This window comes from Cyprinodon tularosa, unplaced genomic scaffold (assembly GCF_016077235.1).
Source record: "Cyprinodon tularosa strain WSP-4 unplaced genomic scaffold, ASM1607723v1 ctg87, whole genome shotgun sequence".
Taxonomy (NCBI): Eukaryota; Metazoa; Chordata; class Actinopteri; order Cyprinodontiformes; family Cyprinodontidae; genus Cyprinodon; species Cyprinodon tularosa.
In genome coordinates this window covers 61,571-132,776 of record NW_024039640.1, presented here as the reverse complement: position 1 = coordinate 132,776, position 71,206 = coordinate 61,571, and the positions used below count along the sequence as shown (strand labels likewise).

Genomic DNA, 71,206 nt, shown 5'->3' with positions numbered 1-71,206 from the left:
CCCTTCCCAAAATTACTTCAACGGAAGGTTTCCAGTAGCCTGACGTAGTCCGACTCAATTCTAGTCAGAATATGAGTCTGATACTGCTCCATAGAGCTGTGATTATGGGGCGTGTTTCGAACGAACCAGGAAAAAAAATGCCTCTGCACTCAATTGGATAGACCTACAACCAATAAGAGCAACGGAGTGCGTGACGTATGTTAAGCGACGCATAGTTTTTGTCAACAAAAATCAAAGCGTGCAGTTGCACGCCTAGAATAAGAAGATGAGCCTTGATCGCGTTTCTCTGTTCCTCTTTTAAAATTTATTTCCTGTCGATATCTTCTAGAACAGACCTAATAGCAGAATCTAATCACCTCAACTCTCCAGCAGCAGCCATTGTTGTTGTCACCCAAGCGCGCTTTGGTCACGTGGTTGATTACGTTACTGTTGATCTGTCCATCATCGTATAAAGCCCGCCCTGACAATTTGATTGGCCCACCAGATTTTGTGCCAGCATACTTGCGCTATTATTAAGCAATGCCAAACCGAACTTCCCGAACTCAAATGTTGTGGGCGGGACTAAGTTCGGAATGGCACCCAGGCTAGGTTTCCAGATGGATATGCGGAGCAAATCCATCTGGCGGAGTCAGGTTCGTGTAAAACATCCACCTCTTCAAAATAAATACAAATTCAGATATTCATTAAGACATAGCTATTGAATATCTTCATACATCTATGCTAAATCAATTTATAATTCAGGATAATACATATATTAAATATATTGAGAAGTTATTTTATATCTTTCATTACACAGAAGGCATAGATGACTTTCAAATAAGCATAATACACACAACGTTGTGGAAAAAAAGGATGCATTTCCTGTATTTTATCTTCATTGTTAGTATAATGATGTGATTAATGAAGTAATGTATTTTTTTTGACACAGTTAAAATGTCAAATGAGTTAAAAATGTTTTGATTTTGCCAGTCTCTGTTATAGAGGGGAACTGCTTGTTCCACAGTCGGTGAATAACGTCCAAACTGGAAGAACAAATTAGCTCCACCTCTGCCAGTATCAAGCATTGATAATTAACTTCCCTGAAGTCGTCAGGCTTAAATTCTTTACAGTTTTGGTCATTTCAATAAAGTGGCCAGACTTTTCTCTGTCCTAATGGAGCATAGCGTCATGCTGTTTGTGTTTCTATGCGCTGCCAGTAAAGAGCCTAAAAGAGTACAACTGAAACAAAGGAAACACGTGATTTCATTTGAAAATCACATGTGAGGTCCGTGATTCACATGTAAACTTCGATGTGGCATTTATGTAAGTGAAATAAAAAAGGACGCACGTGGATCTCATATCTAAACGTTTACATATATGATCCGCATGTGTCACACGGATCCACGGGGCTCACATCTGATAAACACACAGGTCACATATTTTTTTATTGGATACCCATGTGGATCACATGGATCTGTGAGTTCCACATGGGAATGCGGATCACACGTTTCCCTATTTGTAATAATTTGAAAATATGATTCACATTTATATCCCATGTTTGAGAGAAAGAAAGTTTCACTTTTTTGTGCTACAAAGAAAGAAAAGAAAATAGCCTATTGGAAAAATTAGTGGAAAAACATAGACCTTTAGAGCGCCACCTATTGGCTTTGCTTAAGTAGCACTCCACTTGCAGCACCTGGTTAGAACAGCACATAGCCTGACATTTAAAACATTTAAAATTCTTGTTAAGACTCAAATAGAAGGACAATTATCAGAAAATTATTATTATTAGATGGCTGTACTTTAGCTGTAGCTCCATATGTTTTTATTTATACTTTAACTATTTTCGTTTATGCAAGGATAAGCATGAAATTTGCTCAAGTTCATCATAAAAAGCAATGCCTAAAAGTGAAGAGGGGGGATTTTAATAAAGTTGCTCATTTATTGCAAGCAAAGTACATGATTATTATCTTACTATTCTCAATTACTGATAATATATAAGGCTCCTTGTGGAAGAATAATGTATATATTGTTTTATTTTAGCAAAAGTCTTTCTATAAAACAGAATATATGTTTGTGGGATTCCCTGTAATTAGAAAACAAGCATAAACTTCAGCGTTGCTACACTGGATTATTTAGCTGAAAAGCTGCATTTTTTTTATAAACTTTATCATTTACAATAAACAACAATACAAAACTGCATTGTGTACAAATCACAAAACAACAAAAACATTTGCCAGGGGGCGAATTAACAGAAAACAATAAAATTATAATAAGAAATGACAAAATAATCTTGTTTAAAGAAAAACAGTACTAAAGGTGACAAAAATACCAGATGCCACAGTGAATTAACACGATAAATTATCGAAAATTCCTATTTGATTGCAAGCCAATAAAGTTGCTTTTGCTTTTTTATTTGTTGAAGGTCGAATTGTAAATATATAATGTTTAAATTCAATAAAAAAAAAACTGAAAAGTCAGGGTTTTTTTTTCTCAAAAATGTGCATTTATGAAGATGAAATTTAGCCTTAATAATTAATAAATTGATAAGAAAACTCTTCGCAATTATTCTTTCATTTTGTTGAAAACCAAACAGGACATTTACCCTATATAACTGAAATCCTATTGATGTTTTTGACACAATAAAAGTAGAAAAGTGTTGCCAAAATACTTTAGAATGATGACAAAACCAGAACAGATGAGTGAGCGACTCTGGGCAAATGTCAAAGAAGGAACAGTTAACATCAACATCAGAGTTGAATTTCTTTAAATAGACTTTAACGGGGTAGATTCTGTGTATGAGTTTAAAAGATACTTCTTTAACCTTGTTAGTGAGAAGAAAGGGATTCGGGAGCAGCCAGATAAATTTCCAGGACATATTAATATGAAAACGATCCCAGTATGGAACAACCACAGGAACAGAGGTCTCTTCCTTCTGAAACAGGGATCTGATTAATTTATTATTTTTACGAGGAACAGGGTTATACGGAAGAGGATTAGGGCCACTAAAAAAAAAAGTTAACCGATTTTTACATTTTATTTCAGTTTAACATGGGGAAAAAATCTGACTTTTTTCTCAGAATTCTGACTTTAATCTCAGAATTCTGACTTTTTTTATTGTCAGAATTAAGTCAGAATTCTGAGATTAAAGTCAGAATTCTGAGAAAAAAGTCAGAATTCTGAGATTAAAGTCAGAAATCTGAGAAAAAAGTCAGAATTCTGAGATTAAAGTCAGAAATTTGAGAAAAAAGTCAGAATTCTGAGAAAAAAGTCAGAAATCTGAGAAAAAAGTCAGAATTCTGAGATTAAAGTCAGAAATTTGAGAAAAAAGTCAGAATTCTGAGAAAAAAAGTCAGAATTCTGAGAACAAAGTCAGAATTCTGAGATTAAAGTCAGAAATTTGAGAAAAAAGTCAGAATTCTGAGAAAAAAGTCAGAAATCTGAGATTAAAGTCAGAAATCTGAGAAAAAAGTCAGAATTCTGAGATTAAAGTCAGAAATCTGAGAAAAAAGTCAGAATTCTGAGATTAAAGTCAGAAATCTGAGAAAAAAGTCAGAATTCTGAGATTAAAGTCAGAATTCTGAGAAAAAAGTCAGAATTCTGAGATTAAAGTCAAAATGCTGAGAAAAAAGTCCGAATTCTGAGATTAAAGTCAGAATTCTGAGAAAAAAGTCAGAATTCTGAGATTAAAGTCATAATTCTGAGGAAAAAGTCAGAATTCTGAGATTAAAGTCATAATTCTGAGAAAAAAGTCAGAATTCTGAGATTAAAGTCAGAATTCTGAGAAAAAAGTCAGAATTCTGAGATTAAAGTCAGAATTCGGAGAAAAAAGTCAGAATTCTGAGATTAAAGTCAGAATTCGGAGAACAAAGTCAGAATTCTGAGATTAAAGTCAGAAATTTCAGAAAAAAGTCAGAATTCTGAGATTAAAGTCAGAATTCTGACTTTAATCTCAGAATTCTGACTTTTTTCCCCATACTAAACTGAAATAAAATTTAAAAATCAGTTGACTTTTTCTTTTTTTTTTTCAGTGGCCTTAATCCTCTTCCTTAGGGTTAAAACAGATTTTGCCAACAGGAAAATGTATGGGAGTCAAAATGGGAGAATAACTGATTCTTTGTTTCTGTTTGAATAGGAAAACTGCATTAACCAACAACTGAGCAGTAAAGTGAGGTCAGAACCGAAGCGCAGTGTTAACACACGCAAAGGGTGTTATAACCAGTGGAAAAGTGCAGGAATACACGGTGATTTTTCCCTGTGGGGTCGCCCTCTCCTGCTCACCATAGCCTACTTCTCGTTAATCGGACGGATTACCAGCGCAACCCTCCACCGTCTGCTCCGTTTCTATTTCAAATCCCGGACAGTCCCAGCAACACTGGAGCCACGCCTGGCCACGCGTGTCGGAGAGAAGATTTAACAAGTAAAAGAATCATTTTAGACACCCTGTTGTGTAAGAGTGAGCAAATCGGATGCGAGGCGCAGCGGAGCGCGCAGAGATAAGAGGTTCACCAGCAGAGCACAAGAGGACACCAGAGTAAAGTGGTTGAAATTATGAATGTGTTGTTTTTTTCTTTTCTGTTTGGGGGGGATTTTTTAGCTTGATCCTAATATAGATTTTTTTTTTTAAATAAAAGTTGGGATTCATTTTTCTTGCTTTGTTTTTTCTTGTTTTGTTGTTTTTAATTCCATATGGGAAGCAGCCAGATTACAGAAAATGTTTTCTTCCTCATTAAAATATTTTTATGTATCATTTTCTGTAACATTATAATCAGAAAAATGTGTTTGGGGCCGTAAAATAAGTTGAAAAGTGTGGCTGAACTTACCGTCCATGCAGAGAAGAAGCATCCAGGCTATCCACAGGTCTGAGTTCTGAAACCTCACCATGATTCCGGATTAACTGGGATTGTTTTCTCACTCTGTGTCCGCTGCTTGTTTCTTTGGAGAACTCTCTGCCTTGTTTGCAGATCCCTTAAAGAAAAGTAACGGCTCCTTGTAGATGGGACATAAATCTGTGACTTTACGCACCGCACATCCGCGCCCTCTTCACAGAAATCATTAAAAAAAGACTCAGAAAATGAACGTCAATATCTAGAGTCTCCCTTCCAGGCGGGTAATAATCACTCCTCCTTGTCTTTATTCTTTGGTTCCTGACTGTGACTCCAACACTGTTTTCTTTCTCTGTATCTCTCTGTATCCGGGGAACCTCTCCGCTGACTTTTACGCACGCTTGCACAGATTGCCTGTCCAGCAGCTGACGTCTCCAAAGCTGCCCGCTGACGGACAGAGCGGTTTAGAAAAGGCTGAAAGGTTGGCACCTCTGCCGGCCGCTTGCTGGCTCTCTCCGACGCGTCTTGTTGCGCTCCATGGTTTCTCGTCTGCTCCGCTCCTGCTGAGCGGACCTCAGACAAAGCTGGACAGACAGAGAGGCGCTGCCATTTCCGCTTTATGCTTTTCAAAATAAAAGCTGTATTGTATAGTTGGGAAGAAAGACCCTATAATTGAAGCTGTGGTAAGAATTAGCAGGGGGTGGACTATTGGACCTCTCTGGTGACTCTTAGTTTACTCATCTTACTGTAGTTATTGTTTTAAAGTCGTAGGAAAAGTCATATTTAAATGTCAAATCATTCTGGCTTAAACATGTATATAAATTTACTCTTTATCAGACAATATTGTCCCAAAATGTACAAAATATCTGTTTAAAAAAGTCCTGTCTTAAAATCTGTGTTATTGTTTCGTTATTTTATGCAGGCCAGTTAGTTCTACGTCAGCCTGAACACCTAAATTCGGCCAATCATATATCAACGGTCATCTGTCAATCAAATATTTTCAGTCATAGCATCTTGATTCATATGTTGCAGCTAATATACGCAATGGTTGAAATAAGAAATCAGAATAATTTCCTTTCCCATTGAGTTGCGTCCCAGTGTTCAGGGGGATGGACGTCTGTGTCTTCGGCAGGCGTAGAGCTAACAGAACTGGCAGCGTTGCGAGGCAAGGGCTCAAACATGTACGGCTGGAAGCCTTCTACACCAAACCAAGCTTCTGCCGCCCTGGCGTCCTCTTCCACAACATCTTCGTCCCCGCTTTCCTCCTCTAAATAAAAAATGGATGACGGAGGAGACTCATCCACGACCTCCGACACTAAACTCTCCTCCTCTTGCATGTTTCCGCTGTCCATAGCGTTCCTTGACAGTGTCGTTTATAAGTCACTAATTTAGTACTTGGTCCCAATGGAATTTCCCATTGGGAACCTACTAGCACTGAGTTGCTAACTGGTTAGCAAGATGCTTCCGGTAAACCAGCTGTGTCACAACACTTCATGACACCTCATCAACCAATCACTATCCATAGCTGATTTATTTCTTGGACCAATTTAATATTTTGCCATTATAATTTATTCAATAATTTACAAATTACTTTCAGCTTTAAACTTTAACCATAAAGCAGGACCCCAGTTTTCATGTGTTAGACCAGGGGTCTGCAACTTTGGCTTTGTGGTTCATTGAAGCACCTGTTTGTTTTTCTTTTTTCTTCTTCTTTTTTTTTTTTTTTGTATGTCTGTTATTGTTTTGTTGTGCACCCCAACGTAAAAAAAAAAAAAAAAACTCTCTGCCCTACTTGGCCCCCCGGTAAATTTGCTCTAGAGCCACTACTGTCTCAAACCGTCGCTGCTGTTATAATGAAATCATGTTTTATTTTGAATATTTGTTTCTCTGGTGTTTTTTTTTTTATTACATTTGACAATTATAAGCCCATGTATAGCTAAAGAATCCCATCAGGTTATGTGTATGAGCAGCAAGCAGTGAGCAGTTAAAAAAGGTCCAGTGGCAGGAGAAAAAAAAAAAACTCGAACTACACTCTATAGTTTTCTATAGTTATGCTGCTATGGCTTAGACTGCTGGAGGACATAGGGACCCCTTTTTCATCCTTCTGCTTCATTCTATCTCTAACGTTCTGCTCTCTCTGCTTTTTCTCATAGTAGCTTCATCTGGTCTGTTCCTGTTTGGCTGTGACTCCATCCTGGAGAGAAATATCAGCTGTGCTGCTGCCATCAACACCTTTGTTTATAAATGTTGGAGATAGGACTGTTTTCCAGTGTAGCCCTGTTTCTCTAACTGTGACTGGCTGGATGTGCTCTCTTCATCCTCTGACATGGGAGCTGGCTCGGAGCTCGTCTGCCTGGCTGTGTGTTTCCTGGACGGGGCCGCCTTTTACAGTTGCCTTTTGTATCTCTGCTTCTGTCTCCTTGAACCCCAGTCGGCCTCAGCAGATGGCCGCTCACACTGAGCCTGGTTCTGCTGGAGGTTTCTTACTGTTAAAAGGGAGTTTTTCCTCTCCACTGTCGCTACAAGCATGCTAGTGTGAGGAATTGAATTTGAGTCAATGAGTGGATGTAATCCACTGGTTTTACATAGATAGAGAACTTTGAATCAATCTGACTGGATGATCTGATGAAGTATAAAGTGCCTTGAGATGAGGTGTGTTGTGAATTGGCGCTTTAGAAATAAACTGAATTGAACTTGAACTGAGTTGAATGGAATTGAATAGAATACACGGACTTTTATTTTACAGGTAACTTCCGCCTGGCCTCTTCCGCGCGGCGTACGTCTGTCTGGCTTGACTTAGTTCAGCTGCGGATGATTGAGATGAGCTCGAGCCCGGCTGTTGCTGGGAGACCGCTGACGCCGGACGAGAGGGAAACGTTTTGGCCCTCCTGCGGCGCGTGCACATTTAACAGAAGAATAGAATAGAATAGAATAGAATAGAATAGAATAGAATAGAATAGAATAGAATAGAATAGAATAGAATAGATCTAGTCACACCTTCTTTGTTTTGCATACAGCTTTGGTTTTGTGGCACATTTAAATTCTGGTTGCTATAAATATCCATGATAAATATAAACTCTAATAAATCACAGAGCTACATTTCTGCTGCGTAACTGTTTCCTTTTTTCTGCCAAACACACAGAACTCAGCGGCCTCTTTGATCACCGCTGCTATATTTGACCCTCAGTTCTGAGTCATTATCCCTCATTTGTAATGTAAATATCAATGCAGCATCAGTGCTACATGCAGCTTTTCAATGAGCCTCACTCAGGTGAGCTCTGACGTGCCCCCTCTGCAGGAGATGTGAGGTGGATTGTTTACCACTGCAGGGGGGTAAAGAGACCAAAGCAAGGCTGTGAGTGATTGAAATCCTGTAAGCTACAAGGAAAACGGCATCAAACGACCTGCATTCAGGCCTCTAATCACTCCGATGACACTTGGCTCACCTCTCCACCAAATGACCACCAGGATCTGTTCAACTTCACAATTCAAATATCAGTTTTACAGTTTAAATTAAAGCATTTGTCTCTAAAACTACTAAAATAAGGGCTAAAAGCAAATTGAAACCATATATCTCTCTATTCTCCAGTCCTGTCCAGGATCCCATCAGACAGACGACATATTAAGGTCAGAAGCTCTGAAGAATTCCCAGAGGCTGTTTGCATCCTTCACTTTCCCCATGTTTCAGATTAAAAATTAAAACCTGCACCTGCACTTCTTTGAAATTATTTTGCAACTTTTGTGAAAATTTGGAGATAAAACAAAAACAACTTCTCACATCCATATTAGTGGGGTGCCAACCCTTTGAGGAAGGTGTTTAAATTACCGGTGAGGCCTATCCACAAAAGAAGGGCAAGAAACAGTTTCAGCATCCTGAAAAGGAATTAATCATCTAAAAAAGGATCAAATATGCCCCTTTTAACCAATAATCCGAATCAAACGCCACAGTATAAGTATAAATACATAAAAAGTGTACTTAAGTACAGTAACAAAGTATTTGTTCTTCGTTACTTGACACCTCTGGTCGTAGTTAACGCAGATGTGCCCCGCCCCTTCCGCAGACACTCTGGTACACCTCTCTAAACTTGTAGGAAACCGCAGACAGGAGGGATCTGATTGGTCAAACCTACATTCGCTCTACTCTATGTGTATTTCCTGTTTGCTACCTTACCGGCTTGTTTTGTTTGTGTGACCGCCATTGTGGAAAACGACTCGTGAAGACAGACCGGGGTGCGTGAGAACGCTGGGACCATTTTCCCACCTGGATCTCCGCTCTTTTTGGCCCTCATGTCCCTCCGTTGTCACACAAACTTGCCCCCACTTCCTCACCACCTCGGCCGTATCTTGACCCACAGCTCGTTCCTGATTCTCTCTCTTGCGTTGTGGCGTGGAATAACATAGCGCAGACCACGCTTCAATATTGGGCGTAAATCAAAAGTATCTCAGTCAAGCTCACTGCGACACACTGCTGCAGGAGGATAAGCAGCCATTAACACCCCCACCATGGACTGTTCTCCCTGCTGCCCTCTGGGAAGAGCAGCATCTGCTGCAGGACCAGCAGGTTCTGTAGCAGCTTTTTCCCCGCTGCCTTATGGCTGTTGAACTGTTGAAACATGGAATCTGCGTCACACTTTACATTTACACTACCAACACGCTGAACTTTTATAATCCTTTGAAAAAGAACACAACTCAATGTTTTGTACTGCATTTTGCACCATATTTAGTTTAGAAATCTGTTTTTGTTTTTTGTTTTTTACTTTTGAAACCTGATGTTACATGCTTAGCAGTGCTTTTTTATTCATTTAAATTCGAGTGGATGATAAATAGCACGTATTTCTGTTTCTTTACAAACTCAGCACACATATGTATCGCTACTTTACATGGACTTTAAATAAATAAATGTTTAATTTACTTATTTCACTCACATCTTTGTGTCATGTAAAAAGCTTCTCGGGATCCCTTACTTTGGAAACTGCTGTGTAAACAGGTAGGGTTGGTTTTTATTACATTAGTAGCTTAAACTAAGCTTTAATTATCAGAATCAGAATCAGGTTTATTGCCATTGTTAGTGAAGGAGTTCACAAACTAGGAATTTTTTATGGTACAATCGTGCAACATGAAACATATAATATGGAATAGGTAAATAAAAATATCTAAAACACTGTGGGTATAAGGCATGCAATAAAATAGACTATGCTGTTTTAACCTTAAGTTGCCACATGAGGGAGTTGCTCCCCGTTGCTGTAATATGAAATCACAAAACTGGTTTGTCCAACTTATTTCTATCCAACAGGCACTTTCCTTCCTCCATCACACTGCATGAAGCAGCTCCTCTGAAATAAATACTTGGTTGTAATGTAAACACTCATAATCCATCTATCATCTGAGATAGATCAGAGTTTAAAAATAAAAATGTTCTTAAAAGGGTTACTGGTTTTTTATTTTATTACACATTATCTTCACTTATTAACTGGATTGAAATAATGCAGCATTGTTTCCAAAAGAGCCTGATAATAATTATACCTGCAGCTCTTTATATAGTAGGAACCATTAAAAATGTCCCTTCCCAGTCAAAAGCCAGCAGAATGGCAGCAAAATTCCCTCCAACTTCCAGCCACTGGCCTTCACCTGGGCGTCCATCCACCCTTTCAGTGAATTATAGGGTCTGACCAGGAGATAACCCTTCTCTTTAGATCTTAATGTCAACAAATCATGACAGAAAGAATATTTTAGTACAAAGATTGATGTTTAAAAAAGAATTATAGAGGACCAGCCAAGGGCCTATGAAGGAAAGTTGGGACATTTTGAATAGCTACTACTGTAGTATGGGAGAATTATCCTGCCATAATGCAAGAGCGCATAATTTCAATTTGAGAAAAGAATTTCATCTTCTTGCACTCAAAACTTATAATGCTCACACTCAAAACATGCGCTCTCTCTCAAATATTTTCTCTTCTCTCTCAAATCCTTGTTTCTTCTCTCAGATTTAATGCTTCTTGCACGGATATTTTCTCCTCTCGCTTGCCTCCTTCTCTTCGCGCACAAACCACACTCTGCTCGAGTCTCAGATACGCTCGCAAACCCGTAGGCTCTGCTTGCGGATTTTTTTTTGCTCTCTCTCAGATTGCAGTCGGATCGTCGCCTAGCAACCTTTCCAGCCAATAGAACGACAGCCTCAGAAAGGGTGCGCTTGTCTAACTCTACTGAGTGTGCCTGTGATAAACCTTACCGACAATAAAATGGCTTTTTAATTTAAAAGCTATTAAAATAAGAAGCTGAAAAACAACAATAATCAGGAAAATAAAAAAGGAAATAATAAAGGGCGATTCAAGAATCACCAATGAAAGGTCAATTAATTTCTGCTGGAGGCAGAATTAGCATCTGCCCTGATTAGCAAACTCTGAGGCGGGAGTTTTCTGTTCACATCATGAAAATGGATCGACTGCAAGACTCTAAAGTAAGTAGCCTACTTTTCCCAAGACTGAAATGTTTCATAAATCTGTTCAGTTTTGGCTATACATGAGCCACAAAACTACTGTAAATAGCAGTTTCAGCTGACACTCTTATAAGTGGCGTAGTAGCACAGGCACACTCAGTAGAGTTAGACAAGCGCACCCTTTCTGAGGCTGTCGTTCTATTGGCTGGAAAGGTTGCTAAGCAACGATCCGACTGCAATCTGAGACAGAGAAACAAAAATCTGCAAGCAGAGCCTACGGGTATGCGAGCGTATCTGAGACTCGAGTTTGTGCGCGAAGAGAAGGAGGCAAGCGAGAGGAGAAAATATCTGTGCAAGAAGCATCAAATCTGAGAGAAGAAACAAGGATTTGAGAGAGAAGAGAAAATATTTGAGAGAGAGCGCATGTTTTGAGTGTGAGCATTATAAGTTTTGAGATGAAATTCTTTTCTCAAATTGAAATTGTGTGCTCTTGCATTATGGCAGGATAATTCTCCCATACTGTAGGCCCATCAATTTTCCTAGAAAATTATATTGAAACCCAACTATATAAACTGGCATCACTAGAACCAGATATTTAGTTTAAAAACAAACTGAGCTCCTTATATTTTCTATATCTCTACGTTATCTGTATTTTTTTGTGAGTGTCTATCTTTATACATTCCTGGCAGATTTTCACGGGACCTCGTTAAATGTTTAATCAAAACACACGAAAAAATATTAATTTGCTAAACCCATACCAAACTCTGAAGGAAATGAAACAGAGATCAACAAAAGCCAGGAAAGGTAAGACCAGCCACAAAGGAAACGGATTAGAAATCCATCCCGACTCTCCTCACGCTCACACCTTCTCACCAAATCGATTCATTTGAAAAAACGTTCTTGTAAATCAACCCCCTCAATTTCTACTTTGAATACTCCCCTTACAGGTTTGAATAAGACACACATATGATGGATGGGTCAAATTGGGCTTCTTCAGCAGCCCCAGAAAGATGCGTGCATGATTTATTATTGATTCCTCTCTGAAAAAATTCAATTTTTCTTTTATTCCATACCCCACATTAAAGATTCAAAAGAGCTGAAGAGCTTCTATGCTAAATGCTGGAGGTCTCCTCTCCGTGCCTTTGGTGGAGTTTACTGCAGCCTGAATATTGATGTCAGGTAAACGACCAAGCCTTTATTTCTGTGATGCATCATGTTTGATTTGACTTGTTGGACCTTTGTTGATTATTCACCATTGCCCTTGGATGAACTTTACTGTTAAATCACAGCTATACTCACATATCTTAACAGTCATTTCCTTTATGCTTTCAGTGTTGCTTATAAACTGCTGGATTTGAGAAGGGCTGCCCTTTGTAACCGGTTCTGGACAGAATTTCTAGGCGCAGCCAGGGACCGGAGGGTGACCGGTTTAGGAACCTCAGGATATCATCTCTGCTATTTGCAGGTGATGTTGTCCTGTTGGCCTCGTCAAACTAGGACCTTAAGGTCTGCAGCGGTTTGCAGCCAAGTGTCATGGTTCTCCACCAGAGAAAGGAACGACTCCCCTCTTTAGGTCGGTGGAGAGTCCCTATCTCAAGTGGAGGAGTTCAAGTATCTCGGGGTCTTGTTCAGCAGTGAGGGACGGATGGAGCTTGAGATCGATAGACGGATCGGTGCGGAGTTGGCAGTGATACAGTCGCTGTATCAGACTGTAGACTGAAGAAGGAGCTGAGTAGAGGGGCAAAGCTCTCGATTTACTGATCCCACCCTCACCTATGGTCATGAGATCTGGGTAATGACCGAAAGGACAAGATCAGGAATACAAGCGTCTAAAAGGAGTTTCCTTCGTAGGGTGGCAGGGCGCACTGTTCGAGATCTGGTGAGGAGCTCAGTTACCCAGGAGGAGCTCAGAGTAGAGTTGTTGCTCTTCCACGTCGAAATGAGCTCGGGAATCTGTTTTGGATGCCTCTCGGTCGCCTTCCTCGGGAGGTGTTCCAGGCATGTCCCATTGGGAGGAGGCCTAGTGGAAGGCCCAGGACACACAGGAGGGACTATGTCTCTGAGCTGGCCTGGTGTCGCCGCGGGGTCGCCCCAGAGTAGCTGGAGGAGGTGTGCGTGGATCGGGTAGTCTGGGCATCCCAGCCCTGGATAAAGCGGAAGAAAATGGATGGATGGATGGATGGATGGATGGATGGATGGATGGATGGATGGATGGATGGATGGATGGATGGATGGATGGATGGATGGATGGATGGATGGATGGATGGATGGATGGATGGATGGATGGATGGATCCCCATGAAATCTTGGAGAAAAAAAAAGGTAAGAGCAGAAGAGCTGAAAAAAGGAAAAAGCTCCATCAGATGTTCTGTTGAGGCACGCAGTCATTTAGTTTAGCGCTAGACTTAAACAGCACAGATGAAAACTGTTGATATAAGCTTTTTTTTCGAGATAAACTGGAATTTAGATAAACATTAAACTAAAGGTCATGCTTGAGTACATAAACTTTAAAATATATCGCTGTTTCTAAACAAGTTGCACATTTCGTTTTGATAATTAAAGGAGGCATTTTCACATGATACCAGTTTTTGTTTCCTTTAAATCAAATAAATCGTTAAACTAAAGCACCTTTATAAATATACATAAGAGATCAAATACACACTTGGATGTGTTGATGAATTGGTGAATAATTATCTGCTAAAGCAGGGGTTCCCAAAGTTGGGGTAGGGTCCCCCAGGGGGATCACAAGACACCAAGTTAGGAGTCACAAGCTGATTCTCACAAGTATTATGTAATCCCTGTTTTATATAGAAGGCCAAAATACATAAATGTGAATTTACCATTAAAGGAGTAGATTATTAATTTATTTTATTATTTACCATTTACATTTCAATTTAATTTTCTGAATGAAAATAAATGACCTGTATGTATTTTTAGGGGATTCACCAGTCTGTCATGTTGCTATTTTGGGGGGTAAAATATTTAGGGAGCCTCTGCTGTAATATTTAGGTTTAGCTGCATTTTGGCACAAAAAGAAGGTTATATGCTTTTTGCATGTTCTCCCTGTGCAGAAAGATCCTCACCTGCACAGGGAGAAGATGCAAACAGCATAGAACCTTCTCCTTGTGCAGGAGAAGGTTCTATGCTGTTTGCATGTTCTCCCTGTGCAGGTGAGGATCTCTCTGGATGCTCCAACTTCCTCCAACAGTCCAAAAACAGAGCTACTGGATTAACAGGCTGCTGAAAATATATGTTTGCCTGGACGTTTGTCCTAAATTTCCAGCTACAGACAATGGATGCATTGATGTTTTCAGGTCAAGATTTCAGCTTCCTTTTTTCTATATGATGTTTTCTCTATTACCAACTAGATCTATTGCATCTATTTGGAATAAAAAGAGATTACCACTCTACAGACATTTGGGCATAAAACCTTACATAAAATAATGATAACGGTTAATCCCTCTGTCCAACCTGAGCCAAAATCTTTAGACCTTAGTTTTCTGTAGATCGTTCACAGATGGAAGAGGGGGACAGCATTGTTGGCCTCATGAATTTCTCAGTCCAGGTCCTTCCAATCAGCATTCACCTCACTGAGGAACTGCTTCGTACTTTGAAATCCAAATAATTTATGCCCGTCATGTTTGTAAAAGGCAGGAAGAAAAGCAGCTTATTTTCTGGCAACTTTTATTAATCTTTCTGTAAAATAAAAACAGTTAAAAGGAAAATAAGCAGTGATGGTGTTTCTGGAAATCCTATTTAAACTTAACATAGACCTACAAAGGTGGATTCAATTATTTCTAATATCAAGATTAACTTTCAGATACATCAGTGATAAATATTAAAAAATTAGTCCTTAAAGGTGATAGCTCAAATCGAAATAGTTCATAATCCGCTCCTGTTCCGCACTTTTCGCCAGCTGCTCAAATAATGCTAAAGCTAAAGCAGGGGTTACCAACCTTTTTAAAACTGATGGCTACAGCTGATCTCTATTTATTCACTGGATTGCTGATTGCCCGTTGATAGTTAGGGGTTAAAGTGAAGCCACCGGCCGCCATATTGGTACTCCCTAGTTAGGTCGGTCGCAATGTAAAAAATCAGTGCGCTACAGCATCGAACAACGATGATGTTCTCATGTTAAGACTTTTAAAATTAAGATAAAACACTTTGACACAGACTGGCTATTTCATAGCATCAGAAGATAAACTTATAATAAAAAAAAATAAGCACATCACATTGCAAAGTCAGTATGAAGTCAAGGAAGTTTATAAATTAATGTGTTAATGGAGCATATTAATACAGATGAGCCAAAAGTGCTAAATGGATGATGTACATGTAACATATATGAATTTACTACATTGTGGTTATTATATATATATATATATATATATATATATATATATATATGCTTATTATATATATATATATTTTTTATATATATATTTATATATATATATTTTTGTACACAAGCTTTGCTTTCTAATTCTATCTGCTAAGCGATCTATGAGACGTGGAGGTCAGGGTGCAGAAAAAAGAACAATATGTCACTGAAGATAGTTTATTCTCCTCTAACATACAGCGTATCACATACTGTAGGTAATAGTTTAATAAGTTTCATGTTGGTAAATCAGATTTGGGGTTTTGGGGGTTTCAATCTCTCTCAGTTTATTAATTAAGAAATTAATTTTGCATTTGTTCGATTTCTTTTTTAAACACCATAGTTTGTGAAACACTTTATATTTTGGTCTGTTTGATTACATAATTCCATAAAGTAGTTTAAGTGCTATGATTAGTTACCTTCATACTGAATACTTTTTACTCTTGAGTTATTTCTCTGAAGGCTGCTTTTAATTTTTAGATTAAAGACCTGCTACTTTTACTCGACTCTACTTTTTGGGAACTCTACCTCCATCTAATTAGATATCAGAGCCAATATTATAGAAGTTTAGTCTCTATATTAACACAGCTGCTCTGTGAAGGGCTCAGGAGTCGGACGGAGATCATTGCGGGGAAAAAGCAGCAAGTGGAAGTGGAGAGGTGATAAAAGTGAAAGCAGTCAGAATGAAACTGGAATAAAACTGAAGAGATAAAACAAAACAAACATATCAGATAAAACTAATTATGCACATTGGACAAAACCAATGGAAGAATACTCATTCAGTTAAAAACATTAGCATCCATCCAATAGTAAAGGCATCTTGTCTGTATAATACTGGGAAAAGCATTATTCATTTGTTATATAGCTGCTGCTTATCCTGAGCTATCTCTATAGTTATGCTGCTATAGGCTTAGACTGCTGGAGGACAAAGGGACCCACATTTCATCATTCTGCTTCATTCTGTCTCTATTCTCCCACTCTGCAGAATCTGTTAGTTAAATCTCTAACGTTCTGCTCTCTCTGCTTTTTCTCATAGTAGCTTCATGTGGTCTGTTCCTGTTTGGCGGTGACTCCATCCTGGAGAGAAATATCAGCTGTGCTGCTGCCATCAACACCTTTGTTTATAGATGCTGGAGATCGATCTGTTTTTCAGTGTAGTCCTGTTTCTCTGACTGTGACTGGCTGCATGTGCTCTCTTCATCCTCTAGCATGGGAGCTGGCTCGGAGCTCGTCTGCCCGGCTGTGTGTTTCCTGGACGGGGGTGCCTTTTACCCGTCTCCTTGAACCCCAGTCGGCCTCAGCAGATGGCCGCTCACACTGAGCCTGGTTCTGCTGGAGGTTTCTTCCTGTTAAAAGTGAGTTTTTCCTCTCCACTGTCACTACAAGCATGCTTAGTATGAGGGATTGCTATAGAGTCAATGCAATCAACTGGTTTTCCTTAGATAGAAAACTTTGAATCAATTTGACTGGATTATCTGGTTGAACTGTAAAGTGCCTTGAGATGCCTTGTGTTGTGAATTGGCGCTATAGAAATAAACTGAATTGAATTAAATTGCTCCTCGTTTATGGAATAGCCTCCTGCTGCGTATTAGGGAGGCTCCTTCACTTCCAAATTTTAAAACACGACTCAAAACTTACTTTTATTCACCGTCTTTTAACACTGGCAGTAGTTGTTGTGACCTTGTTTATTTTGCTTAAACAACTTATTTTCTTACTTTATATTCCTATGCTGTATTTTATTCTTTTATCATGTTTTATTATTTTTAGCCATGTTCAGCACTTTGGTTTCAGCTGTAGCTTTTAAAGCACTCTGTAAATAAAGTTGATGATTTGTCGTCCATCAGTATTCAGTTTAATCATCCTTCCTTCCATCCAGAAGTGACAGATTCTAGAAACACTGCTGGTTTACATCTGTGTTTAGTTCCAAATATAATATACAGCTGATATAGAATTACTCTACATTGATAAAAGAACAACCTTCCTACTTTCATGACCTCTGCTGAGTCTTAAAATAGTGCACACTGCCATCTTGTGGTGAGATTAGAGTATAGACAATAAAAGAGGAAAATCCTTTATTTATTTAATCACAACTTTTAATTTTAGAAATCAGTTTTGTTGTCACATTTTTATCATCTGGCACTTATAAACCACACAGACACACCTAAATGAATCAGGGCTGGAGTGGGAAACACAGTGAGCAGGTCCACAGTGGGAGATGATCAGTCCTGGAATGAGACATAAATATTACTGGAGGAGATTCAAAGGCAAGAAAATAAAAACTGTATATTTGAATCATTATTGACAAAGACGGGTCAGGTTGGATCCACAACTGACAGAAAATGTCCCTTAGAGTGGTTACTTCCACCTTCTCCCCCTACTGATTCGTGGTTGGTCAAAAGAAAAGTATCAACTATCAGAGTTATTTATTTTCATGACTGTGAAAATTGTAGATTCACAGTGAAGGCATCAAAACTATGAATTAACACGTGGAATTATATACTTAACAAAAAAAAAAAGAGTGAAACAACTGAAAATCTGTCTTATATTCTAGGTGCTTCAAAGTAGCCACCTTTTGTTTCGCCTTCGCACACTCTTTGCATTCTCTTTATGAGCTTCTAGAGGTCATCACCCAACATGGTTTCCACTTCACAGGTTCCCCTGTCAGGTTTAATAAGGGGGATTTCTTGGCTTATAAATGGGGTTGGGGCCCTCAGTTGTGTTGTGCAGAAGTCAGGTGGATACACAGTTGATAGTCCAACTGAATAGACTGTTAGAATTTGTATTATGGCAAGAAAAAAAAACTGGCTGACATGGCTCAGGTTATCCTGAGCTATCTCTATAGTTATGCTGCTGTAGGCTTAGACTTTTGGAGGACATAGGGACCCCCATTTCATCATTCTGCTTCATTCTCTCTCCATTCTCCTATTCTGCAGAATCTGTTAGTTCAATCTCTAACCTTCTGCTCTCTCTGCTTTTCCTCAGAGTAGCTTTGCCTCGTCTGTTCCTGTTTGGCTGTGACTCCATCCTGGAAAGAAATATCAGCTGTGCTGCTTCCATCAACACCCTTGTTCATAGATGTTGGAGATCGGCCTGTTTTCCAGTGTGGTCCTGCTTCTCTGACCGTGACTGAGTGGATGTGCTCCCTTCGTCCTCTGGCATGGGAGCTGGCTCGGAGCTCGTCTGCCTGGCTGTGTGTTTCCTGGACGGGGCCGCCTTTTACAGCTGCTTTTTGTATCTCTGCTTCTGTCTCCTTGAACCCCAGTCGGCCTCAGCAGACGGCCGCTCACACTGAGCCTGGTTCTGCTGGAGGTTTCTTCCTGTTAAAAGGGAGTTTTTCCTCTCCACTGTCGCTACAAGCATGCTTAGTGTGAGGGATTGTATTTGAGTCAATGAGTCAATGCAATCAACTGGTTTTCCTTAGATAGAAAACTTTGTATCGATTTGACTGTATGATCTTGTTGAACTGTAAAGTGCCTTGAGACACATGTGTTGTGAATTTGGCGCTATATAAATAAACTGAATTGAAATTGAATTGAACTGCTCGTTAACACTTAATTTCTAAGCAGCCAATCACATGGCGGCAACTCAGTGCATTTAGGCATGTAGACATGGTCAAGACAATCTCCTGCAGTTCAAACCGAGCATCAGTATGGGGAAGAAAGGTGATTTGAGTGACTTTGAACGTGGCATGATTGTTGGTGCCAGAAGGGCTGGTCTGAGTATTTCAGAAACTGTTGATCTACTGGGATTTTCACGCACAACTATCTCTAGGGTTTACAGAGAATGGTCCGAAAAAGAAAAAACATCCAGTGAGCGGCAGTTCTGTGGGCGGAAATGCCTTGTTGATGCCAGAGGTCAGAGGAGAATGGCCAGACTGGTTGGAGCTGATAGAAGGGCAACAGTGACTCAAATAACCAGCCGTTACAACCAAGGTGGGCAGAAGAGCATCTCTGAACGCACAGTACGTCGAACTTTGAGGCAGATGGGCTACAGCAGCAGAAGACCAGACCGGGTGCCACTCCTTTCAGCTAAGAACAGGAAACTGAGGCTACAATTTGCACAAGCTCATCGAAATTGGACAATAGAAGATTGGAAAAACGTTGCCTGGTCTGATGAGTCTCGATTTCTGCTGCGACATTCGGATGGTAGGGTCAGAATTTGGCGTCTACAACATGAAAGCATGGATCCATCCTGCCTTGTATCAACGGTTCAGGCTGGTGGTGGTGGTGTCATGGTGTGGGGAATATTTTCTTGGCACTCTTTGGGCCCCTTGGTACCAATTGAGCATCGTTGCAACGCCACAGCCTACCTGAGTATTGTTGCTGACCATGTCCATCCCTTTATGACCACAATGTACCCAACTTCTGATGGCTACTTTCAGCAGGATAATGCGCCATGTCATAAAGCTGGAATCATCTCAGACTGGTTTCTTGAACATGACAATGAGTTCACTGTACTCAAATGGCCTCCACAGTCACCAGATCTCAATCCAATAGAGCATCATTGGGATGTGGTGGAACGGGAGATTCGCATCATGGATGTGCAGCCGACAAATCTGCGGCAACTGTGTGATGCCATCATGTCAATATAGACCAAACTCCCTGAGGAATGCTTCCAGCACCTTGTTGAATCTATGCCACGGAGAATTGAGGCAGTTCTGAAGGCAAAAGGGGGTCCAACCCGTTACTAGCATGGGGTACCTAATAAAGTGGCCGGTGAGTGTATATAGCGCCTTTATTCAAGTTAGGAGACTTGACCAAAGCGCTTTACACTACATTCATTCACCCATTCACGCACACACTCACAGTGGCAAGCTACATTGTAGCCACAGCTGCCCTGGGGCTCACTGACAGAAGGGGGCTGCCGTACACTGGCGCCACCGGGCCCTCTGACCACCATGAGTAGACAATGCAGGTGAAGTGTCTTGCCCAAGGACACAACGACACTGATAGTCAGAGTCGGGGCTTGAACCGTCAACCCATCGATTTCAGGGCAAACTCCTACATCCAACGACACTGTCGACCAAGAGTCACCTCTGCTGCAGAGGATAAGTTCATCCGAGTCCCCAGCCTCAGAAATGGCAGGTTAATAGCAGCTCAGATTAGAGAGCAGGTCAATGCCACACAGAGTTCTAGCAGCAGAAACATCTCTAGAACAACTGCTAAGAGGAGACTGTGTGAATCAGGCCTTCATGGTAAAATAGCAGCTAGGAAAACAGGCAACAAGCAGAAGAGACTTGCTTCGGCTGAAGAACACAAGAAATGGACATTAGACCAGTGGAAATCGGTGCTTTTGTCTGATGAGTCCAAATTTGAGATCTTTGGTTCCAACCATTATCTCTTTGTGCTATGCAGAAAAGGTGAACGGATGGACTCTACATGCCTGGTTCCCACTGTGAAGCAAGGAGGAGGAGGTGTGATGGTGTGGGGGTGCTTTGCTGGAGAGACTTATGGGGATTTATTCCTAACTGAAGGCATACTGAACCAGTATGGCTACCACAGCATCTTGCAGCGGCATGCTATTCCATCCGGTTTGCGTTTAGTTGGACCCTCATTTATTTTCCAACGGGACAATGACCCTAAAACACACCTCCAGGCTGTGTAAGGGCTGTTTGACCAAGAAGGAGAGTGATAGGATGCTGCGCCAGATGACCTGACCTCCACAATCATCGGACCTAAACCCAATCGAGAGGGTTTAGGGTGAGCTGGACCGCAGAGTTAAGGCAAAAGGGCCAACAAGTGCTCAGCATCTCTGGGAACTCCTTCAAGAATGTTGGAAGACCATTTCAGGTGACTACCTCTTAAAGCCCATCAAGAGAATGCCAAGAGTGTGCGAAGCATTAATCAAAGCAAAACTCTGAAGAACCTAGAATATAAGGCTACATTCACACTGCAGCCTGAAGTGACCCAAATCTGATTTTTTGGCCCATATGCAACCTGTATCTGATCTGTTCATGTCGGTCTGAACAACACAGATCCGATTTGTTCCAATGCGACCCAGGCCACTGGGCTATGTGGTCCTGAATCCAATACGAATCTGATCTTTTCAAATGCGACCTGTGTTTGAACGGCCAGGTCGCATTCATCGGACCTGAACGCCATTAATAGCCAACAAAGGTCACTAGTCTGGGTCTTGCTATGAAGAAGCGGCAAGAAAAACTACAACCATGGCGGACGATGATGCAGAGAGTAGTACTTATGTTTAAACATCTTGAAAAGATTATGTTTATGTTTTTATGGTTGGGAAAAGTCGCTAGATGTGCTTCTGCACTACCACCCATGTTAAAATCCGTAAACAGAGAGCACGCTGGCCTGTGATGTCATTGCGTCCTCTACTGCGCATGCGGGACACACAGGAGATCACATACAAGTCGCATACATTTGGAAATGTGTACGGCAACGCAAAAAAAATCGTATTTCACAAAAAAAATCAGAATTGAGCTTCAAGGCCTGCAGTTTGAACGTAGCCTAAGACATATTTTCAGTCATTTCAAAATGTTTCTTTAAGTATATAATTCCACATGGGTTAATTCATAGTTTTGATTCCTTCAGTGTGAATTTTACATTTTCGTAGTCATGAAAATAAAGAAAAGTCTTTAGGTGTGTCCAAACGTTTGGTCTGTACTGTACATAACCTTTGCATGCAAACAGCTTTTGGGATGTGGCGCATTAGTAAAACTTGTAGTACTAGTTGGACCTGTTGTGAATGCTGCACAAAAAAAAAAAAAAAAAAAGGGCTTTGTACCGAGGTGAAACAGGAATGTTAAGCCGTTTTGCTGCATTACATTGAATCCTGTAGGTTTTCTTCACACATAGAATTAAAAAGCCAACATTAGTGATAAAAAAAAAGTGGAGATACTGTACCTCATCACTGCTGGAAGATGAGCTGCCTCCATCTTTCTTTTCCTTCTTTCCCTTCTTCTCCTTCTTTTTCTTCTTTTCATCACTGCCATCCTTAGACTTATCTTTGTGGTCAGACTTGTCTTTGTGGTCAGATTTATCTCCCTGAGAAAAGAAAAAGTTGCACCTCATTTACCCCAATAAACATTCAGAACCAAACTGATCAAAAATCCTCCATCTATTAAAGTGTCTTTTCTCCCATGTGAAACTCATACAAGCCTACAAAGATCTTCCATTTAAAAACACTCGGGCATTCCTACCTTCTTGTCCTTATCCTTTTTTTTGCTCCATGGGAGGCTAAACTCGTCCTTCTGAGCTTCCTTCTTCTTCACTTCATCCTCTTTGCCTCCTAAAGTTGTAAATGAAACAGAAGTTGAATTATTTTTAAACCTGCATCAGTCCGTGAGAGAAAGCATTTCCAAAGTGAAACTCTCTCTAAACTTCCAGACACTGAAGGATCCAAATCAGCATAGAAAGCTGGAAATAACCAATGATCTTAAATGTACCTGAAGACATTTTGTTGGTGTTTCTCCAAACGTTGCAGCCACTGACACTTCACTTCTCTGACTTCCAGGAAAACAGTTTGAGCCGCACCTATAGCTCCTTCCCCACGCAGAGCCACGCCTCTAACAGCCCGCACTGATGGGATCCGCCTTATTATGCCTCATTATTTCACCAAGGGGTGGAGGGAAATTGTTTTTTTCCATTCCATTCTTGCAAAAAAAAAAAGTTTTGCAAGCAAAATAAATGTAATCCAGAAATAAACTCAAACTGGAGTTTATTAATAAAGAAAATTAAATTCTAAGAGAAACGTTGCTGTTTTGTCATAAAGTCAATGTGCGCTTCCAGAGTTCCAGAGTTTTTAGTATTAGGATTGAAGTGAAGAGAATGTGAAGGGAATGTTATCTTCACTAAACTAAATCTGAAAAAAAAAAATATTTAAAACAAACAAACAAACAAACAAAAATCTTAGAAACAGCAAAGGTTTGAAATAAAACCTTTTTTTTAATGAAAAAATGCAAAAGTTGGTGGTGAAGATTTGACTTCCGGTGTCATGGTGGCATCGTAGTTAATGTGAAAATCAGTGGCTGTGAGTATGGATGACCAACTGTGCCATATTTAAAAATAAATACAGAAATAAATAAACGCTCAATAAATATATAAGCATACAATTAATTGCCAACAAAAATACAATAAATAAATAAATGTAAGTAGAAATTAAATTATACAGTGAGACATAAATGTATATAACTCTTTTAATTCGCTTCTTTATTTATTTGCCATTGTAATATTTACCTCATTTATTTTTTTTTGTCCTTTATATATATTTTTTTACATTTCTGCCTGTCGTATTTACATTTCTGTATGCATGTCTGTCTTATTATGCAAATGAGGAGGGGGTGTGTCCTAGAGAGTCAACTTCTCCTCATTGGTTGGCTTGGCGGCCCATCTTCTTAACTCACAGAGCTCAGAGTACTAAGTTAAATGTTCTCTTTTCTGTTGCTGTTGTTCAATAACAGTACGTTTTAAGATCATTTGAGGCGAGAACCTTATACTTTTAAGCATCACCATATGGCCCATTCACAGATTTAATGAGTAATTTAAAAGAAAATGTTCAGAACTTGAGAGGACTGCGGCACCAGCGGAGCTCCGAAGCTAGCCGCAGCCAGGTCGAACCGCAGCCCGTCTGCAGCGGCCCTCTCTCGGCATAGCCGTGTGTGAAGCATGTTGCTTAGCATATTATTACATCGGTCGAATCTACAGGAGGAGAGTCTGATGTCAAGTCTGAAGTCATTAGATCGCGAGTAGGGACTTTGCCAAACTTTGCCAAATACAACAAAAAATCAACATCATAGCCAGCGGTCCTTCACAACATTCATCTGTTATATCGCTGCTGCTTATCCTGAGCTATCTCTATAGTTATGCTGCTATAGGTTTAGACTTCTGGAGGACAAAGCAACCGCCATTTCATCATTCTATCTCTATTCTCCCACTCTGCAGAATCTGTTAGTTCAATCTCTAACATTCTGCTCTCTCTGCTTTTTCTCATAGTAGCTTCATCTGGTCTGTTCCTGTTTGGCTGTGACATCATCCTGTAGAGAAATATCAGCTGTGCTGCTGCCATCAACACCTTTGTTTATAGATGCTGGAGATCGGCCTGTTTTTCAGTGTAGTCCTGTTTCTCTGACTGTGACTGGCTGGATGTGCTCTCTTGATCCTCTGGCATGGGAGCTGGCTCGGAGCTCGTCTGCCTGGCTGTGTGTTTCCTGGACGGGGCCGCCTTTTACAGCTGCTTTTTGTATCTCTGCTTCTGTCTCCTTGAACCCCAGTCGGCCTCAGCAGATGGCCGCTCACACTGAGCCTGGTTCTGCTGGAGGTTTCTTCCTGTTAAAAGGGAGTTTTTTCTCTCCACTGTCGCTACCAGCATGCTTAGTAAGAGGGATTGTATTTGAAACAATGAGTCGATGCAATCAGCTGGTTTTCCTTAGATAGAAAACTTTGAATCAATTTGACTGGATGATCTGGTTGAACTGTAAAGTGCCTTGAGATGACATGTGTTGTGAATTGGCGCAATAGAAATAAACTGAATTGAATTAAATTGCTCCTCGTTTATGGAATAGCCTCCTGCTGCACATTAGGGAGGCTCCTTCACTTCCAAATTTTAAAACACGACTCAAAACTTACTTTTATTCACCGTCTTTTAACACTGGCAGTAGTTGTTGTGACCATGTTTATTTTGCTTAAACAACTTATTCTTTTCTTACTTTATATTCCTAAGCTGTATTTTGTTCTTTTATCGTGTTTTATTATTTTTAGCCATGTTCAGCACTTTGTTTTCAGCTGTAGCTTTTAAAGCACTCTGTAAATAAGTTAATGATTTGTCGTCCATCAGTATTCAGTTTAATCATCCTTCCTTCCATCCAGAAGTGACAGATTCTAGAAACACTGCTGGTTTACATCTGTGTTTAGATCTAAATATAATATACAACTGATATAGAATTACTCTACATTGATAAAAGAACAACCTTCCTACTTTCATGACCTCTGCTGAGTCTTAAAATAGTGCACACTGCCATCTTGTGGTGAGATTAGAGTATAGACAATAAAAGAGGAAAATCCTTTATTTAATCACAACTTTTAATTTTAGAAATCAGTTTTGTTGTCACATATTTATCATCTGGCACTTATAAACCACACAGACACAACTAAATGAATCAGGGCTGGAGTGGGGAACACAGTGAGCAGGTCCACAGTGGGAGATGATCAGTCCTGGAACGAGACATAAATATTACTGGAGGAGATTCAAAGGCAAGGAAAGGAAAGCTGTATATCTGAAACATTATTGATAAAGACGGGTCAGGTTGGATCCACAACTGACAGAAAATGTCCCTTACAGTGGTTACTTCCACCTTCTCCCCCTACTGATTGGTGGTTAGTCAAAAGAAAAGTATCATCAACTATCAGAGTTATTTATTTTCATGACTGTGAAAATTGTAGATTTACACTGAAGGCATCAAAACTATGAATTAACACGTGGAATTATATACTTAATAAAAAAAAGAGAGGAACAACTCAAAATCAGTCTTATATTCTAGGTCAGGGATCTGCAACCTGCGGCTCCAGAGCCACATATGGCTCTTTGGACCCTCTCCAGTGGCTCTTAATAGTGGCTAAAATGTATATAAAGAGTTAAATAATTTACTTTAATATATACCGGTATCAATAGCTTTAGTGTTTTTTATAAGTGGGAAAAGAATGAGATTAAAAGAACCAGAAATATGTTTTAAGAGACATTTTTCTATGAATTAGCTTGAAAATTACATGTTTTAACATTAAAAATACATGATTTGTTGATTGTTTGAGATTGCAACAACTAATTTCCTATACAAGATTAAAAAAAATAAGGTTTTCTAGAAAAAGTCATGTTACATTTTGCGGCTCTAAACAACTTTTACTTAGTCGGACTCTGGGCAAAACGGCTCTTTGGATATGAAAGGTTGCAGACCCCTGTTCTAGGTGCTTCAAAGTAGCCGCCTTTTGCTTCGATTACGCCTTCGCACACTCTTTGCATTCTCTTTATGAGCTTCTAGAGGCCGTCACCCAACATAGTTTCCACTTCACAGGTTCCCCTGTCAGGTTTAATAAGGGGGATTTCTTGCCTTATAAATGGGGTTGGGGCCCTCAGTTGTGTTGTGCAGAAGTCAGGTGGATACACAGTTGATAGTCCAACTGAATAGACTGTTAGAATTTGTATTATGGCAAGAAAAAAAACTGCTAAGTAAAGAAAAACTAGCGGCCATCATTACTTTAAGAAATGAAGGTCAGTTAGTCCGAAAATTTGGCAAAACTTTGAAAGTGTCCCCAAGTGCAGTCGCAAAAAAGAAACTGGCTGACATGAGGACCGCCACAGAAAAGGAAGACCAAGAGTCACCTCTGCTGCAGAGGATAAGTTCATCCGAGTCCCCAGCCTCAGAAATGGCAGGTTAACAGCAGCTCAGATTAGAGAGCAGGTCAATGCCACACAGAGTTCTAGCAGCAGGAACATCTCTAGAACAACTGCTAGGGGAGACTATGTGAATCAGGCCTTCATGGTAAAATAGCAGCTAGGAAAACAGGCAACAAGCAGAAGAGACTTGATTGGGCTGAAGAACACAAGGAATGGATATTAGATCAGTGGAAATCTGTGCTTTTGTCTGATGAGTCCAAATTTGAGATCTTTGGTTCCAACCATTATCTCTTTGTGCGATGCAGAAAAGGTGAACGGATGGACTCTACATGCCTGGTTCCCACCGTGAAGCAAGGAGGAGGAGGTGTGATGGTGTGGGGGTGCTTTGCTGGAGACACTGTTGGGGATTTATTCCTAACTGAAGGCATACTGAACCAGTATGGCTACCACAGCATCTTGCAGAGGCATGCTATTCCATCCGGTTTGCGTTTAGTTGGACCCTCATTTATTTTCCAACAGGACAATGACCCTAAAACACACCTCCAGACTGTGTAAGGGCTGTTTGACCAAGAAGGAGAGTGATAGGATGCTGCGCCAGATGACCTGACCTCCACAATCATCGGACCTAAACCCAATCGAGAGGGTTTAGGGTGAGCTGGACCGCAGAGTGAAGGCGAAAGGGCCAACAAGTGCTAAGCATCTCTGGGAACTCCTTCAAGAATGTTGGAAGCATTAATCAAAGCAATACTCTGAAGAACCTAGAATATAAGGCTACGTTCACACTGCAGCCTGAAGTGACCCAAACCGTTTTTTTTGGCCCATATGCGACCTGTATCTGATCTGTTCATGGCGGTCTGAGCAACACAGATCCGATTTGTTCCAATGCGACCCAGGCCACTGGGCTATGTGGTCCTGAATCCGATACGAATCTGATCTTTTCAAATGCGACCTGTGTCTGAACGGCCAGGTCGCATTCATCCGACCTGAACGCCATTAATAGCCAACAAAGGTCACTATTCTGGGTTTTTGAAGAAGCGGCAAGAAAAACTACAACCATGGCGGACGATGATGCGGAGAGTAGTATTTATGTTTAACCATCTTGAAAAGATTATGTTTATGTTTTTATGGTTGGGAAAAACCGCTAGATGTGCTTCTGCACTACCACCCAAGGTAAAATCTGTAAACAGAGAGCACGCTGGCCTGTGATGTCATTGCGTCCTCTACTGCGCATGCGGGACACGCAGGAGATCACATACAAGTCGCATACATTTGGAAATGTGTACGGCAACACAAAAAAAATCATATTTCACAAAAAAATTGGAATTGAGCTTCAAGGCCTGCAGTGTGAACGTAGCCTAAGACATATTTTCAGTCGTTTCAAACTTTTTCTTTAAGTATAGAATTCCACATGGGTTAATTTGTAGTTTTGCCTTCAGTGTGAATCTTACATTTTCATAGTCATGAAACTGCAGCTCTCGCTGCATTGGTTCGCAGCCGAGTGTGAAGCGGCCGGGATGGGGATCAGTGCCTCCAAATCCGAGGCCATGGTCTTGAGCCGGAAAAGGGTAGAGTGCCTTCTCCGGGTCAGGGGGGGGGGTGTCCTGCCCCAAGTGGAGGAGTTTAAGGCCCCGTCCACATGAAGTCAAAACGAACACGAAACGCTAATACTTTCCAGAACGTTTGTCGTAAAGACGGAGACGTAAAATAAATGTGATCGTCCACACGAATGCATGAAAACGCTGCAAAATGTATGCCAGGCCTGTAAGTGGCGCTGTGGTGCCAAAGCAAAAATAGGCGAAAACAGGCAACGAAATGTTGGGCATGAGCTGTAATATTTATACAAAAACCAAACCGGAAAATGGCCCTGCGGGTCCATTTTCGTGGTTCAGTCAAATTCAGGTGCTGAACTATGTCGTCTATATTGCTCTGTTCTTCCTGAAGATATTCCAGAAGAAGAAGATTCTGTTGTAAGCCCGACAGCAGGGTGAGTAGCATGAGCAGCAACCATTCAACACAGTACGGCGCCATTGTTGTTGTGATACTGTGTCACCCATGCGTGTTTAGAGGCGACGCTATGACGCATGCGTTTAAGAAAAAAAAATGCAGTTAGAGCTTAAAGATGGAAACGCGAAAACGGCGTTTCAAAATCTTCCCACTCTGAAGGCTTAATAAAAAAAAGATTGTTTACAGACCCCCGAAACGCCGGCTTGGTATGGATGAGAGGCTGGTTTGGGGAAAAATTTGTGCGTTTAGGCCAGGGTTTGACTTCGTGTGGACGGGGCCTAAGTATCTCGCGATCTTTGTCACGAATGAGGGAAGAAGGGAGCGGGAGATCGACAGGCGGATTGGCTCAGCGTCTGCTTTGAAGCGGGCACTGTAACAGTCCGTCGTGGTGAAGAGAGAGCTGAGTCAAAAAGCAAAGCTCTCAATTTACCGGTCGATCTACGTTCCTACAGTCATCTATGGTCATGAACTCTGGGTCATGACCGAAAGAACGAGATCGCGGATACAAGCGGCCGAAATGGGTTTCCTCCGTAGGGTGGCTGGACTCTCCCTTAGATATAGGGTGAGGACCTCGGTCATCCGGGAGGGATTCGGAGTAGAGCCGCTGCTCCTCCACGTCGAGAGGAGCCAATTGAGGTGGCTAGGGCATCTGGTTAGGATGTCTCCTGGACGCCTCCCTGGTGAGGTGTTCCGGGCACGTCCCACCGGGGGGAGGCCCAGGGGACGACCCAGGACACTCTGGAGAGACTATGTTTCTCTGCTGGCCTGGGAACACCTTGGGGTTCCTCCTGAGGGGCTAGAAGAAGTGGCTGGGGAGAGAGAAGTCTGGGCCTCCCTTCTTAGGCTGCTGCCCCCGCGACCCGACCCCGGATAAGCGGAGGAAGATGGATGGATGGAAGGAATGGATGAAAGTAAAGAAAATGCTTTAGGTGTGTCCAAACGTTTGGTCTGTGCTGTACATAACCTTTGCATGCAAACAGCTTTTGGGATGTGGCACATTAGTAAAACTTGTAGTACTAGTTGGACCTGTTGTGAACGCTGCACAAAAACTAAAAAAAGGGCTTTGTACCGAGGTGAAACAGGAATGTTAACCCGTTTTGCTGCATTACATTGAATTCTCTAGGTTTTCTTCAAACATAGAATTAAAAAGCAAACATTGGTTACAAAAAAAAAGTGGGGATACTGTACCTCATCACTGCTGGAAGAAGATGATGAGCTGCCTCCATCTTTCTTTTCCTTCTTTCCCTTCTTCTCCTTTTTTTTCTTCTTTTCACCACTGCCATCCTTAGACTTATCTTTGTGATCAGACTTATCTTTGTGGTCAGACTTATCTTTGTGGTCAGACTTATCTCCCTGAGAAAAGAAAAAGTTGCACCTCATTCACCCCGATAAACAGTCAGAACCAAACTGATCAAAAACCCTCCATCTATTAAAATGTTTTTTCTCCCATGTGAAACTCATGCAAGCCTAAAAAGATCTTCCAATTAAAAACACTTGTGCATCTGGAGGTGACTGGTGTACAATCAATCCCCTTCCCTCCTACCTTATTGTCCTTATCCTTTTTTTTGCTCCATGGGAAGCTAAACTCGTCCTTCTGAGCTTCCTCCTTCTTCACTTCATCCTCTTTTCCTCCCACAGCTGTAAATGAAACAGAAGTTGAATTATTTTTAAACCTGCATCAGTTCGTGAGAGAAAGCATTTCCAAAGTGAAACTCTCTCTAAACTTCCAGACACTGAAGGATCCAAATCAGCAGAGAAAGCTGGAAATAACCAATGATCTTGTATATAAATGTACCTGAAGACAGATCGAAGGACATTTTGTTGGTGTTTCTCCAAACGTTGCAGCCACTGACACTTCCCTTCTCTGACTTCCAGGAAAACAATTTGAGCCGCACCTATAGCACCTTCCCCACGCAGAGCCACGCCTCTAACAGCCCGCACTGATGGGATCCGCCTCATTATTTCACCAAGGGGTGGAGGGAAAGTTTTTTTCCATTCCATTCCTGCAAAAAAAAAAAAGTTTTGCTAGCAAAATAAATTTAATCCAGAAATAAACTCAAAATTACGGAAGAGGATTAGGGCCACTGGGGAAAAAAAGTTAACTGCTTTTTTTTTTAATTATTATTATTTCAGTATAGAATGGGGAAAGGTCAGAATTCTGACTTTTTTCTCAGAATTCTGAGAAAAAAAAGTCAGAATTCTGACTTTTTTCCCATATTTAACTGAAATAAAATTTAAAAATCAGTTAACTTTTTTTTTTTCCCAGTGGCACTAATCCTCTTCCGTACAAAATGAAATTTATTAATAAAGAAAATAAAATTCTAAGAGAAACGTTGCCGTTTTGTCAAATAGTCAATGTGCGCTTCCAGAGGCAGTTTTTTAGTATTAGGATTGAAGTGAAGAGAATGTCATCTTCACTAAACTAAATCTGAAAAAAAAAAAAAATGATTTAAACAAATAAAGTAAAAATCTAAGAATCTGCAAAGGTTTGAAACAAAACCTTTTTTTATGAAAAAAATGCCAAAGTTTAATTCCTGGATTTATTTTTCTTATTTTGTTTTGCCAAACAAATTATTTTCTTGCAACAACAATGAAACAAACTTCCTTCCATAAATGTTCTTAAAAATCTTAAAAATTTTTCATTTATTCAGTTAATTTTAGTAACGCCCCCCAGCAATTACCCTCCCCGCCTTTAGGGGGCACGCCCCTCACCTTCAAAACCTGTTTTACTTTAAATAAAAAAATATATATATTACATACTGTTCAATAAATAAGTGTTTTTAATTCAGAGTAATTTTCATGTGAATGTGCTTTACTGGAGGCATCCATGTTTGTCAAAGAACACTACTGCCACCTACTGGTTTGTGACGTCACGGTGCGGTATCGGCTGTTGATCAAGTCCCAGTGCTGTATCTGGTGTTTGTCACAACGCGCTATTATCCAAGTCATCTTGAAAACATTCTTCTTCCAAATGTTGGCTACAGATTACGGGTTTTTTCTCTGGCCAGAAGTTCGATGGCAAATCCTCCCTCTTCAAGTTGACGATCCAACGACCAACCCGTCCGTGGAGGATCAGGAATCAGAAAGGTGGAATTACTCTTTTTTTTCACTTTTACCCGATGTATTCCAGCATCCAGCTGCCATGCACGTGGGCATTGTCAGTTTCACTATAGCTCTGGTGAATTTCAATGGTGAAGTCCTCTGGAAATCTTGGAAACGCTAAATTCATTAAATCACCGCAAACGTATTAGTTTTAGGTATAAATAATGATCCATTGATTATTCCTCGCTGAACGGACTTTTCCTTTAATGCTGTAAAAGTAACATCCAAGATGTTTAGCTACAAACAGCTTTATGTAGTATTTAATGCCAAAAGGCTCTATATGACTTTACATTTAGCATTTAGTTTCAACCCTAAGTGTTCAGGAATTGCATTTAGAAAAAAAACAAACTCAGGCCGACCAAGAAAGGCAGGAGATGGGGAAGGCTACTTGCAAGGTAGAGGCTGTATGATGCTGTGTGCATGTTTCTCCCTCCAAAGACTTCAGGACACTTTTGGAGAGCATGGTGACACACAATGTTTAACATACCAGCACATAGTGAATGAAAACACCAGAACATTACGTTAGTGGGAAAATGATACAAAACTATGATGGAGTATTAGGGCCAGACAAACGAGAATTCTGTTTTTGACAGGTTGTAATATTACGAAGTTACAAAAATAATGAGATAGTATTGTAAAGTTGCAATATTAGGCGAATAATGTCAATATTATTTAATGAGAATTCTGGCGCTGTCATCCTGAAATAAGGAAGGTTGAGATTCTTGTGAAGTTATAGGCTATAATTTCAGCCTAGCTTTGAATTGGCTTTACAAATAAGGAAAAGGTTAGATATTTTAGCCCCTCATCTTATATGATTATTATTATGTTTACAAGCTGAGCTCAGATTGCTGTTTGGTAGTTTGGCTGTACTGGTCAGATATAGGTCGAAGATTTCTTTTCTGAAAGGACAATTATGAGAATAAAGTCATAATATTACTTCTTTAAACCCATAATATTGTGACTATTTCTGGTAATATTGCAGAGATAAAGTCGCAATCTTACACTTTGTCTTTTTATCTCTCTCTTCGTTTGGCCCTAATACTCCATTGAACAAAAATAGCCGATTTTAACATATTTTTTCTTTTGACTTTATATCTGACAAAGCAGCATTGGGTTTTTTTCATATTTGTTGCTTATTTTTTTTGCTTTTTAAATAATAAGTAATTTTAAAGCCTGAGGAGCTGAAGAGCTCCACAACTGTGTTGTAGGACAATGATCAGACGTGCCCCCCACAAAAGTTGGCTCTTCTCCTGTGGAACCAGCTACGGAAGAGGATTAGGGCCACTGGAAAAAAAAAAAGAAAAGTTTACTGAGTTTAAAATTTTATTTCAATTTAGTATTGAAAAAAAGTCAGAATTCTGACTTTTTTCTCAGAATTCTGACTTTAATCTCAGAATTGTGGATCTTAATGTAGATGGGCACCATGAAGGAAGAGATGTGGAGCACTCAGCTTCAATGACAAAGATGTGAGTTGTTTGAGGTGGCCAGTGACACATTGGTGGAAAATGACGCAATTAGGCAACTTTTTACGTGCCCGAGGGACCCCCTCATTAATGGAGGAGCAGAAGGTAATTTAGGCCCCGTCCACACGAAGTCAAAACGAACACGAAACGCTGATATTTTACAGAACGTTTGCCGTAAAGACGGAGACGTAAAATAAATGTGAGCGTCCACACGAATGCATGAAAACGCTGCAAAATGTATGCCAGGCCTGTAAGATGCGCTGTGGTGCCAAAGCAAAAATAGGCGACGAAATGTTGGGCATGCGCACTAATATTTATACATGGTTGCCCTGCGGGTCCATTTTCGTGGTTCAGTCAAATTCAGGTGCTGAACTATGTCGTCGATATTGCTCTGTTCTTCCTGGAGATATTCCAGAAGAAGAAGATTCTGTTGTAAGCCCGACAGCAGGGTGAGTAGCATTAGCAGCAACGGCGCCATTGTTGTTGTGATACTGTGTCGCGCATGCGTGTTTAGAGGCGACGCTATGACGCATGCGTGTAAAAAAAAATATGCGGTTAGAGCTTAAAGATGGAAACGCGGAAACGGCGTTTCGAAATGTTGCCACTCTGAAGGCTGAATAAAAAAAAGATCGTTTACAGACCCCCGAAACGCCGGCTTCGTATGGATGAGAGGCTGGTTTGGTGAAAAATTTGTGCGTTTAGGCCAGGGTTTGACTTCGCGTGGACGGGGCCTAAAACAAGAGAGCTAGTCTCTAAAACAGACATGGCTATGGCTTGATGCTAATATGTTTGTTAACTGTCAGAATTCTGAGAAGAAAATCAGAATTCTAAAAAAAGGCAGACTTCTGAGATTAAAGTCAGAATTCTGAGAAAAAAGTAAAAAGTCAGAATTCTGAGATTTAAGTCAGAATTCTTACTTTTTTCCCATAAAATTTAAAAATCAGTTAACTTTTTTTTTTTTTCAGTGGCCCTAATCCTCTTCTGTAACCAGCCTCTAGTGAGACAGGCCTAAAATTTTCCTTTTTCATAAAGCTTGTAGTTAGAGTGGCTCCGGTTGTCCTGAGCTACAGCAATGCTGCTATAGGCTTAGACTGCTGGAGGACAGTGTCCCCATTTATGCTACCCTTTTAAAAGCGTGCCGAGAGCGGTCCGAGCACGATAACCAACATAACTGTAAAGGTGTAAACGGAACGCAACTGAACTGGGCCGTACCAGGTGAGGTGGTGGTGGGATGGGATTTTTGCACTTTAGTCGACCAAAATCCCGGATGATTTTGAAATTCCCCCCGGACATTTATTTAGGTATGAAAAATAGGACATGTCCGGGAAAAAGAGGAAGTCTGGTCACCCTACCACATCAACAATTTGATGTTTCAGTGACTGAGTGCTTGTTGCTATGATGCGTCTTTGCTCACTAGCTTCGCTCGCTGTAAACCAACCAATCAGCACACAGCTCATCTAAATATTCATGAACAAACCATAACAGGAAGAAAAACCTGTTGCTTCATTCTAGCTCTTTTAACCAGGCTGCATTAAGGCTCATAGAACAGCAAATATATTCAGAGACATTAAGGAGCAGAACCAAATACCCTCTAGAATCATTCTATGACCCCTTTAAAGACATATTTTGATTTAACATTTAGAGATAGAATATAGATTTAGATATAGATACATGTTTTAGATGTAAATTACAGACGTAGATATAAATACACTATATTGGATTAGATTTAATATATTATATATACCATTTTTTTACTTAATGTTAAAAAAACAACATTAATTTGCAGAGTGTGTTGGATAACAAATGTAAAATAAAAACTGCTTTGCTAAATTTAATTCAGTGCCCCATATCTATAAATGTTAAGATTAAGCAGATTCCAGCAATGGACAGTAAAAACACAATAATGTCATCACAGTTTTATTACTCAAAGCAAACATTTGCAGTTGTTTAATCCCTTTGACAAATTTGCTGCACAATTTGGCCTTTTCCCCCATTTTGACACTCAAGAAACCCAAAAAGAAACAATCTCTGAATTTTGCTAACTCTAAACAAGCCAACATAACAGAAACAGTTTTATTTATTTGCATGGTCAATCATCATGTTTGAATCCAGAACTAAAAAGCAATCAGTAGAATCTTTAGCATCAATCTAGTTTCACTCGTCTGCGAACGTCAGCCATATTTTTTTTATTTTTTTTATTTTGTATCAGTAACGTTTACATTCTGTCGTATGGTGTCACGGTTGGTAAGGTTTGGGGCCTTTCAGGAGGTCACTTGAGGACAGAGTGGTGGAGGTTCTCGTTGTTCCATCTCCATATCTCCTGGGATTCCCCATCAAGGACTCCATGGCGCTTTTGGGCCTTTGAGCTGCAGCCCTGTCTCCTGCGCTCCAGTTTGAGCTGGTGTAGGATGACTTATAGGTGGTTGAAGGATTCGGAGGGTCTGTCTTCACGGTGGAGGACAGAGACACAGAGGGTGAGGGACCGGCGCCGCTCTGAACAGAGCTACCTCCGCTGGAGGAAGTAGGCGACTTGTAGGTGGTTGAAGGATTTGGAGGGTCTGTCTTCACGGTGGAGGACGGAGACACAAAGGATGAGGAGCCGGCGCCGCTCTGAACAGAGCTACCTCCGCTGGAGGAAGTAGGCGACTTGTAGGTGGTTGAAGGATTCGGAGGGTCTGTCTTCACGGTGGAGGACGCAGACACAAAGGATGAGGAGCCGGCGCCGCTCTGAACAGAACTACCCCCGCTGGAGGCAGAAGGTTTGCTGCTGTCTACGTCTGTAGCCTCTGGTTTAGGCTCACCGCTTGGCTCTCCCTCTGGGCTATCCTATAAAAGACACCCCCCCCCTCATGAAGAAACAGCATGTCTTCTTAAATCCTGACATAATCAGACAACAATCCCATGTTGGGATTTCACCGACCTTCTTCTTCTTCTTCTTCTCTTTATTCTCCTTGTCGCTGTCCGATGAGCTGGAGTCCTGCTCAAACAGATCAACACTCAATCATCTAGATTTCAGATAAAATAAAGCCATACCCCCCCCCCCCCCCCCCCCCCACACACACACACACACATGGAATAAGTCAATTCAATAAGTCTCAATGCACCAGATCATCCAGTCAAATTGATTCAAAGTTTTCTATGTAAGAGAAACCAGCTGATTGCATCGACTTATTGTCTCGAATGCAATCCCTCACACTAAGCATGCTTGTAGCGACAGTGGAGAGGAAAAACTCCCTTTTAACAGGAAGAAACCTCCATCAGAACCAGGCTCAGAGTGAGCGGCCATCTGCTGAGGCCGACTGGGGTTCAAGGAGACAGAAGCAGAGAGAATACCTTCTTCTTCTTTTTGTCTTTCTTCTTCTTTTTCTTCTTCTTGTCATCATCGCTGCCAGAGGAGTCTGAGTCCTTGAATGAGAATACAGGATTTTATAAATTGCACCTGTGTCACATAGTACCACAGCAGGCTTTGGTTTCTAAACACAAACCTTTTTCTTATCTTTCTTTTTCTTCTTCTTCTTGTCCTTTTTCTTCTTCTTCTTTTTCTTTTCGCCATCACTAGAAGAATCACTGGAGGAAGAGGAGGAAGAAGAAGAATCCTGGAAGGACAAAATCAAGGATAAAGAATGAGTCAATTTTATAAAGAAGTCAACGAGATGCTTAAAATGATCCTTCAACCACCTTCTTTTTCTTCTTCTTCTTGTCCTTTTTCTTTTTCTTCTTTTTCTGCAAAGAGGGAAAATAAATTAAACAATCTCATATGGCACAACACTACTATTCTATTCTATATAGCTGTGCTTCATACCTTGTCACCGTCGCTATCAGAGGAAGAGGATGAACTCTCATCAGAGGAGCTTGGTGGCTGGGAATGATAGGAGAAGCATGGTTAGATTTAGAAAACATTTGATGGAAACAACAGGATTGGACATGTTCATTGATGAGAAAGTGCTGAGGCCGACTGAGGTTCAAGGAGACAGAAGCAGAGATTAATGGCATGATAGAGTAGTGGAGCTGATAATTAACTCTTATGAGAATAGAGAAAACTTACAGGTTTATAAACTTGGAAACATACAGTATGAGGATACATTAGTTTTAGCAAATGTGGAGCAATGACTGAAGGATAATGACTAAAGATGTTAAAGTTTGGCCACCTGAGTGAGCTCGAGGACAAAAGACAGCTTCTTTGTCTTCTTCTTCTTCTTTTTTTTCTTGTCATCCTCGCTATCCGAAGACGAGGACGAAGATGATGAAGAGGATGAGCTTGAATCCTGGAAAGAAAAAAAAAGGGATTATTTGATCCTACTTTTAAAATAAACTCAAAAACGTGTTCTATAAATGTCCTCAGACCTTATCCTTCTTCTTTTTTCCCTTTTTCTTCTTCTTCTTCTTCTTGTCGTCTTCACTGTCAGAAGAGCTGGAATCCTGTAAAAAAGAAACACCAGGAGTAAAATGTGGAGCAGAACCTTTCAGGCAGCAAACAGCAACACCCTCTGTCACAAACCTTATCCTTCTTCTTCTTCTTGTCCTTCTTCTTTTTCTTCTTCTTTTTCTTTTCATCTTCGCTATCAGAGGATGATGAGGAAGAGGAGCTTGAATCCTGCAAATGAGGAAAACCAATTAAATAAACATTGTAGCTTAGCATCTCATGGATAAGCAAACAGGGGTGATAAAATACAAACCTTGTCTTTCTTCTTCTTCTTTTTCTTCTTCTCATCTTCGCTGTCTGAAGCACTTGATGAATCCTGTGTGCAAAAATAAAAGGTCAAACTCTACTGAGAATCCAAATGTTTTTACCGAATGTCTCACAGAAACATTTAGCTTGTTGTAGCTTCTGGTTCTTTCAGACATCATCCCCCATTTTAGAAAACTAATTCACCTTTTTCTTCTTTTTCTTCTTCAATTTCTTCTTTTTATCCTTCTCCTTATCTCCTTCTCCCTCATCATCACTCAGGTGGCCATCCTCAATGCCATCATGAACCAGCTGTGCTCCCCCTGCTGGAAGCAAATCATCATAGCAACACAGGGCACCACTTTAAAGGATAAGTCCAGTAATATTCAGAATTCAAACTTCTGAAAGTACTTTAAATATGTAATTATGACATACTGTTCAATAAATGATATGTTTTTTTTAATTAGGAGTTTTTCCTTTTTGTCAATTTTTTTCATTTAGAAAATATATATATATATAATTTGAAGAATTCTGATCTAAAACATTTAAACCTTTTTTTTTTTATTAAAAAGTTTTTCCAATTTAAATTTCAGGATTCCATTTTGCTTTTAAAAATGTTATTTACAAATAATTGCTTTGCTTTGAACAATACTAGAACAAAATTTACTTCAGTAAAAAAAAAAAAATTTTTGAACTCACAAACCGCTGATAAGGTGATTAAATATAGAGTCAGGTTATATTCAGAATTCAAACTTCTGAAAGTACTTGAAATATGAAGTTATTACATACTGTTCAATAAATACGTTGTTTTTTAAATTAAGAGTAATTTTCATCTGAATGTGCTTTACTGTAGGACAGAGGTCTTCAACAGGGGGTCCGCGACCCCTAGGGGGTCCACGGTGCTACTGCATGGGGGTCGCAAAAGTTGTGGTTGATTAGACATTTTTTTTTATAATTTTGTAATTTTTTCGACTTATTGAAATGTCTTTAAATCCACATTAACATGAATTCAACAGACTGTAGTAAACAGATAAATGGAGGCAGAGGATGTCTTTCAGTCATCAACGCACACATTCAGCGAAACACAGGAGTTCTTTCAAGCTGGGCACCGTTTCATTCACAACACCTGTCCCATCAACCAGGAATCAGAATCAGAAATACTTTAATAATCTCAGGGAGAAATTACTTTCGTTACATTACTCCATCTGTAATAGAGTGACTGTAGGACCAGTTTGATAGAACACTATTTCATACAATATAGATAATTAGGGGGTCCCCGCTTCAGCTCGCCATCAGTTTGGGGGTCCTTGGCCTGGAAAACGTTGAAGACCCCTGCTGTAGGGAATCCATGTTTGTCAAAGAACACTACTGCCACCTACTGGTTTGTGATGTCACGGTGCGGTATCGGCTGTTTATCAAGTCCCAGTGCTGTATCTGGTGTTTGTCACAACGCGCTATTATCCAAGTCATCTTGAAAACATTCTTCTTCCAAATGTTGGCTACATATTACGGGTTTTTTCTCTGGCCAGAAGTTCGATGGCAAATCCTCCATCTTCAAGTTGGCGATCCAACGACCAACCCGTCCGTGGAGGATCAGGAATCGGAAAACTGAAATAACTAATTTTTTTTTCACTTTTACCCGATGTATTCCAGCATCCAGCTGCCATGCATGTGGGCATTGTCAGTTTCCAGTGTTGTGCCTGAACGCGTTCATTGAACGAAAGTTCATGAACTCGTTCATATTTTGGGCGAACGTGAACTGAACGTACTGCATAACTGCCTGATGAACGTTATTGTGAACTCGTTCATTCTGGTGTCTGTGAACGGCACGCTCTCTCAGTTCAACTCCGTTCAATAGGTTGCCAGATTTCTATAGAGCCCTAAAAGCGAACCCCGGCTAAATCACACCGTAAACAGGCCTTCATATGTAGCGGGAAAAACACCCAATCTGGCAACACCAGCTACCAGTGTCGTAGCCTACAGCCGCGTGCGTCATCAAAACAAAATGCAGCGTGGAAGCCATAGCAGCATGAAGGCGACCGTGGATGCTAAAAAGCAGCAGTATGATCACTTAAAACAGTTTTATGACCAGGTGGTCGGTGAGGATGATGGCAACAATCTTACATTTCTCTACTAACTTTGCCCGCCGGCTTTCAGTAAAAAAATCCGCACTTTAGTAACCTTAAATTCCTACCTCAGCCTGGTCCCTCAGTTTGTGTTAGTAAAATGTTCTTGAGGGTTTTACTATTCGTGTAACTTGTTTGTTAAACCTGCCTGGTATAATTTTCCAGGATTCCTTTTTAGTATGTACTGAAATGGAATTTCAATTTGAAAAAAATATTACAATTAAAAAAACATTTGCACCTTAAAGACTACTTTCCTGTTTTTCTTTTAATAATTCCTCATAAAAAAGACCATTCAAGCAGCACATTTTTCCTGATGTTTTTGAGAATATACTGTAGGGGTGAAAGCTGCAGCTGCTACTAGTGTGAAGTGAATGGACAGCAACAAAGCGTTAAAGCAACAATGGGGAAATGATGACCCCTCAATGCTAATGTAAACCCTGGTTGGATAAGGATTCAAAACTGGATAGATGAAATCTGACGCACAGTTTCAGAGTTACAACTGATAAAATAATTGCTGTCTGTGGTTCTACAGTAGGCTATGATGTAATTGAGCAATATATGAAAAAAAAAAAAAGAACTGAACTAGTTCATTTTTTGGAACTGTGAACTTAGTTCAAAATTTTGATTTATGAACTATGAACTGAACTAGTTCATTTTAAAATGTGTGAACTGAACTTTGAACTAGTTCACGTAGAAAGAGAACTTTCCCAACACTGTCAGTTTCACTATAGCTCTGGTGAATTTCAATGGTTAAGTCCTCTGGAAATCTTCAATAATTGTTGTTGATTGCAGATGTGTCTAGTAGTTCCCATTGATTTAGCTTGTAAAGCGGGGAGAATGGCGCTAGGCTTACCACACCGTGACGTCACTGCTGGAAGATGGCAGGAGGGAGGGGCTACTAGATTCGGGCAAAAATGGCCGCTCCCAGACTCAGTGATCGCGATGAAAATTATTATTTTTTTTACTGATTAACACTAATTTCATTAAATCACCGCGAACGTATTAGTTTTAGGTACAGATAATGATCCATTGATTATTCCTTGCTGACCAGACTTTTCCTTTAATGCATGTTAATCTAAAAGAGTTGCACACTTACCAGCTTGTGTGGTAGAGAGCTTGCTCTCTTCTGCGGCTTTAAACTCTTTGGCCTGCCAGATAAAAGAAAAACAGAAACAGCACATAGTGATGATTTTCTCTGAATATTCAGCTTTTGGAACAAAGTGCAGGAGTGAACTTGGTTTTTCACCTTGGCAGCATCTCCATCTCCATCAGCACTCGCTGCTCCTGTCTCACATCCTGAACGATGAGGCATAAGATGTTTGAACACGCTGATGCTACCAAACCAGGTCAGTTATTTGTTTTTTGTGTTAATTTCTCACCATCAGCTGAGAGAGAACTAGCTGGCTCCTTCTGCTCGTCATCCTGAGAAAGAAAAGCATCATTCAGCTCAAGGATGTTTGATTAAACTTAATCTTACTCAGCCAGAATATAAGAGCAAGTGTTTAAAGAAACAAAAGCTGTTTTAGAGCTGTTTGCTCCCATCATATTATTTTAAATTAGACAATGCATTTGGTCGTTTCATCAATCTAAATTTTAAAAGACGTTGGACATTATCTTTGAGTTATTTGAAAAGGCATAGGACAACACTGAAGACCCCTGTCAGAAAGTCTAATCAGGAAGTAGATCAAGCTTTCTGTTTTACCGAAAATTTCAAGTATCCAACATCCTGAGGTGAGTGTATCCTGATTGGATTAATTAATGTTATCATTGGGTCTTTGCTATAAGATCTAAAACACACTTTGGTTTATTCTATAAGATTGTACAAACATGGTGTAAGTCGCACCAAGGTACTGAGCCTACCACAGAGAGAGAGAAACAGCTAAACGTATCCAGACTTACTTTTAAAAGATCCTGCAGAAGTTTTTTTTTTTAGATCTTTTCTTAAATTTTGCACACAAAAAAAAAAAATCTTGTCTGAGTGGCACAAGAACCCTCTGGTCGTAGGAATATGGTGGGACAGTTTTTTGATTTTGGACTTAATTAAATTTAGTCTATTTCTATAGCGCCAATTCACAACACATGTCATCTTAAGACGCTTTACAATTCAACCAGATCATCCAGTCAGATTAATTCAAAGTTTTCTATCCAAGGAAAACCAGTCGATTGCATCGACTCATTGACTCAAATGCAATTCCTCACACCAAGCATGCATGTAGCGACAGTGGAGAGGAAAACTCCCTTTTAACAGGAAGAAACCTCCAGCAGAACCAGGCTCAGTGTGAGCGGCCATCTGCTGAGGCCGACTGGGGTTCAAGGAGACAGAAGCAGATAAAGACATAAATGAAATAAGTTCTCTGGCGCTCTGACCCCGGCTGAAGACTTTGGTGCTGTGAATCAACATTCACTTGGATGGTTAAACTTGAAAAGGATTACAGTAGTCTCCCCCTGGGGCCCCGGACGTTGGTGGTAGAATAAGCTAGAGGATGAGTGGGACTGGGAATAATCTGGGGGTAGAGGTGGGTGAAAGCTCACTTGTGTGCAGAAGAGAGAAGCTAGGCCAGGAGCTAAATGAAAGGGATCTTGAAAGATGATTGGCTTCAGAAAAGGTGGTTCAGATGAAGCTGATAAGAGTCTTCCAGATTGAATTGATGCTTAAGCTTCATAACTTCAAAACAATAAGTACATTTCTAATGGTGATATGCATTGGCACAGAATCCATTACGTGATTGGTTTCCTGGACAAAGTTTTTTTTTATTTTTACAGTTTAATTCTGATGATTGAAAAATACGGTAGTTACACATTTAGCTTCTGTCATTTTCAAACAGAATTTCAATCTACTTTATCTCAGGTTTCCAACGCTCTTTTACTCAATATTTCAAACTATTCAATTATTGCCATGTTTTTTAGTTTTACTCTTTTCTTTAGAGTCCCATGAAAAAGCACAGGCCCTATTCTGCCCCCCAACCCACCGGAAAAGTTGGTCTAGAACCGACGTTTTGGGACGGAACAAACATTTTTTGAAGCCGGTCTGCACCTGGACAGAAAAACTTCAGAAAAAAGCACCCCAGTGGAGGACTTTACACAAGCCTCCCATCAAACAATGAACTAGGATCTCCAATGAAGACTTTAACACTGCGCCAACGCCACAAACTCATTTTTTATCAGTTATTAATCAGTTTGTTTCAGACGAGTGTCCTTTCTGCGGTCTGTCTGAAAGTGTGTTCAACGTTTTTATGGAATGCACAACACTAAAGACCATTTTTAGCCTTTCAATTAAAGTTTTTAGTCATTTTGGGATGGGTTTTACAAATGCTTTTTTAAAGGAGGAGTTTGCCAGAATAGGAAAAATAAGCCATAGGCCCAACTTTGAACTTTGAAATTTTTGAATCAATGAAGCAAAGATGGCCGTTTACATGTTCTGTACAGACAGACTGCTAGCCTCGTGAGACCATCCTGATCTCGCGAGCTTTCAAGGTTTCACTCGCTAATCAGTCTGGAGACTCTCCGTTAAAGAAAATTTGGAGCCGTTCACCAAACGAACGTCCAATCAGCGTTGGCTTTGAGGCGGGTTGAGGTGTGACGCAACGAGAAGCGCGACAGTTCAGTCTAAAGAACATGGCAGCTTCAGCCGATGAAACTAGCGTTTGCGTGGCTATTGAGCAAGTTTTATCGGAATTACAGAGTATTTCTTCACTGAAAGAAGAGCAAAACACTGCTCTGGAGGCTTTTCTCAGAGGAAAAGATGTTTTTGCTCTTCTCCCGACTGGTTCGGCAAGAGTTTGATCTATCAATTGGCTCTTCTTCGTAAGAGTCAATTAGCTTTTTAGCCAGCATGACAGATTCAAGGACGTCATTATCCGCAGTCGCTGAAATTGTGCGAAGATAATAAAATTTCATGCAATTCCTTGAAACAACAGTCATGGTCTTCACTAGCCTTGTGAGACCATCCTGATCTCGCAAGCTTTCAAGGTTTAACTCGCAGATCAGTCTGGCTATTTTCCGTTAAAGAAAATTTGGAGCAGTTCACCAAACGAACGTCCAATCAGTGTTGGCTTTGAGGCGTTTTGGAGGTGTGACGTAACGAGAAGCGGGACAGTTCAGTCTAAAGAACATGGCGGCTTCAGCCGATGAAACTAGCGTTAGCGTGGCTATTGTGCAAGTTTTATCGGAATTACAGAGTATTTCTTCACTGAAAGAAGAGCAAAACACTGCTCTGGAGGCTTTTCTCAGAGGAAAAGATGTTTTTGCTCTTCTCCCGACTTGTTCGACAAGAGTTTGATCTATCAATTGGCTCCTCTTCGTCGTCGCTAAGTTAGTACGTCATATGCTTCGTTGATCTGATTGGTTTATTTGGCCCGTCTATCACCAACATAGGCCAATCAGCTAACCAGTATTTTCGCCCCTTCCCAAAATTACTTCTATGGAAGGTTTCCAGATGGATATGTGGAGCAAATCCATCTGGCGGAGTCAGGTTAGCAGACTGCAGGAGGGAGCTCACCTTGATGCTGTGGCTCTATGGATGTGCAACGTTAAAGCCAGAATAACGCTGGAGTTTGACTTCCACTGAGCCACACAGAACATGGAGGATTTATTCTGTTGTAGGGTTTTAACAAAACTTTATGTATTGAGATTGACACTATAACAAGCTCCTCATTTAATTTTTTTTTAAATTAATAGTGATTTTTAACTGACTTTGTTTTACATGAATAATTGAATGAATTGTGTAAATAAAGTGTTGTTAAAATCTATGTTCCAGAGGGGACATGAAGGCCCGGTGTATGAACGACACTTGTGTACACCTGTGGGGCTATGAAAATACACTGTGTTCCACAGAAACGTCTGTAATTGAGTTGGTGGAAAGTAAAACAAAAGAGAGATTCAGCTAAAACGGAAACTTTGACTTTTTACCCATAATTAATCCTACAGCAGAGGAAAGATGACAAACCTTCAGGGTTTGTGATGTTCACATTGCTAATGGCAGCTAGTCTGCATAGTGAATACTTTGGTTTATAATTTAGACATTTTTCATTAAAAAAGGGGCTCACCTTTTTCTTATCCTTTTTCTTCTTCTTCTTTTTCTTCTTGTCTTTTTCACTATCAGAAGATGAAGATGAAGAGCTGGAATCCTACATGATCAAAAACATACTTTAGTACTTTATTATTACATACATTAGTACAGTTAATGTAACAAAAGTATCTGTACTTTATCAGTATTATAGCTGGAAATATTGGCATAAGTTTCTTAAGGTATGATTTGATCACTTAAAGTCGTAGTGAAGCGGCTGTTCCAACCGTTGAATTTACGAATTCTCCCCAGTAGTGCACGACTTTACACGAGTGATTAAAGTGAATGTGATTGGTCGTTAATCAAGGGGGCGGGATTGTTGTGGTGGAAGGTTCACAATCAAGTTTGATTGTGGCCGGTTTGTTGGAAGCATCTTGCTAGCCAGTTAGCAACTTAGTGCTAGTAGGTTCCCAATGGAAAATTCCATTGGGACCAAGTAGCACTAAATTGGTGACTTAGAAACGACGCTGTCAAGGAACGCTATGGACAGCGGAAACATGCAAGAGGAGAGTTTAGTGTCGGAGGTCGTGGATGAATCTCCTCTGTCATCCATTTTTTATTTAGAGGAGGAAAGCGGGGGCAAAGATGTTGTGGAAGAGGACGCCAGGGCGGCAGAAGCTTGGTTTGGTGTAGAAGCCTTCCAGCCGTACATGTTTGAGCCCTTGCCTCGCAACGCTGCCAGTTCTGTTAGCTCTACGCCTGCCGAAGACACAAACGTCCATCCCCGTGAACACTGGGACGCAACTCAATGGGAAAGGAAATTATTCTCATTTCCTATTTCAACTGTTGCACATATTAGCTGCGACATATAAATCAAGATGTTATGACCGAAAATATTTGATTGACAGATGACCGTTGATATATGATTGGTCGAATTTAGGTGTTCAGGCTGACGTAGAACTAACTGGAGCTGGATAAGATAATGAAAAAAATCAATATTTTCAGACAGAATTATTCTTCTAAAACAGAAATTTTCTAAATTTTAGAACAAAACCATCTAATAAAGAGTACATTTATATACATGTTTAAGCCAGAAAGATGTGACATTTAAATATGATTTCCCTACGATTTTAAAAGCAACAAAACAGTTGGATGTGCAGCACAAAAATAAAAGCACAAAAAAAGCGGGTTTGTGAAATATTTTGGGATTAACCGCATTAATGGCGGCAGTCATTTGAATGAAAACATGCTCAGAAAGGTTTTACTTATCTCTGCGTTAATCCAGGTAAAGTACCACTCCTGAACATCCAGGTTTTAAAGTAAATAATGAGGAAATTCTGCATTTCTACAAATTAAAAGCACATCAACCTTTTTCTTGTCCTTTTTTTTCTTCTTCTTCTTGTCCTTTTTCTTCTTCTTCTTCTTTTTCTTGTCATCATCACTGTCAGAGGAAGAAGAGGAGCTATCAGAAGAACTGGAGTCCTATAAGCAAGGAGAAGCAAATGAGTCACAATCACACCTTAACCGGGATAAAATGAAAAGATCTGACACATTTCGACGTTAAACCTTCTTCTTAGTGTTTTACTATTTTTAATTTTTTTATTTTAGCCGGCTGAACGTTTGGGGTAAACATATGCAAATCCTGCCTTCTTCTTCTTCTTTTTCTTTGTCTTCTTCTTCTTTTTCTTTTTCTTTTTCTTATCATCTTCGCTGTCTGATGAGCTGTCAGATGAGGAGGAAGAGGAATCCTGCAATAGAAAAGGTTTTTAATAAAATCTTACTTTATATGATCTGAGTTCAGGATTTGTTTAAATTAAAAAACAACCAAACCTTTTGTGACATACAGTAATCACAAAAATATCAGCTTTTTGATGATTATAAATACCTTCTTCTTCTTTTTTTTCTTTTTCTTGTCCTTTTTCTTCTTCTTCTTTTTCTCCTTCTTCTTTTCATGCTCCTCATCTGATGAGTCGTATTCCTGATTACGCAATACATGAAGCATTAAATATATTTTTAAAAAGAAACACGTCAAAGACGAATATTGACTAATATTGATTTCTCACCACTTGTATCTTCATGGCTTCTATGTCAAGCTCCTCCTCCAGGCCCTCAGGACCTAAAACCAGCAAAAAATATGATCCAGGTTATTAATAAACGACTGTTAATTATATTTTATATGAAGATACGCCTCAGTAAAAACACATATGGTTCCAAACTCCAGTTCAAATATAACCAGTTTTTTTTTTGCCACAAAGCAGCAGCATTTATACTTTGGAGAACAGCTTAAATTCAATCTAAACAACAGTTTTTAATTATACAAAATTACATTTGAACTGAAGAGAATAGGCAAAGGAGAAAGGTTGAAAACTTACCTTCCTGACAGACGACAACGCTGTCCCAGACATAGTTTTTCATCTCATCCTTTTTCTTCTTTTCCTGCTTCTTCTTCTTCTTTTTCTTCTTGTCATCCTGCAGCCAAATGGGGAACATGGCATGTTTTATGATGATCGTTTTATTGCCTGACTAATACCAGAACGTCCGTTACCATGGGGGGAAGCCTGAGACTGTAAACATCAGCCTCAACTTATGTAAACAATCATTTTTGAAATGAAGTCATTTATAATTCATTCGTTTATAGAAAACCATCTAGAGATTGAACGCAAATCATTAATGAAACAGGCCGTTCCCATTTGAGTAACGCTGCCATCAAACAGGCAGGGCGAGATACTCCTTGATCTTTCACACATTTATTTTTTCAAACGTCGTAGCAACAATCTTTGTTTTTAATAATACAACCAAAGAGCATCCAGGGTGGTATGGAAGAAAAATGTTAATTGTAATTTTAAAAAATGTATTAAATAATTGTTTTATAAATTTGGACATCCGAAATGAAAGGATTCTGCACCAAAAGGAAAAGTAGGTTGAAGTCATATGAGATGGAGCCCAGGCGTTGCCAGGTTGTAGTAGGTCTGTAATTGAGCTTGAGTAATTGAGTAATTGAGAAACGTTTCTCAGGTCTCAGTCAAAAGCTTTAAAAAAAAAAAAAAAAAGCAAATCATGGATGAATGTCAGTCAGGCTTAACTTAAAGGAATAGTACACCCAAAACATGATTAGCCTTCATTTTCTACTCACCCCCATGCTGAACAACACTCTGGAGTACTTTTTTGATATCTCAAATGCATCTGGAGAACTGGGAGGCTTCTTGCTGTCTGCTGACATTCAAATAATGGAGGTCTATGGCGCCCGAGGCAGAAAGGTCCATAAAAGTCCACAAAAAACGTGTCAATATTCCTCCATACTGCTCGTCCAATGTATTCCAAGTGTCCTGAGTGGGTAGCGTCCATAATTTACTCGAAACGAAGTCATTTAGAATGTTTTTAGAGCATAAACAGTAGTGTATAGGATTTCCTAAAAGCGCGTTCACGAGTCTATGGAAACCGCGGCAGACCAAACCAGATAAAAGTGCGCATTCAGCTCAGCAAAGAACTCATGCTCTTCCTCAACACTGAAGTCCTCAGACATTTTTCTTTCGTTGTTTCTTTCTTTGCACAGGTAAACAGCACATTTCTTATTCTACGCTTGCATTATCAAGAGCAGACGCTGAATGCGCACTTTCGTCTGGTTTGGTCTGCCGCGGTTTCCGTAGGCTCGTGAACGCACTTTTAGGAAATCCTATACACTACTGTTTATGCTCTAAAAACATTCTAAATGACTTCGTTTCGAGTAAATTATGGACGCTACCCACTCAGGACACTTGGAATACATTGGACGAGCAGTATGGAGGAATATTGACACGTTTTTTGTGGACTTTTACGGACCTTTCTGCCTCGGGCGCCATAGACCTCCATTATTTGAATGTCAGCAGACAGCAAGAAGCCTCCCAGATCTCCAGATGCATTTGAGATATCAAAAAAGTACTCCAGAGTGTTGTTCAGCATGGGGGTGAGTAGAAAATGAAGGCTAATCATGTTTTGGGTGTACTATTCCTTTAAGGAACCAAAGTGGATCAGAGGCTGCACAGAGGTTTCCGGTTAAATGTTTGCTAAGGCAATAGCATTGATCAATCTGGCTCCCAGCTGGCAAACTGTACAGATCCGCATCAGGCGAGCGTCTCTCATTGGTATTTTAGCTAGTCGATTTAATTTTTGTGAAAATGCCTTTTATTGAAATCCAGTGGATAGGAGAAAAGTTCTTAGAAGCCTGTAACTGGGTGTGGTCGTGCTCTGAATCAAAGTATTGCTTAAGGTGAAACACGGCCCTCCACACGCCCTAAAACTCGAAAGTTCACTTCTTGGAAGTGAACTGAGGCGTGCTCCGCTTGTTGCAAACAAAAGGAAAATCAAAACGTTCAGCAAGTGGTTCTGGATTTTCCAGATGGTGCTGGCCTTCCACCCACTTTCCAGGGAAAGACAACCCAACCTCTCATCTTTTGATAAAAGCTGCGTGAGTGGAAAAAGCAAACAAAAATCACAGGTTCTCTCTTAGGTTAAACAGGGTTCACAGCCTTTGAATAGTTTTTTTGTTTCCACTTTGAGTTAATAGAACGAAATTTGGAGTAATAGTAAATTTTAGGTGCAAGTACTACAGTGGGCTGAGCCTAAGTAAAAAGGCCCTGTGTTCTCCACCATACTGAGGTTTCTGGTCATGAATGCTGTGCTGATAAAATTTTAAAACTGTGGATGAGGTGTAGCGCTGGCACAGAGGAAAAGGCGTGCATTGTGGCTCCAGTTCTCAACGTCACAGGCCCATTGACCTTTGTCCTGTATCTTTTTGTTACTCTTAAACCCATTTCCTGTCTGCTTGCTATTAAGAGCTGGATTGTAGAGGAGGCATAAATAAGTGACCTTAAATTATTCAACTCGGAGGAAAATTCCCTTTTAAAATAATTCCTTTCAAAAAATTTTTGTTTTACTCTGGGACCAAATATCCTTCAACTTGAGTAACTTTTACTCAAACATGGTCCGGTAAGCCTAGCGCCATTCTCCCCGCTTTACAAGCTAAATCAATGGGAACTACTAGACACATCTGCAATCAAGAACAATTATTAAAGATTTCCAGAGAACTTCACCATTAAAATTCACCAGAGCTATGGTGAAACTGACAATGCCCACCTGCATGGCAGCTGGATGTTGGAATTCTTCGGGTAAAAGTGAAAAACAATTTGTTATTTCAACTTTCTGATTCCTCCTCGTCGTTGGATTGCCAACGCGACGAAGAAGGATTTACCATCGAACTTCTGGCCGGAGAAAAAACACCTCATTCATCCGTTTCTCATAGTGCACTGGTCATCACCCTTATTGGATAATAGCGTGTCGTGACAAACACCAGATACAGCACTGGGACTTGATTAACAGCCGATACCGCACCGTGACGTCACAAACCAGTAGGTGGCAGTAGTGTTCTTTGACAAACATGGATGCCTCCAGTAAAGCACAGTCACATGAAATTTACTTTTAAATGAAAACACTGATTATTTATTGAAAAGTATGTAATAATGTCATACATACTGAGAAGGTTGTAGGGGTGTAAATAATAATCGTTTTGTATCGATGCATCAATCCAACAGCCGACGATCTGATACATCGATACATACTTTTTTTTCCCTCCGTTCTGTTTTAATCCATTTAATCTCCTCCCGTGCTGCGGTGGCGCTAAACCTATTTTGCCCTCCTACCTCGCTTCCTGGTTATACTCTTACAGCAGTGTGTTGCAGTGAGCTTGACACAGACATTTTTAAATTATGCTCAATATTGAAGCGTGGTCTGTGCTACACGCTGTGGGTCTAGATACGGCCGAGGCGGCGAGGAAGTGGGGGCGAGTTTAGTCCGACGACGGAGGGACATGAGGGCCAGAAAGAGCGGAGATCCAGCTGGAAAAAGGGTCCCAGCGTTCTCGCGCACCTCGCTCTTCTAGCGGGTCAAACTTCACGAGTTGTTTTCCACAATTATGGTCATTTAAAAAATGCTAGCCGGCCTCCTGTCTGCTGCACTGTCTGCGGTCAGCTACAATGTGGGAGAGGTGCAGCGGAGCGTCATGTGGAGGAGGCGGGGACGTCTGGAGCCGAGGTATTGCATTGCACTCATTGCACTGATTATGTGCAGTATTTTTTGATACAACTTTTCTACTTCTGTTATTTGCTGTTGTTTCTAAAAAAAAAAACAGCCATACCAATATAACAGCTTTCATTGATTTATTTCAAATTTGAAACATTGTCTAGCCTGTAAGGTATAAAAATAAAAAATAAAAATCAATGAACTAATTATTCGAATCGAATCGTATCGTGGTGTATTCTTGAGTATCGAAAATAATCGAATCGTTGGGTCAGGAAATCGATACTGAATCGAATCGCCATGATGGGTGTGATTTACACCCCTAGAAGGTTGTATTCTGAATGTGACCGGACTTCTCCTTTAAAAAGCTGAACTGATGACGGAGCTGGCGTGCTGCAAATTTATTTCCCTAAACCAAAACGTGTCCTGATGAGGCTATAAATCGAACCAAATTCGACACGTTTGCATTCCAAAGAAATAACCTTTCTCCTAATGCCTTAAAGAGGAACTTTACCTGCTCTCTAACGGTTGCTAATTGTATTTTTCGCCCTCAGAAACCTTAGGTTTACTTTATTGATGGAAGGAATCCTAAGAGTTGCTCAAAACAGAACTAGCCATATAAAAGAAGCTCTGGACGTACAGCATGTTTCGTAATCAAGCCCAAAATGTCAGCCTACACTCAGTGGAACCACTGCTGTCAGAACTCAGCCCTGAGGTATTGACAAGTATGCAGAGACAACGTGTAGTTGCGACATGTCAGAGCAAGACAGGAATTACAAGGAAGGAGTTTTGCTCTTCCTTGTATTTAACTTTTTACTCTTCTGTTCATCTTGGAGACATGGTGTCCTCTTTGAAAGGGCCTCTGTTACAAATGTGTAACAGCAACATATGACATCAGTTTGGTGTTTCCACAACCAGAAGAGAAAGTCAGACACATCAATCAGCAACGCGAAGCCTGAGCTGTGCTTACGAAATCATAAAGAAGAGAGAAGTGTCAGTGAACTTGCTGGACTAAGTGTTCGGTGGATGCAAACAATCAATCTTTAAGCATTTAGAAAAAGAAAATATAAAAAAGGAGGTCTGGCAGGAACTTTTTTATAATCAAAATTGATTCTGTACAAGATCTTCCACCACAAAGCTCATAATCATCAATTACTGCAGAATCAAGTCAGCAGTTAGATTGTTTGATTTTAAAGTCTTCGTACGTTTGATATAAAGATATAAATTGATCTGCATTTCATCTTCAACTGAACATTTATGCAAAGCTATGCCTCTGAACCGGAGACTATAAGCTGCTGAGCTGGATGGTTGGAAAGATGTCCTCACAGAGACAAATAGGTTAAAGGTTTGGGCTAAAGTAAGTTGTTTTCCATGTGCTAATCACACCTTAAGCTTGGTGGCATGGGGGTGGAGTTGTTACGGTTTGGATGTCTCTGCCTTAGGGATCAAGTGTGAATCAGGGTGAAGTTCTCCAGGGGGGAGGGGGAAAGCATTTTCATAGATATGGGAAAACAACATACTTTTTATAATAGAAAATTTTTTCCACTGAATTGCCTAATATACACCTAACATTCACAATAGAACAAATAATTATGTTTGTTTTATGTCATGTTCCTTATGATCACAGAAAACTAGTTTTTTGCCAGGGGTGTGTACCGCTTTGAGAGCCACTGTGTTTGCATAACGTCAAACAAATCCACATTTCATCAAGGCAAACATTAAGCATGCTGGCTGAGGGATGCAAATACAATTTAAATACAGGATTTCACAGCAAACACAACAGTCAGACTAACACACAAACTAATGAAAGGAAAATGCTGAAAGTAGTTAAAAACATCGGTTAGTTAGAAAAAGCTTCAAACTAGCGACGCATAATGGAAGTCCTCCGGACCACTAAGGGGAAACGATCATCAAACTATTATGAATTTGTATCTATGGACAAGAACCTTAGCAAAAACTTTTTTAAACTCTAAGTTCCAATCAGAAATCAACCCCTTAACATTAACCCTAAGCAATAACATGTTCACACTGCAGGCCTTGATGCTCAATTCCGATTTTTTTTTGTGAAATCCGATTTTTTTTGCGTTGCTGTTCATATTTCCAAATATATGCGACTTGTATGTGATCTCCCGTGTGAACTGCAGTCATACAACGCAAGTGTCCCGCATGCGCAGTAGAGGACGCAATGACGTCACAGGCCAGCGGGCTCTGTGTTTACGGAAGTAAACATGGATGGTAGTGCCGGCGCGCATCTAGCGGTTTTCCAACCAAAAAAACTCAATCTTTTCACATGGTTAAACATAAATACTGCTCTCCGCATCATCATCTGCCATGGTTGTTGTTTTTCTTGCCGCTTCAGCATAGCAAGACGCAGAATAGCGACCTTTGTCGGGTATTAATGACGTTCAGGTCGGATGAATCCGACCTAGCCGTTTACACACAGTTCACATTTGAAAAGATCAAATTCGTATCGGATTCAGGACCACATAGCCAAGTGGCCTGGGTTGGATTGAAAAATATCGGATCTGTGTTGTTCAGACAGGCCTGAGGAGATCAGATCCTGGTGGCATATGGGCAAAAAAAAAAATCGGATTTGGGTCACTTAAGGCTGCAATTTGAACGTAGCCCTAGTTTGTGTTTCTACACAATCTCTGACACATTAAACGTATACTATGCAACCGGTGTTGATTTTCCTGCGAGGCTCCCCCAGGGGGCGAAAGTAAAAGTGCACTGTTGTAAATATGCTCAGCTGGTTTCTCCGTCAAGCCAGCAGAAATGCGAGGTCCGCGTCAGCCTTGCAGCCTTCTTTTTCTTTTAGCTCTCGCCATTCGGAAAAAGCTTGCCCGATGTTCACCCGTGTACGACTCCTCTCTCTGTCAAGAGCCCTTTTCCTCTTTCTTGCCTGCTCCGACATGGGCTTTCGCTGTTTTCTCGCTGGTTTTGCCATGATAACTGCACAAATATCGCCACTGTGCTAGCAACGAGCATGCCTTTCACTGGGGGCGTGTAGCAGTTCTCGCCGTAAAGCAAGACAGACTCTCGCGAGACTTCTGAGCCTGTGGGTGCGGGCCGAGGGCTCCTGCAACTGCAAGTACGGTATTTCCCCCACAGACCACCAGGGCGGCCGAGAAAACCTTTGTTCGACCTGAAATGACTCATTTAATCATCCAAAACGTTATGGAACACATTAATTAACTGAAAAATGTTGCATAGTATGCCTTTAAGGGCCGTCCCAAACCAAGTAGCGGGTAGGGGGAGTTGACCGTTCAGCCCCTAATCAAGAGTCAGCATCAGTGCAGATTTGCTGGAATTTGGCAGCGGGTTTAAAGACGACCTAATGGAGTTCCACTGATTTGTTGCGTCTTTTTCACACTGACAGAAAATCACAAGTTACTAAAAAAGGACATCAATAATTCCAAAAAGAAAGGTCTTCTTTGAAATAAGCTTTATTTGACTGTAAACTGTATTTTCAAGAAAGAAACACTCCCTTTGAAGTAGAGGAGAATTGCAACAAGTTTGACATTTCTATTAGTTTCTCATGGAGTATTTCTATTAGAATTACCAACTCAAGTCTGTTCCATACATACTCATACAGTTGCAAGATTTAGGAAGTTAATATTAAACAAGTAACGGAAAGTTAGAAGAGTCTGTCAAATCTTTGCGACTTACAACCTGCGCCACAGAGCACCAGCTACGTCCAGGTGGCGTCTCTGCGTTGCCATAACAAATGGGAAACAAACATAGTTGTCTCGGTGGAGGGAAGAGGGCGTCCCATTCTCATTTAAACCCTTAAACTTTAAACGAAGTGCCCTCCACAGGGGCAAGTTTGACTTCTTTTGGAGTGACACTTGATAGTGAAGGGGAAGAGCATGGGGGGGGGTTGATATTGGGACTTAAGGGCTGGTTATACTCCCGCAGGAGTTTGTCGCAGTGAGCTTGCCGCAGGTATGACTGTCGCCCTCTAGTGGTCTGGAATGCTTCTATTATGCAGCACGACTTTGCAGCTTTTTTTTTTAAATCTTGAAGTGTGTTTTATATGTTAGAATCTTTTTGTATTTGGGTTTTGTAATGCCGAATGTTTTTACTTTACTTTTCTCTATTTTCTATGCCTTCAGCTGTTGTCCTTTGCATTTTTTTTTTTTGCATGCGTGTTTTTTAGGTTGGTGTTTTAGTCCCATTTTGTGGGTTTGCTAGACTTTGAGTATGCAGGGTCATTTGTATTTGCTATGAAATGATGTATGTTCTCCATGTTTTACCCCTCAGACACTCAAAGACGCTGAGGTGACTCCATGTCATACTTTCACGTCTAAGAAGAAAGGGCTTCACTGGAGAAGTATTTCCTGTGGTGATGTGTTCAGGATGTAGAAAAAAGAAACCGACTATTGAAGTTTGGTTTTTTTTGGTTTGTTTGTTTGGGTGTTTCCTATATTTAGACTTTGTAATAAAGTTTCAGTTTTTTGTAGTTCCTTTTTTTTTGGGCATCAAAATTATCAAAAGTCTACTTTTCATATAAACAGTAATTAAATACGTAAAACACCTTACCTCACTATCACTGTCTGAGGAGCTACTGGAGGAGGAAGAAGAAGATGAAGAGGAGGAGGAGGAAGAAGAAGAAGACGACGACGATGATGACGAGGATGATGATGAAGATGATGAACTGGAGTCCTGTTGAGAAAGGTGCAAGGAAGTTACTTCTTTTAATTTTTTTTTTTTGATCAAATATATTTGTAGAGCAGCTTTCACAGTGAGCAGAGTCACAAATAATTAAAACAGGAACACAAGAATACAACAAATACATGTGCAGTTGAGTTTAAGTCTTTAATTGTTTCTGAAACGAGTCATTAGAGTTTATGCTGCACAGCAACAAAGGGATTCGAATTTTAGAGTTTTGGGGCCACTGCCTGCAGAGCCTGGTCTCCTTCAGTTTTAGAATCGGCCTGTAGTCCTATCAGCCACGTCCGACCAGCTGATCTTAGAGTCCGAGGGGAACAATATGGCATCAATAAGCTATTCACGCATTCCAGAGCTTGGCTATGTGGTTCCCTGAATGTAAGGTTCTAAACTTTAACATTTATCCTTTATTGTGCAGGGAGGCTGAAATAGAGATAATTTCTCTGTTCTTTTGGAGTTCTGCTGCTTCATTCTGAAATGTCTGCAAGCAGTTTAAAGAAAATCTACCGAGGAAGTTAAAATGGTAATTAAATGGGGTAAGATAACAGCCAATAAACACATGCATGGATGTCTGGATTTGCCAATGTAAGTATTGTTAATAGATTAAAGATTTGTATTTGTTCCTTGTTGTCAACTCAAGGTACATATCGACACCTAATGAAGCTGTGTCACTTTCTACCACTTGGTGGCAGTAATCCAGCTGAAAGTTGTTATAAAAAATCTTCAAACAAGAAGTGGAAGAAGACAAAAAGAAAGATATTACATATACTACGCCAAGTTCCAATTCAGCGGCTGCGTCCTCCGAAGGCCAGATTCGTCGGCCGATTACGTCATAGCGTGGCGCCGAGGTCTGTTCAGATTGGAAGACTCTACATTTGTGCTCCATTTGAACCAAATCCTACGTAGCCTTGGGTATCCCATGATTCATTGCAAGTCCAAGCAAGCCGGCTGCTCCATGCTCAGAGGAAAAAGGGAAATGGCTCCTAACAGTGGTGAATATTGTAAGAGCGGTGAAGTATAATACAAGTATGTGATTAGTTCTGTCTGAAATGAATGAAAATAATTGTTTTAATTCAGGTATCCCCAAAGTCGGTCCTGGAGGGCCGCTGTGCTGCAGGTTTTAGAGTTTTCTTTGCTCCAGCGCAGCTGATTTACATCAATAGTTGATTAACAGGCTTTTGTTTCACTGCAATGATCAGAATCAGCTGTACTAAAGCAGAGAAACCTCTAAAACCCGCAGGACTGCGGCCCTCCAGGACCGACTTTGGGGATGCCTGTTTTAAATGGTTATCGAGTCAGATGTGTGGCGGGTAATGTTTGGTTTATTGAAAGGTTTTATCTGTTCCTGTGTAAATGGGTTTGGCTGATATTTAAGCTCAGATTCCAATATCTCTGCAGTGTGGAAACTGTTAGGTTTATTCAATGGTGATTCTAAAGTTAATGTGTGCTTATTAAACATTTTTTCAAGGGGATGCTCCACTCCTGTGTCATGATTCAGTCAGGAGACCATCCTGCCTCGTCATTCTAGTGGAGCATTCTGTCTTCATGAACTGATCAATTGTTCTGTCAGAACAATACTCTGTTTGTAACCATGCGTCAAGTTCTGTTAATAAACGCTCTGCAGAGGAGGTCCAGTGGGAGACAGTGTGTTTGAGTCTGGGGTTCAACTGTCTCTCCTTTCTGCAGAAATTGTATCCATAAATTGTTTATTTCAGTTCTTCTTAAGCAAAAACCTACATTTTATGAACCCGACAGAAACGAATCAATCTTTGCAACAATCAATAGGTTTTATCTTCATCTTCGTCTGCTTTTCTCATTTGAGGGCAAACGACCTTCAGGTGCAAACTTGCTTCCAACTGGTTAGGAGTGTGAAAGCTTCATCTTTGCTTATAAAATTCTACTTTTATCTTTGTCATTTATACTTGTGCGTTTGCAGATTTGTAACTTCTAAACTCGTTTTCTCACCAATGAATAATCTGATCTTATATTTGACGAATAGACTGATCTTAAATGTAATTACATATATTGACTTAAATTCATATATTTTTTAGATAACACCGCACACATTGTTATTGATGGGTATCTTACCCCATACTTAAGGATTAGGAACTATCAAAAAATAGAATCAAGTTTTCGATTTGAAAAGATGGTTCACAGAAAAGTAAGATGTTACCCAATTACATGATTTTTGTCTCCAGGGTCTGTTTTGTTCACATTTAGTTGCACTCAGGTAATTGGTTGATTTCTGCCAAACCATAGCTGAAGTCAGATGGTTTACAAATCGCTGATAGTTAAAAATCTTCCTACATCCCAAATGAAGGAGTCAGTTTACAGAGTGGAATGAGGCTGAGCTGCAGACGGGTGGAGGAATGTAATGGCAGGGTGGAGCTCTACAAACACTCAGCTGCACACAAAGGAAAGTTACTCACACCTCCTGCAAATATGCTAAAATCAGACGCAGCGGTTGATTCACAGAGTTCAGTAAAAATTTTCCATCAGCTATCTCCCACAAGCGGCTTTAGCCGGCAGGATTGACAGCACGATTCCCCTTCTGTGTCTCCCAGCTGAGGCCACACCCTAAACTGACCGCAGGATGAGTGTCAACGTTTCATCATTTCTCAAACTGCTGCCATTCCAGTGCTGCGGCTTCTGCACCTACCTTCTTCTTCTTCTTTTTCTTCAGCTTCTTTTTCTTCTTTGTTTTCTTGTCGATAGCCTCATCATCACTGTCTGTAGAGCTGTCCATGGTATACATCTCCTGAAAACAAAAAAAGAAGTAAATATTAACTTCCTATAATAAACAGAAGTCCTCATAAAGGGCATGTTTAGTGTATGACACAGACCGGTTACTTTCCAACACCTCTGAATTTGCATATCTAATTTTATATTGTGCGTTTTATCAGATTAACCAGATGCATGATGCCTTATTTGAAGGTGGGTGTGTCCCTCAAACTTACGGGATCATCTTGGATTGCTTTGGGCTGTCCAAGCTGCCCCTCTGTCTGCTGCCTGCCGCTTAGATCTGCATCGGCTGCAGGCTCTGCTCCACCTGGTGAACAGGAATAGAAACATAAGAAAATCTTACTGTTCCAACAAAGCAAATGAGGCGTTTTATGTGGATGTACTTTAGTACAATCTGACTTCCTCAAAACAGAGTTAACTCGTTCAAACAAGATTAAATATACCTCATTTGGTTATCTAAAGCAATGCAAGAAGGTTTATGTACATTAAAATAAATGACAGCATAAGTATGCCTTGTCCTTTGATACAACTTATCAATGTATTTGCAAACTATTAGCATGGAGTGCAAACCTGTGGAGAGCGAGGAATCCATCTCAGTCTGAGCTTCTCCTCCTTCCAGGAGGGCCAGGTCTCTGCTGACAGACTCACCTGGGAGGAAAGGTGTGCCTCTCTTAAAAGTTTGTGGGTGGGGAGGTAAAGTGGGTGTGTACTGGAAAAAAAAAAAGAGGACTCTTCCGCAAACAGGTTTCAGAGTAAAGCGATACTGAGGAGGAAATGTCTGCCTCTGTCAAAGCCTCCTGTTTGCAGAATCAGGTGGTTCTGGTAGAAATATCCGCTCTCTAACATAACTCTTGATTTCATTCTCACCTGTATCTGATGAGGTGGTGTTTTGACAGAGTCATCGTTTACATGGTGACAGCAGCATTGTTTACTTTGTGGGCCTTTCACAGGTGGGGAGCAAACTGGGCTGAGCCAACTGGTAATACCGGTTCCTCTGCGGCCAGAGGCGGGATCCACGCCGATTGCATCAAACAAGGAAATCAGGGCCAATTGTTTCTTACTCTCTGTTAATTTTTTTATTATTTTTTTTTGACAAAATCATAAAACAGAGACTGGAGAAATGATAAAGCGTTAAATTACGGCGTTATGTTTAATTTTTATTTTTTTAAGTCATGGCCTCCCAAAGGATGATTGATACATAGTAAAAAGGGAATTTTAGTTTGCTTTTTTGCTTTAAGGCTTCCGTACGTGGGCGGTTCTAGAAAGGAGCCAACGGGGGGCCAGTGCCCCTGTAGATCATGTCCTGGTCCCTGTTATGACCTGAAGACATAATACTCAAAGAAATTGTAATGATATGTCATGGAACATACATGGTTACTGATAGCTCCTTTTTGATCCATTTCCTTTTTTATTTCTCTTTAAGATTTCTGTTTTACTCATTATTTAAAAACAAGAAGGTGATAGCTTCAGTAGGATTAAGATAGGATCCGAGTTTTCATCTGCTAAATGTTTTTATCAAAATAAAATAATAATAATAATACATTTTATTTGTATTGCACTTTACATTTAAAAAAAATCTCAAAGGGCTACAAAATTCATAGTTAAAACAAAACCGTACAATAAAAACAGCATACATAGTTAAAAATATAAAAAATTAAAAAAAAATTGCAGCTGAATTTATCAGTTGTTCTTGAGTTCTAATTCAGATTTTATAGAAAACTATAATTTTAACTTAAATTAAGTCAAAAATATGAATGAGTATTGACCTTATAAGACATAGAATTTTAATTAAACCTAAACGAATAGGAATTTCACTTCATGCAGTGATCTTCATATATTTGTATCCCTTGCCCTGTTTATTATTTCATGCTTTTCTGGGCCCCCATGAAAACACGCTGGCCGCCCTGGAATATTTGGTCTAGAACCGCCCCTGCTTCTGTAGACCACAAGATTTTAAAAAAAGTTGTAAAGCTGCGAGACATGGGAATACAGGAAATGAGACTTAAACTACCAAATAAGAGCGTGCTTTATGTTTGTGTATGAGAAGGGACTCATTTAGTCAAATCAATGTCAAGATTTGGATAAAAAGGGAAACAAAATACAAACTGTTACATTGGTTGTATGTTTTTTTTAAATGCCATTCTTTAATTTTGTACATCGATTTATTTGTATTTTATTTTTTTTAGTTCTATTTTTTCCAACAGGGTTTCCCCAAAAGGGAAATGTATGGGTATGTATAAGTATATATGTATACATGTGTATATATATGTATATATCTCCTATTTATTTATTTTTTAGCTATTTCCAATTTTTGTATTACTTTTAATTATCTACTCCTGCTGGATTGGTGTCCAAACGGTTCTTGGGATGGGGGGATGGGGGGTAAAATATAAATATGAGTATCATGCCTCTTGTAATGGAAATTATATAATGTACCACTGATGCTCAATAAAAAAAAAAAAAAAAAAAAACATAATACTTTCATATTTAAAGTACTTTCAGAAGTTTGAATTTTTCCTTTAACCAATCTGAACTTATAGTCTGACTGAACTGTCCCTATAAAATGCATTTGGGATGACAATTGTATTGAATTACCACTACATGAATAAACTGAATTATATTAAATTAATTATTAAGGCGATAAGAAAGGGTTCTTCTGTATTTTTTCTTTCAAGCGTGACTGGGTGGACAAACCCGGCTTTTATTTTGAAGTGTAGACGGAAGTTGCAGCTGAAGCGACCTTGCTAGCTTGTTTCGTCCCTCTGGGATTTATCATGGAGGTGTTTACACTTTCCTGTTCTGCGCTTGTAAGTGTAGTTAATTTGGTTCCTGTTAAGTTTACTCTGAATTAGAAACAACCGATGAAAGTTCAGTGAAGTAGGGAAACAGCGGAGCGACTGGAAGGAGCTGTTAGCTTCCCTTCTGCCGACATTAACGGCTAACCTTTGTTATAGCGCTCTGTTTGGGACATGTCTGTTGGAGATAAGGAAAGGTCCAAGGTTTATTTTTTTATTTGTTACTTTGTCAACCGCTCTTGTTGAAGGAGACAGATGAAGGTGTAACCAGATCAAGTTGAATGAGCGGAGCTCAGCATGCGGAGTCCAGCGAGCTGCCCGTCGCTGGCAGCGCTCCTGCTGGCGGCGCTGTGGCTCGCCTTGGGTCGGCTCTTTGCCTCCGGATCTCTGGGACCGGGATGTGACAACGGAAAGGTCTGAATCACTCTGGGTTCATCTCCATGTGTTTCTTATTTACTGAATAAAAGTTAAATTCAAACGTTAATGTATTTTTTTCTGTGTTTTAGCTGCATTTGGACAGAGACCTGCCTGCAGATGCTGCTTCTTTCAGATGTTCAACCACTTCCTGGTCGGAGTCTGTTCAGGTAACCATGGAAACAGCAGACCTCCCTGCTATCATCCTTGTTGTTCCTTATCTCTGCAGGCAATTGTCAGGAAGTGAAAACAAACACTGGAAAGCAGCTGTGATAACCTCTGTCATCCCATAATAATATAATAATAATAATGCATGTGTCAGATTAGACGCTGCTGTAAAATAGGTTTGTTCTTATTTCTATCTACAGAGATTTCCGAGTATCGACACCCAGTATGACCCAGAGGTGAGTAAACAGTTACTAAACACTTTCCTTCTGCAGTTTATGTGGCCAAAAAAAAAACAACAAAAAAACTTAAAGGGGAACACAATTATTTATTTTTTTTACATTGGGCCCTTGATTTTACGTCATTACATCATGTTCTATAACCTGACTCCGCCAGATGGATTTGCTCCGCATATCCATCTGGAAACCTTCTGTTGAAGTAATTTTGGGAATGAGCAAAAATACTGGTTAGCTGATTGGCCTATGTTGGTGATAGACGGGCCAAATAAACCAATCAGATCAACGAAGCATATGACGTACTAACAGAGCGACAACGAAGAGGAGCCAATTGATAGATCAAACTCTTGCCGAAACCAGTCAGGAGAAGAGCAAAAACATCTTTTCCTCTGAGAAAAGCCTCCAGAGCAGTGTTTTGCTCTTCTTTCAGTGAAGAAATACTCTGTAATTCCGATAAAACTTGCTCGATAGCCACGCTAACGCTAGTTTCATCGGCTGAAGCCGCCATGTTCTTTAGACTGAACTGTCGCGCTTCTCGTTGCGTCACACCTCAACCCGCCTCAAAGCCAACGCTGATTGGACGTTCGTTTGGTGAACGGCTCCAAATTTTCTTTAACGGAAAGTAGCCAGACTGATCTGCGAGTGAAACCTTGAAAGCTCGCGAGATCAGGATGGTCTCACGAGGCTACATGTTCTACTCACCCATATGAGCTTTGTGTCATTTGGAGCTGTTCTGAAGATATTCCGTTATATTTTTTTTATACATGTTTAATATATATTTTTTAGATTTATGTTTTAAAAACAAAGCAGCGAGTGTATGACATCATCCGCATGTGCCGGCTACCATTCATTCATCATGTCCGCTGAACTGCTGCTAGTTTTCCTTAGCCTGGGTGCCATTCCGAACTTAGTCCCGCCCACAAGGTTTGAGGTTGGGAAGTTCGGTCTGGCATTGCTCCATAGTAGCGCGAGTATGATTGCCCACTCTCTGGCGATCCAATCAAATTGTCAGGGCGGGCTTTATACGATGATGGACAGATGATCAACAGTAACGTAATCAACCACGTCACCAAAGCGCGCTTGGGTGACAACAACAATGGCTGCCGCTGGAGAGCTGAGGTGTGTAGATTCTGCTATTAGGTCTGTTCTTGAAGATATCGACAGGAAATTAATTTTAAAAGAGGAACAGAGAAACGCGATCAAGGCTCATCTTCTTATTCTAGGCGTGCAACTGCACGCTTTGATTTTTGTTGACAACAACTATGCGTCGCTTAACATACGTCACGCACTCCGTTGCTCTTATTGGTTGTAGGTCTATCCAATTGAGTGCAGAGGCATTTTTTTTCCTGGTTCGTTCGAAACACGCCCCATAATCACAGCTCTATGGAGCAGTATCAGACTCATATTCTGACTAGAATTGAGTAGGACTACGTCAGGCTAAGTTTTCCTCACATGCCTGGAAGATGTCTAGTGCTGCTACCACAGATGATCTCGCTCTCCAAATGGAATTGAACGATTCAGGTTAACTAGAATGAATAGAAGCGGTAGAGCGTAGCCGGCTGTGGCCCGGGCTGCATGTTACGACTCCAGTCTGGCGCTCGGATGACACTCCGCTTTGTTTTTAAAAGATATGAATATTAAAAATATAACCACGGATGTCTGGGGGACAGTGATTCGCCTACATGTTCTGAATGCTGGCGTACCATAAAGAATAAATTATAAACAGTTTAGTTTGTGCCTTCAAGTCGTTGCCCATAGGAAGACGTTACTTGGATATAAAATAACGGAATATCTTCAGAACGGCTCCAAATGACACAAAACTCATATGGGTGAGTAGAACATGATGGAATAAAAATCAAGGGTCCAATGTAAAAAAAAAAACATCTAATAGTAAACGTAGCATTTAAAATGAAATTTGTGTTTGATCTTTTTATTGTCGTAGCCCGCCAGGCCAGTATGCATGGATAACCCCATCCTCTACAACCACAGCATTCCTAACAGGTTTGGCATCTTTCCAAATGTTTTTCAGGTCACTATCACCTCTTTCTCTCCAAAGTACTAATATATTAAGTGTGGCACGTATTTCCATCAACCCATTTAATAAATAAAATCCAATCCAACCACCAGAAGTAAGCGTATATGTTAATGTATTGCAGCTTTGGGTGAATAACTCCAACTTATAAAGAAACGGCAGCAGAAAAAATGTCGTTGAGATGTTTAAAGCAGGTTTAAACTGTAGAACAACATCTCAAGCTTTGAACGTCCCATAGAGCTCTGTAGGGGGGAAAAAAATGCCTGCCTCACTTCCAACTTCAGTTCTTTCTTAAATAGTCTGAATCATTCGGGTAATTTAAATCTTTATGCAAAGAGCTAGCAGGAAATAAACTGACATGGTGTCTTTTTGTTGTGTTTCCAGCGGAGCGTTCAGGCCAGTCATGGCAGAAAGTGGAGAGTACCTGTATTGTCCTCCTCAGCGCTGGCTTAATAATTTACATGTAAGTGTCCAAATGCAACATTATTATCCCTGATGTTCATCCTGAATCTCACAGGAGCTGCAGCTGAGAGCTTCAGTTGCAGTTCTGTCTAATAACCAAAGTAAGCCGAGGTCCGCGTGATTCGGGTGCATTAACGGTGTTTGTTTCTGGATAAATGTTGCTTTATCTTCACATTTTCAGCCTCAGTATAAGGTGACCACAGGTTGTGATGAAAGACCATCAGATCCTAAGATAAAAAATTCTCTCTCTGATAATGATGGGAATCGAAACCTGGTTCCTGTTCAGATCTGGTTTCGTGTGTTCCAATTCCATGGCACCGTTTGGCAGCTCACGTAACGATTCTCTTAACGGTGGGCAGCACGACTTGCATCACATTTTTTACTCAAGTTACGCACGCGGCATTCAGTAAGCAAGTACGATGTGACCAGGCGTAAGACAAGGAAAGCAAAACAAAAGCAGTCAAACCGATCGAAAGTTTGGCTTCATTTTAAGGAAGAGAAAGGTGGCAACAAGGCGCTTTGCAATTATTGCAAAGTGGCAATTACATCTGCAGGAGGAAATACATCCAACATGCAGAAGCCAACATGCACAGGGTTCCTACAGCATAAGGCAAGTTAAATTCAAGACTTTTTAAGACTTTTTAATGCCACTTGAAATAAAAATTTAAGACCAAATTCACAAGAAAAACCTGCTTGCGACAACTGAACCCAAAGGTTTATTTTAACATAAACCACTGCACTAATGTTTCAAATTTTGAAAAGCTTCCCATACAGGAAGAAAGCTAAAAACAAACAAATGACAGATATATTTTAACAATTATTTAACTGAATTCACAAACTTTGTTTTAGCAGAGAACAAAACAAATCAGTTTTAAAGCCACAACATAACCAGTGCTAAGTCTTTTTTGCAGCTATTTTTCTTTGTATGGTTTTCTTAATATGTTTGATTCGGTGATAAGTGGAGGCGTTGCAGAGACAAGGGTGGAACTAAACTGAGAAATACCGGCTGTTTCTCTGTAACTCCATTTTGACGCTTTGTGTTTCGCGTTTCGCATGTGCGACTCCACTGCCTTAATTCCCATCGTTCTGAGCTTGAATGACTTCTTGCACTAAATCCACTGAGCCTCATGTATGTTCCCTGGTTTTAGCCATGGAGGAAACTCTTGGCTGGAGACAATTTTCGTTACATTTACACTTGCTCATATTTTCCAGACAAAAAGTTAATGGTGCATCTCCCAAATGTCCCGGCCGCAACAACGCTTTTATTGGTTCCACTATCGAGACGGAACCAATAATGGCGAGCCGTTACTTTTTTTTTTTATATAAAAGAAAAATTTCAATTTTAATGTAATTAATTAATAAAAATGATCCTATTTATGATGTTTTAAAAATAAAGACCTACGAAAGACTGATTTAAGACATTTTAATACCAATTAAGGCCTTAGTTTTATTTTGAAGAATTCAATGCCTTTTAAGACTTTTTAAGGACCCACGGGAACCCTGATGCACCAACATGGTGCAGTTAAGGACAGTCAACAAATCTTTGAACCTAACACTCTTGAGAAACAAAAATCAATAAATTCCTTATCTTATTACCAGCTGATACAAAACTAATATAAAACCATGCCAGTAGATAACATATGTAAGGCAGACTTGCTTTTATGCAATTTTAAGATATTTTTAAAGAAAAAAGTTGGGACTTTCTTCAATAGCTTCCAGGTCATGTGACCCACTGACTCTAAATCTATGTCAAATTGTTCTACTACTTCAGCCAGATGGGGCACAATCATTTTTATTCCTTTTTTGCCTTACTGTGCTTAGGGTAGGACCCGTATACTGCAGGAGGCTGTAGATCGAGTGGCCGGAGGTTAGAGGAAGCTAGCGCTCTGTTGAATCATAAGCTGGACAAGCTGATTGGCTAAAAACCCAATTTTTTAGCCAATCAGAATACAGAACTCTGCATATGAAGAAAGGTGAACACACGGGAGATCTGAAAAAATAAACAACATGAAGATGCTACAGGTCTGAGCTGCTTTAAGGCAAACTGGGTCTGAAAACCTGTAGAACTGCATCCCGGCGTCGCTGTTTTGCTCACAGTTGTTTCGATCTAAGATCAATGTGAGGATGATGATGATGATGTGTGTTTCCAGCACGGCGCCTTCGTCCTGCTCTACCATCCCTGCTCGTCGCTCCGTGAGCGACGCCTCCTTTCCGGATTGGCCCGCTCCTGTCTGCCGTTCCACATCGTCACTCCTCACCCACAGCTGAGCAGAGACACGGTAGGTGGCGCTCTGCTTTGTTTCTGGCTTTAGATCCGGATCTTCTGCTGTGTTTGACTCTCTGAACGGCGGCGGCTCTCCTCAGCCTGTAGCTCTGGTCTCCTGGGGTCGAACTTTAGAGCCGAGCACCGTGGCTTCTTCAGACGTGTGCGACTGGCTGCAGACGACACAGAGCCTTAAAAACGTTGATGGCAGGACGCCGAGTGCGGTGTACAACCTCCTGTTGACCCGGTCAGCAGGCCTGCAGCGTCTGGAACCATCAGCAGGAACCGAGGTCAGAACATCTGGAGAAATGTCTGTTAATTCCTTTAAAAATGATGAAAAAATTAAACTAAAGAAAATCAGTTTTAGTGTTTGGTGTCACAGAAGTAGCGTTAACTGCTACCTTACATCCATAGGATTCTGTGAGGCAGTGCTGCCAGCGGGTCATTTCTGCTCTGCTGAGCGGAACCACCGGGGCAGAGCCTGCTATGAAGCCGGGTTCCTGGAAACGGTTTAAAGAGGGAAGGAAAAACAGGGAAATCCGAGCAGCAATCGGAGAAAAGCAGAACCTCATTAATAGAGCTAATGAAACGGCTAATAACGCCGACCAGATCGACAGAATCGGTGCGGCTGAAGCGGCTCAGAATCACAGCGGCTCCTCTGGAACAGCATCACATTCACTTCCAGGACTCTCGGATCCAAACCGGACTCCTCCATCTGAGGTCAGGAAGCAGCAGGCTTCCACATCAGCGCCCACCTCTCGTCCTGGATCTGAGATCGATTCCCCCCAACATGAAGGTACAGACTCCGTCAGAGGCGGCGTGGAGGAGCGGAGCGACAGCGAGGGGCTCAGGGTTCAGGGCAAAACGAAGCAGAAAGAGGTGGTTGATGTGGAAGAAAGGGAAGCAGAGCGGGCCCCGGCGCCCGGTGATGAGCCCCCCCCTCACAGAAATACTAAATCTGGCTCAGCTTCTGAGTCCCAGGCGGAGACCCGTCAGAACTGTTCCGCCTGCGTTAAATCTGGAGCAGGGAGTCGGGCCGCTGCGCTGAACGTCGCTTTGCAGCGGACCCCCAGGACGGACGAAGCGGTGTGGGCGGCGGCAGCGCTGGGCTTCCTGCTGGTTCTGCTAACGCTGTCCGTTCTTCACACCCGGCTGTACCGCCACTGGAGGACCTCGCCCAGCCTCTACTGGCACAACCCGCATCAGGACTACGACAGCGTCGCTGGTAGGTGGCCTGCAGCCCAATCAGACTCCAGTGTTGAGCCTTTACTTTAAACCCCTGTCCCACCGAGACCATTTAAGGGCTGGTTATCGTCCCGCAGCAGTGTGTCGCAGTGAGCTTGTCGCAGATATTTGTGATTTATTCCTAATATTGAAGCTTGGTCTGCGCCATGTTAAATAAATAGTACACCCAAAACATGATTGGTCTTCATTTTCTACTCACCCCCATGCTGAACAACACTCTGGAGTACTTTTTTGATATCTCAAATGCATCTGGAGATCTGGGAGGCTTCTTGCTGTCTGCTGACATTCAAATAATGGAGGTCTATGGCGCCCGAGGCAGAAAGGTCCATAAAAGTCCACAAAAAACGTGTCAATATTCCTCCATACTGCTCGTCCAATGTATTCCAAGTGTCCTGAGTGGGTAGCGTCCATAATTTACTCGAAACGAAGTCATTTAGAATGTTTTTAGAGCATAAACAGTAGTGTATAGGATTTCCTAAAAGCGCGTTCACGAGTCTATGGAAACCGTGGCAGACCAAACCAGACGAAAGTGCGCATTCATCTCGGCAAAGAACTCATGCTCTTCCTCAACACTGAAGTCCTCAGACATTTTTCTTTCGTTGTTTCTTTCTTTGCACAGGTAAACAGCACATTTCTTCTTCTACGCTTGCATTATCGGCAGAGCAGACGCTAGGGCGATAAAGTGCAGGGATCCAGGTGGAAAAAGGGTCCCAGCGTTCTCACGCACCTCGCTCTTCTAGCTGGTCAAGCTTTTTGGTATAAAGGGGGTTCACAGGAGGAAACCCTCAGTTCTCCTCCAGACGTCATCCCCATCATAGGGTGAGCCAGAAGGTGAGAGTGATGGATCCTCCCTGCGTTCACGACCTGATTCTGCTGCGACTGCAAACCTTCTTTCTTTTTATTTATCCCTTTTTTTTTTCTGGCAGACAGTAAACAGCAGCTAGATTAATACCGCAATCAAAGAAATCTTTTTATGCAGACCAGGTGCCCCCGGGGAGCAGCTTTAACTGGCAATGCTCATGAAATGATGCTTGTGCATCATTTCATGAGCATTACGCTGCCGTGCGTTATGCATAAGTTAGGCTGTCGTTGGACATAAGTTCTGGACTCGCTCTGTTTTAGAAGATTCTAGGACGTCAGGCATAGGCTGGCTAAATCAGCAAGCTGTGAGAGAGCCCTCAGTTACTGTGATGTGCTTTTCTTCTAGACGTGATACGCAGGAGGCTGAGGATCGCCAAGAAGAGGCGCAAGAGAGGCCGAAGGAAGGAGTGCGTCCTCCTGCCCAGCTCCTCCAGCTCCGACGAAAACCCATAAAGATCAGAAACTTCTCCATAAAAAAACATCCCAGTGTTTTCAGGAAGTGACGACTGGACCCAACCAATCAGCATGTTTTTAAAAACCGTCCTGGATTGTTCTGACGCTGTCCCTTCAGCACCTACAGTGCAGAATGGCTGCTAAAAATATTTAATATTTACAAATTTGGCTTTTTGAAGTTGTTTGGATCAGATGTTCATAAATCTGGTCTAATTATTTTTATATGATAGTTTTGTTTGTTTCGTACGTATTTTCAGCACTTACTGATCTACTGTGACGTTTATGATTCAGCTGTTAGATATCATCTGCTCGCCTTTTTGTCCACTTCTTAGCTTTGTTGGCAAAATGGTTTTTACCCAAAAATCTGCTTATTTTCCAAACTAACCGGATGATGAATAATTTAATTTAGAGATCTTTGTTGAAAAGACAGAAGAAAGTGATTTTTAGGAGCTTTTTTTTCTGTACTCTTTAGAAATAGATTTTTCTTTGGCCTGTAAACCCTTGAAATGTACGTTGCTGTTGTAAGCAGCGCTTCCCACAGCGTGTTGACATGTTTGCAGCTGGACTGATCCGTTTCTACATGGGATGTGGCATCTATTTGATCCATTTCACCTGGGCGATGTGAAGGTTCTGTTCTATCTAGTTCTGTGGTATTAACAGAAATGGTTTCATCGTATGAAGAATTTTTTTTGCGATGGACCAAGACAGGGATGCACATACATGTGATTTGGAAGGAATTGTGTTTTTAGGAAAAAATAAAAAATAAAAGTATCAAAGGTGTGTTTGTTTGTTTACAATTCAATGTGTAAAGGTTTTTGCTCAAGAAATGTTTGATTCTTATCTAGAAATTGATGGTGGTTCTAGAGTAGCAGCCATTCAACAGGTCCTTTTTTTTCCCACCCTTTCACCGAATTACAGGGTCTGACCAGGAGATGGCGCTTCTCTTTAGATCTTAATGTCCACAAATCATGACAGAAAGAATATTTTAGTACAAAGATTGATGTTTAAAAAGGGAATCTTAGGGGAACAACCACAGGGCAAACCAAAAAATGGGACAATTGTTTTGCATACAGTTAACCACAGAGTCACGGCTGCAGACGCCTGATTTAACAGATAACTGAGCTCATTTTAATACAGTTAAAGCTCAAAGTTGGCCGGTACTTCTAAAAAGCTTTTACATTTTAAAGGCAAATATTAAATTTACACAAGAGGATTAGGAACACTGAAAAAAAACAAAAGTTAACTGCTTTTTAAATTTGATTTCAGTTTAACATGGGAAAAAAAGTCAGAATTCTGACTTTAATCTCAGAATTTTGGATCTTAATGTAGATGGGCACCATGAAGGAGGAGATGTGGAGCACTTAGCTTCACTGATAAAGATGTGAGTTGTTTGAGAGGGCCAGTGACACATTGGTGGAAAATGACGGAATTAGGCAACTTTTAACGTGCCCGAGGGACCCCCTCATTAATAGAGGAGCAGAAGGTCATT

General features: G+C 40.6%; 3 protein-coding genes across 5 annotated transcripts; 1 reads left to right on the top strand and 2 right to left on the bottom strand.

Annotated features, from left to right (window-relative positions):
• Positions 1-17,672: 17,672 nt before the first annotated feature.
• On the bottom strand, positions 17,673-30,919 carry LOC119775382 (protein PXR1-like). Of its 3 annotated transcripts, XM_038273349.1 has the most exons (5): positions 30,761-30,919; positions 30,509-30,603; positions 30,256-30,318; positions 22,479-22,610; positions 17,673-17,840 (listed from the first exon to the last, which is right to left on the bottom strand). In XM_038273349.1, exons 1-5 carry the CDS (start codon positions 30,780-30,782, stop codon positions 17,835-17,837), a joined length of 318 nt encoding a protein of 105 aa, XP_038129277.1. In that variant the 5' UTR covers positions 30,783-30,919; the 3' UTR covers positions 17,673-17,834. The 3 variants fall into 3 exon arrangements, with proteins under 3 accessions (XP_038129277.1, XP_038129279.1, XP_038129278.1); XM_038273351.1 differs by lacking the exons at positions 30,256-30,318; positions 30,509-30,603; positions 30,761-30,919 and adding exons at positions 22,775-22,863; positions 23,021-23,149 and having other exon boundaries at positions 22,479-22,619; XM_038273350.1 differs by lacking the exons at positions 17,673-17,840; positions 22,479-22,610 and adding an exon at positions 25,635-25,784 and having other exon boundaries at positions 30,154-30,318; positions 30,761-30,918.
• A 4,512-nt stretch (positions 30,920-35,431) lies between these two features.
• On the bottom strand, positions 35,432-59,777 carry LOC119775404 (cylicin-2). The gene is made up of 18 exons (XM_038273376.1): positions 59,659-59,777; positions 59,362-59,500; positions 59,007-59,098; positions 58,709-58,807; positions 55,921-56,043; positions 47,700-47,796; positions 47,391-47,443; positions 47,213-47,305; positions 46,974-47,075; positions 46,696-46,809; positions 37,875-37,916; positions 37,679-37,795; positions 37,333-37,389; positions 37,209-37,253; positions 37,016-37,126; positions 36,864-36,935; positions 36,451-36,507; positions 35,432-36,356 (listed from the first exon to the last, which is right to left on the bottom strand). The coding sequence occupies exons 2-18, from the start codon at positions 59,381-59,383 to the stop codon at positions 35,766-35,768; spliced, it is 1,887 nt and encodes a 628-aa protein (XP_038129304.1). The 5' UTR covers positions 59,384-59,500; positions 59,659-59,777; the 3' UTR covers positions 35,432-35,765.
• A 1,756-nt stretch (positions 59,778-61,533) lies between these two features.
• On the top strand, positions 61,534-70,497 carry tp53i13 (tumor protein p53 inducible protein 13). The gene is made up of 9 exons (XM_038273391.1): positions 61,534-62,000; positions 62,093-62,170; positions 62,369-62,404; positions 64,344-64,402; positions 64,818-64,896; positions 67,046-67,174; positions 67,260-67,448; positions 67,573-68,383; positions 69,611-70,497. Exons 1-9 carry the CDS (start codon positions 61,884-61,886, stop codon positions 69,715-69,717), a joined length of 1,605 nt encoding a protein of 534 aa, XP_038129319.1. The 5' UTR covers positions 61,534-61,883; the 3' UTR covers positions 69,718-70,497.
• Positions 70,498-71,206: the final 709 nt, after the last annotated feature.

Excerpts from the sequence above, each read along its gene's own strand:
- LOC119775404 (XM_038273376.1), bottom strand. The coding sequence starts at position 59,383 with ATGGATTCCTCGCTCTCCACAG. Across the intron at positions 47,306-47,390 it reads AAGCCATGAAGATACAAGTG|GAATACGACTCATCAGATGA; the intron begins GTGAGAAATCAA and ends TTGCGTAATCAG. Across the intron at positions 36,508-36,863 it reads AAGACAAAAAGAAGAAGAAG|GACTCCAGCTCATCGGACAG; the intron begins GTATTCTCTCTG and ends CTGTTTGAGCAG.
- LOC119775382 (XM_038273349.1), bottom strand. The coding sequence starts at position 30,782 with ATGTCCTTCGATCTGTCTTCAG. Across the intron at positions 30,319-30,508 it reads AAAAGGATAAGGACAATAAG|GGAGATAAGTCTGACCACAA; the intron begins GTAGGAGGGAAG and ends TTCTTTTCTCAG. Across the intron at positions 22,611-30,255 it reads AGTCTGATCACAAAGATAAG|TCTGACCACAAAGACAAGTC; the intron begins TCTAAGGATGGC and ends CAGGGAGATAAA.
- tp53i13 (XM_038273391.1), top strand. The coding sequence starts at position 61,884 with ATGCGGAGTCCAGCGAGCTGCCCGTCGCTGGCAGCGCTCCTGCTGGCG. Across the intron at positions 64,403-64,817 it reads AACCACAGCATTCCTAACAG|CGGAGCGTTCAGGCCAGTCA; the intron begins GTTTGGCATCTT and ends TTGTGTTTCCAG. Across the intron at positions 64,897-67,045 it reads GCTGGCTTAATAATTTACAT|CACGGCGCCTTCGTCCTGCT; the intron begins GTAAGTGTCCAA and ends GTGTGTTTCCAG.